Source organism: Vitis riparia, chromosome 17, assembly GCF_004353265.1.
Source record: "Vitis riparia cultivar Riparia Gloire de Montpellier isolate 1030 chromosome 17, EGFV_Vit.rip_1.0, whole genome shotgun sequence".
Taxonomy (NCBI): Eukaryota; Viridiplantae; Streptophyta; class Magnoliopsida; order Vitales; family Vitaceae; genus Vitis; species Vitis riparia.
This window is the reverse complement of record NC_048447.1, coordinates 9894489-9966231: the sequence shown is the minus strand read 5'-3', so window position 1 is coordinate 9966231 and position 71743 is coordinate 9894489. Positions and strand designations below refer to the sequence as shown.

Here is a 71743-nt window from a genome sequence, read left to right as displayed (position 1 = left end):
TGAGATTGAATTGTTGATATATTATTATGTAGTGAGTTATTTAATAAAAATAAAAATAAAAATATATGTTTTAAGATTTATTACATAGTCTATAGTTAAAACTTAATAAAAGTATATCATATGTTACACTATTTCATACCTAACATGATAGTTTGAAATATTTATTTTTGCAATCATTGATGAAGTAGGAATAATGCTTTTGTATAAAGAGAATTGGGTACAAGATGAGAACACATACCACTTTAAAGGAAGTGAAGGTAAAGACATTAAGTGAAGAATAATATATCATATCATGAATTAATGAGAGTTGTATATTGCATTTTTCAACTAGACCCAGTTGAGTTGTGTATCACATTCCAGAAGACATCCGTTGTAGAATTATGCTACCACCAAAAAGTTGGAAACCAGCAGGAAAACCAAGAAATGAGAGAATTCGCTCAAGTGGAGAAGTTAAGAGCACACAATGTTGTGGTAGATATGGTGATGATGGGCATAATCAAAAAACATGCAAACGATCAATCACATTACATCTTAGAGATGAACATAGTTATGTCAATATTGTCGAGAACTATATCAGCATCTAATAATTCTTCTTACAACCAGTTCATCAATCACTTTAATAATGTTACCATATAATTTGTTTTTTTGGGATGTTTTAACTGTGTATCTACATTTTTATTTTTATTTTTATTTTTTGTATAGGGTCATGAAGGAATTTGTGATGTATAGCAATTCTTTTGAATGATGGATTAAAATTTTAACTTAATGTTTTAGTTTTATCATTTAAATTAATTGGATAAGTTTAATTATGGTTAAGTTGATAGTTATTGTATTAAGATAAACTTAACTATTGTTGAGTTGTATTAACAAAGAACTTAATCACAATTAAATTTACAGTAAGAATTTTCACCTAAACTTAACAATAGTTAAGTTGTATTAATAAAGAACTTAACCACAGTTAAATTCACAATTAGAATTTTTATTCGAATTTAACAGTAGTTGAATTGCATTAATAAAGAACTTAACCACATTTAAGTTCACAGTCATAATTTTTACTTTTTCCATTTGCAATTGGGATTTTTACTTTTTCACCACCATTTTTAACCTTTTTCTTTTATCTCTTCAATGAACTCATTTTTTTCATTGTGCTTGAAGATACAATATGAGATAACTTGACAAAAAGATGAGAGGATAAGAGGATAGATAGAGGATAAAATGAGATGAGATAATTTTTCTAGGGATTGGGAATGAAACAAAGGATGAGATGATAGACAAGAAATTTTCTAGGGCTTTTGAAGGAAAAATGAACTTTCTGTTTTGTGCACCAAAGGAAGAGAATGAAATAAAAGAAGATGGTGAAAGATGAAGAGTCATTTTGTAAATGAAGCAGAAAAGAAGATGAGTTTTTCATTATGTGCACCAAAAAAAGAGAATGAAGCAAAAGAACATGATGAGAAATTTTTTGAGGTTTCTTAAGGAAAAGATGAGTCGTTTTATAAAAGGTTAAATAAAGCAAAAGATGAGAAGTTGTGAGTATTAAAGGGAAATAAAAGGAAAGGTATTTTTGTCTCAATTAATATATATATATATATATATATATATATATATATATATATATATATATATATATATATATATATATATATATTATATATATATATTATATATATATATATATATATATATTATTTTTATTTATTTATTTTTTATTTTTTATTTTTTTTATTTTTTTTTTGCTTTGGGTTAGATTTACAAATATTAGGGTTATTTTGACCCATTTAACCAAATAACCCTTTATTCAATTCAAGATCCACCGGTTCAAGTATATTATTGAATACTTGATTCTAATCTCTTCTTATAGTAAAAGACCCAGTGTATGCTAGAAGTAATGAATCAATATGATTGAAAAAAAGCTAATTGATTGAAAATAAAGTCTAGGAGAATCCTTCTCCCCTTTTTCCCTTTTCTTTTTCCTTCAAATAATTTGAGTAAATTTGTTCTTATGGATATGGAAATTGGGATGATTTTGCAGCGAGGATCCAGATAAATATAAAAAACATGCAAAAGGCCAGCACCCCAAGGTATGATTTCCTATTGGAACATTGCCTTGAACCCAGTTTGACATCATTTTGTCTGGAACTTAAGCTAATGGATGGAACGATTTCTTGTGCTGTAGTTTCTGGTGTTTGCATGCTCGGACTCTCGAGTTTGCCCGTCTCATGTCCTCAACTTCAAGCCATGAGAAGCCTTCATGGTCAGGAACATTGCTAACATGGTTCCTGCATTTAACCACGTTGATTTCCCATTTTGCAAATGATCAGCTATCTTTTGCGGAAAGCCATGACATTCCCATTAGCCTAATAGCAGTCTTGCATTCTATATGTTTTTGTGTGCTTCATAGGTGAGATACTCAGGAGTTGGTGCAGCCATTGAATATGCAGTCTCACATCTTTTAAGGTGAACACACATTTGAGCAGAGACTTCATTGATGACTGGGTCAAAATCGGTTTACCCGCCAAGGCCAAGGTGAAATCAGAGTGGGGAGACAAATCATTTGAGCAGCATTGTCAATACTGTGAAAAGGTAAGCTGCTATTCATCCGCACTATCTCCTTTGAAAGGAATGTAACCACACTATTCAATAATTTTTATGCAGGAGTCAGTGGATTCATCGCTGGTAAACCTGCTAAGTGATCCATATGCACGAGCAGCTGTGGCTGAAAGGGATCTGAAATTGGTGGGTGGTTACTACAATTTCGTCCATGGAACTTTTGGGCTTTGGGAGGTTGATGTTGATATTGATATTGTGTGTGTAAATATAAATAAGTGGCAAAAAAAATAAGACACAGCAGATAAAATACTTGCTCTCTGTGCTGGTTTCCACTCATTGTATGCAGTCAGAATTAATAAATCTGTGACACAATGAATTTCCTTTTCATTTTCCTTTTCCTTTTCTGGTGTTTTCTTTCACTTTCTTGGTGGAATAAAAGGGATCCTTAAGATACTGTCAAGTGTAATAGTTTTAACATGATTGTTTAACGAAAGAACCAAACAGGAGCAAGTAAACAATTCAATAACTTCACAGGACTACCAACTTTAAATCAATTTTTTATTTTTCTTTCACTTTTTATTTTCTTCTATTTTTTTCTCTTCCATTTTCCCTCAAATTTGTTTTGGGAACCAAATATAACCCAACTCTACAGAAAAAATAAGAAACTGCACTCTAACTACCAGTATGAGTTAATGGACTTGGTGGATCTGCAGGCATCCAATCCTTTGGCACTACTGGATACAGCAATCAAGGTCCCCTCCCCATGCTTTTGCATATTTATGAATTATGGGCAAGTTGCCTCAAGCCATGCACTCCTTGGTTCCCCCAACCTCATCATATCCTTCAAAAAAGAAATCATCATTGACCCAAAAGTCAATTCATTGGGTAATAATGGGCAAAGTCTCACAAAGAATATGACTTTGAATCAATGAGCTATGAATTTGATTCAAAAACTTAAACTATCGGATGATCGGAAGTCAAGGATACATAACCCTAATCCTTTGGAACTAATACAACATGGTAATAATTATTAGTCTTATCTTCTAATATCTTAATTAAGAGTATTTGGTTATTGAGTTACATATATACATTGCATTTCCATGTCAAGCTATTTCAACATGATTGTCACTGGAGAGGTCCCAAATTTGTGTCACAAGGCAGCAAAACAGCTTTTCCTTTTCTTCTCTAACTTTCTAAATGCCAATGATTTGCTGTAGAAAGGGGCAGAGAGACTCAGGAAAGATGGAAGTGGGAGAGGAGAAAAGCACATCTCTTTAATTTACAAGACAACTGTACAAGGGGCATGGGGAAGCATTTGGAGGCAACAAAGGGCTACTTTCCAAAATAATTGTCAATGGGGCTAGAAGACAACGGCAATGGCTCAAAGCCCATTGCCTTGGACCATTTCAAGGCAGCCCATCATGGCCCTGTAAAAACCTTTTGTTTTCATGCTACCTGAAAGAAAAATTTAAGGACAGTACTCAATTAAGATTCCCTCCAAATGTCTACTGATTTTTATTTTATTTTTTATTTTTTGCTTCGTTTGGGTGGCATACATTTACACAAAGATAGAAACTACTTGTTGATGAGATTCTTTCCCATAATCTCCACTCAATAGTTTTGTGGAATTCACCTGACTGTATCACCCATCACTTCATAAAACTTTAAAGAAAAAAAAGAATGGTAATTGGCTAATTCCTCCAGTGGTTGTGGTTGACTTGTGTATCAGTAAATGAACGAAAGAAAAAAAAACATGGATGGAATGTGACTGCTAAGAATGATTGCCAAGACCTTTATGCATACAATTCAACTATGCAATGATCATCTGACACCCACTAAGACCTAAGAATTCAGTTCCCAAAAGTGAATTTCAAAAAAAAAAAAAAGAGAGGGAGAAAAAAAAGAAAAAAGAAATGGTAATTGAGAAGCTTAGAGGCATCCTAGGGAATTCAATTTTTATTTGGAGTGGAAAAAGGTTTACTGCCCAGTAGCCTCCATAGAAAGAAAAGGTCTAAGCCTTTTTCCCACTCCATTTATGTGTCTGTCAAATTACAAGACAAAGAATTCATCTTCTGAATTTGTCATCCGCGCAACTTCATGCAAAGAAGAGAGCTAAGCCCTTTTTCACTTTGAGAGAAAAATGGCATACTTCCACAACATTTATTCCATGTGGTGAAACAGCAAATCACCATCTGATTTGCTATACTACTATAAGAGATTTTCAACTTCCTGTCTAGGGTCTGATTTGGTTTGGCCCCATCTAAATTCCAAGTATTTTGAGCATCCAATTTAAACCCATAATATTTTTATCCTTCAATTCACATTATTTTTCCAAAAGCAAAGGAAGATTTTTTTTTTCTTCTTCTTCTTGTTTTTTTTTTCTTTCAATGAGTGATCATGTAACCTTCCAAGAAACTCATCATTTTTCTCATGTGTAGGGTAGCAATCAATACCTTCATGCCAAACAGAAAAGGACCAGCTCAAGACCCCAAGCCATATTCAGAGCATTAGATATATACATGAACCACACTCCATGGGTGTATCCACATTTTAAAGGAAGATTTCTTACTCTACATCCCATTTCATAATCCATGTAATGCATGGATATTTGGTGAATTAATTAACTTAAAATAACTTAATAATTTAATTTAAATTTATTAAATAAATTAAGTATATATTTGATAAAATAACTTAATGATATGATTTAAAGTCAAAAATAACTTTAAGTAATAAATAAAAATAATTAATTTATATTTAAGTCCACCTCTTCATTTTACTTTTTTATCCTCATTTATCCTTACCTCTATAATCTTTTTTGTCACCTTACAATCTACATTGTTACTCAATCTCTTTCAACCTAATTATAATTTATGAAAATAAATATGTCAGTTTGATAACTTTAAATAATAAATTTTAAGTCAATAATTTAGGTATAATTTAACTTAAAATAGTAATTAAATAATAAGTATTGAATTTGATCATGATGAAGTTGAAAATTAACATTTTGTACTTAAAGTTCACTGGCAATAATTTGTTCAAGTAGAGACAGATGACAGACCATGTGTTTTAACTTCAGGCCACAAGGCCCCAGGCCCCAATTTACGGCCCCAATTATACATATTCCCTGACCTTTCCTTCTTTAGGTTCTAATCATCTAGAAAATCAGAGAAAACCAATCTACACCCAAGAGAAAGCTGGCATAGCTTGGCATTTTTCCTGTTTACTTTAAACGTGTACCAATGGGATGGGTTTCTATCAGATTTCCAGTATCCATGCACTGCTGCCATCGTCCCTACATGGGTACCCCTTGTTCTTTTCAATGAAATGGCAATGGATTTTGCCCTTTTACTAGTTCGTCAATTTGGACTCAAGTATAAGAATGGTAGAGGGTAAAGGGAGGGGGAAAAACTTTTATTAAAGCCCAAAGCAATGGTTACAAGCCATCCCAAACAAAATCAAGAACATGACCATCAAGAAATTGCATTAAACTGGGAGCATTTAGATCTAAATCACCAGTAGAAAACCAAAGAGAGCTCTCATAATCCTCAGTGCCCATTTCCATATCTTGTGTGTTAGCCAACATGGTCATGCTTCTGGGGAGATCTTCCCTCACTTCCGGGCCAGTTTCTCCATTTTTGTCTTCTGAGGGTGGTTTAGAATCTGGGTTTAATGGCATACTGTGAGCCTCCTTAGCTTCAATGGATTGTGCCTGTGAGGAACCTTCACTTTTACTTTTGTGCTTCTTGATTCCGAGCTTTTTGCTCAAATGAGTGTTCCAATGGTTCTTCACTTGGTTATCAGTCCTTCCCGGCACACGCCCAGCAATCAAAGACCACCTAAAAAACATTCATTAATTCACAAATCCAATGAATAATTACATTAACTTCCAATCATATATAGAAAAATTTATTGTGATTAAGAAAAAGGACCTGTTTCCAAGGAGATTATGAAGGCGGATGATGAGGTCGTCTTCTTCCTGAGAGAAATCCCCACGCTTTACACTGGGACTTAGATAATTCATCCACCTTAATCTGCAACTCTTGCCACACCTCTTCAAACCTGTACACACACCCAGGCCTCCACATTATCACACAATAAAAAAAAAAAAAAAGGACCAATTACACAAGCTCATTGATATCATATATTCTCCTTCAACTGACCTGTGACTTTGGCAATGCGATTCCACTTGCCTTTACCATGAACCCTTATGTAATCCATGAGAATTCTGTCTTCCTCCACTGTCCACAGACCCTTCCTGTACCCATTTGCTCCCTCCATTGTTGCAGCAGAGAAGTAGGTTTTTTAAGGTTTATTATTGGAGTTGGGCATTGGGAGACTGTCGAAGTGGAGTTTATATAGGTATGAATACTTGAGTACCTCAGTTTGCATTGATTCACTCCTCTCTCCTCTCTCCTCTCTCCTCTCTCCTACTGCCTTTGAAGGGAGGTAAGTGAGAAATCTCATCACGTTATTCACAAATTTGGCCCTTGTCGCGGACGGTTGTATAAGGTCTGGGCCTTTTCATGGTCAGGCCACCACACACTTGTATTTAATTCACTGACTCATCAACAGAAGAAGTTAAGTTTTGCCAGATTTTATTTGAAACCAAATAAAATTTATTTATTAGAAAAAGGAAATCCTACTTAGATAAATTACCCATGTACAAACTCCAAGAAATTATAGGATTTAGTATGACTGTATTAGAGAATTCAATGTTCAAATTTTCTTTCATAACATCATGTGATAACCTATTCTCATCTAGCTCCACACACTTGATTTACTATACCTGTAAAACACATATTCTTTTCTGTCTCAAATCACCCATTCTCCCTATTTAACTATTGTAATTTTTGGAGGTATTGAAATTTAACTTCCAATGAAATACCATAGGAGGATATCATATCATCTGAACTTATATTACACTATGATTATAACCTTAACTTTAGGCGATTGACTATAATATAATGATCGATGTATCAAGAGTTTGAAAGAGGAGTGAAGTGCAATCGAAGGTGAAGGATTGGAGAGAGTGAGTGCTAATGGGATCACGAGGAAAATTGTAGGAAACCAAGGATTTGTTTCTTTTTTTGCTAGAGAGAAATGAAGTCTCACAATAATAATTCTATGATAACATTGAAGTCTCTAAAGATGATATTGAAAAACTATATGTTGAATTGTTTGAGTGAAGTATTTAATTTTTTGTTAATGATGTGGAGAGAATTGATTTATAGGAGCTAATTAACTAAGGTTTTAAGTATCAACTAGGTGAAATCAATTGTTAATTTGTTGAGTCCTATTATCATTGGCCCAATTTTGTAAATGACTCGAGGAGATAATTCCAAGAATATTATTACCTTGAATATCTTCACAATCATTCGCATGGTACATAAAATAATTCAAGAACTATTACAGTGAATACATCTATGATCATATACATTATTATTAATCATGAACTCTGAAAAGTCAACCTTAAATTAAGTCATTGTAGGTTGTTTCTTTAAACACCAAAAAATACAATCGGCTCCTAGAAAGACGCAAAGGCCTTTAGTATTTCATTTGTTATTACACAACTAGTCCAATCCGCATCACAAAGCCTTAAAAAAAAAAAAAAAAAAAAAAAAAAAAAAAAAAAAAAAAAAAGAGGACTTTTGGGAAGAAACACACCAAAATTTGAATGGCGCCCTTAAAATACTGCAAATGTGTTTAAACAAATAATGATCCAAAGTTAGATTGTTAGACTATCCGCATCACAAAGCCTAAAAAAAAAAAAAGAGAGGACTTTTGGGAAGAAACACACACCAAAATTTGAATGGCGCCCTTAAAATATTGCAAATGTGTTTAAACAAATAATGATCCAAAGTTAGATTGTTAGACTATTGGTACCCTTGGTTAACCACATGAATGAAGTCTAGCCAAGTAAGAATTAAATATTGAAGAGTACCAACCATTCATTCCAAGTAGTTGGTTTTTCTTTAATTGCCATTAGTGTGGCAATAGAGGAGCTTTCAAGCATTTTTGTTCTTGTGAGGGGGTCTTGAGAAAGGAAGAGACCATTAGGGATAGGAATGGCGACAAGGCGGGTTCGGGACGGGTCACCCCCATCCCGTTTAAAAAATTGAACGGGACGGGGCAAGTATGGGAATTTCCGCCCCGCCTTGCCCCGTTTAGCCTTTTTTTAAAAAAAATTACTTTTAAATTTTTTAATTAGATTAAAATAAATATATTTTATAAATAATAAAATTATTATATTTTTTATAACTTTTTTTATTATTATCTATATACTAAAAATAGTAAAATTAAATTTTAAATTAAATTAATTTTAAATTTTAAATTTAATTTAATTTTAAAATTAATTTTATATGTAAATAGGGCGGGACGGGACGGGACGAGATGGGGCAATACCCGAACCCATCCTGAGTTTAAAAAAAAAAAACCATACCCGTCCTAAACCCGTTTATTAAATTTAAACCCCGTCCCATTCTTAATGGGACGGGTACCCAAAAAAATCAGCCTCGTTGTCATCCCTAACTAGGGAAGCATTTATCTTCACTCCAAGAAAATAGTGCAAGAGACCAAGATCTTTAATTATGGATTTATGGCTAAATTTCTCGGTTACAATTTTGATGTTATTTATCTCCCAAAACAAGGGCATCATCCACATAAATGAGGAGTGTAATGATGTTGTTGGTGCAATATACAAAAAGAAAGGAGTTAATCTTGTTGCAATATAAACCAAGATGAAGTAAATATTATGAGAGACAATCAAATCAAGCATAAGGTTTTTCTTTTTTCTTTTTTCTTTTTTCTTTTTTTTTCTTTTTTTGTTAAGATAGAACCCTTTAAAGCATGACATAATGTAATAACAAATGGATTTCATTAGTATTTATACTATGATTTTGGTTTTCCATTCACTATCCTATTTATACATTATGTATGTTGCATATTTAAGCTTGCATCACTTACAATGTCTATGGCTTAGGTGTATTAAGGATCGGACAAAAGATTCAAAATATGAATTCCTTATAAGTTGATGAGATGTTCATAGTTAGTTCATGGATTTAGGCAATCCATTTGAAGTTATAGTGCATCACCTCCTAATTAAAGGAATGAGGTGTCTAAGTCATTAGAATGATTTTTTTTTTTTTTATGTTAAGTACAATAATATGTGATTATACACTAGACATGACCTATAGTGAGTCATGAAATTTACTATCGAATAGTCATGACTTCATTGAGTTATTATGCTATTTAACTCTCAACTTTGAAAGGATATTGAATAAATATTGAGGTTTTCAATGGATTTAACCTACAAATGAGACCTTAAGGTTGTCATCTATTCTTTATTAATTGGGTTACTGTTGATTAAGGTAGATGACAATAAGTATTCCCAAAATATGCACCATGATATCTCATAAGTTTGAAATAATGTGTCATCTTGGGTGATTTTAAGGATGTATGATCATAAAATATATGCTCTCAGTAATTCATTACATGGAATTTGATATGACTTCGAAGAATTAGAATTGTCAATTGATCACATAATAGGAATATCTAAAACTCAAGGATGATAGAAATAATCTTTAAAGGTTGATAGCATCCATCCCCTTAAATTATAGATACTAGTCCATAGGAAGCTTGTATGCAATCATTAGCAAGTCATGGACCCAATCTTTATATCTTAATTTAATATTAGAGAATATTGAAGTGTAGTCGACTCTTTATAATGGGATGTTAAGTCAATTTTATAATTTGATTCTGAAAAAACCAGTATTTTCCAATAAATCTCAATAGTCCTTATTTGAACTCATATTCTTTGGTGGCATATTATTGTAGGGGTATCTAGGTTCTTTATTCATATATGTGTGTATAAGGGCATTTTCGTAAATATACAAGATTACATAAAAGCTTATGAATGATTTTTTTTTATGAAGTTAATTAATTAATTATGACCTAATAAGCTAAATTAAGTGACTCAAGCCCAAAATAGGCTCAAGTCACTTAAACCCACAAATAAGTCTATACAAACTCCTTAGGGGTTTAGGATTAAACACTTCAACTATTCCGTCTTCTAGAAAAAGAGTCCTAGCTTCCATCCCTATAAAAAGAGAATATTATCATTCTCTAATGCCAAGATCCAATTAGAAAGAGCCATCGGGCTAAAGATTGTAAGGATTTCAAAATCCACATCATCCACTTCATTGATTGAAATTGATATGAGAATATTCAAATTAAAGGAAATGTTTCTTAGCACCTAGATCTAAGATTCTTTGTTGGAATGCTTCCTTTGCTTAGATCTAGTATCTCTAAGATTGTAGATGCATATGTCCTGACGATGGAGCAAGACTTGATCAATAAACCCAAATGATTGCTCCATATATTCAATCTTTATAAGATAACTAGGCAAAAAATGCATGCATTCTTTATGTCTAGTTGGCCATACTCTACTTGAGGAGAGAAAGAGTTATTATAGATCAAATAATGGTTGGTTAATTAGGTTTTATCGTAGTCAATTCCAGAGACTTGAGTAAAGCCCTCTGCTTCCATCGTTTTTGTATTTAATATAATAGACTCATTTTGATTCGACTAGCGGTGAGAAAGACATCAACCCAAAGGGATAAAGATAAATTAGTAAGAATAAACATGGTTAATCATATTTCAATGCTATATTAATGTTTTCATTCAGCTATTCATTCCATTCATAGAGTCATAGGACAAGAAATATGCATTTAGATTCCTAACGATCAAAGTAGATGAGGTTAATTAAAAGCCTATCAGGTTAATCGTTAGTCATAAGACATCTGTGTCATTATCTCTTACCCATCAATGTGGGTTCTTTCAACCCACCAAAGTGGACAGTAGCCATTAATAACGGGTGATCATCTGCCAAGCCTCCCCAAACTCACAGACGTCCTTTTCCATACAACAGCGTCTTTCTTCTATGATTCTATCTAGTGAGGGTGTCTTACAACCATAACGTCAAAATAGAGAAGTCCTTTCACCTTTGCATTGTCTCTTTCAAAATTCAGACTCCGTTTTAGAGGATGGTGTCCTTCACTTTCGGAAAGAGCACACATAAATATGAAAAGAAAATCGTGGGAGCCTTATACAGATCTCGATGAAAGGTAACGCCCCCACATGGGCGTGGTTGGATGGGGGACAGAGGCGGAGGTCATGGGCACTTCACTTGTGAGTCAGTTTCTACTCTTCTGAACCCCTGATAGACTCTACTCGACGCTAAAAAATTTGTCTCAAAGTCACTAACTCCATGAGAGTGAGTTCATTTTTACCTACACGTGATGTAAAAGCCTTGGGTAATGAGAAAGCCAATCAGAAATCTCGGCCTTGAATTTGACGGTGGTTTTGTTTGTCTTTATACCCAATTTTTTATTGCTTTGTTCCTTCCGAGACCCACAAGGCACGACAGGGCTGGCCCGTGAGTAGAAACAAGCTCACAAATAGACGTGGCCAGCTTTGCAAACACAGCAAAAACACAAGTAATTAATGTGGCCCGAAAACCCAATTTCACTAATAAATGTGGGGTGGACTCATTCAATTCAATGCTGATTGCCAGCTTCTGCTTCTGCTTCTGCGTCTGCATCTTCCTGTGTGGACGTGAATGGATCACCGCCTCTGCCGGGTCAAACGCAACAAGTCACACTCAGGCTGCATTACAATTTATGGGCGAGTGGTCATGTAGCAGTAGGCAGAGGGTGTGAGCTTAGGCTCATCAAGAGAGGACAGATGGGCACCCAGTTAGGCACATGGATTGAAAAATCGGTTTTTATCGAAGATATTTTGTCGAATATATCGGATGACCGAAAGGATGTTGAGTACCGATTATAAAAAAGATATTGAACATCGATTATCCAGATAAATATTGAAAAAATATAAGAAAAACATCGCGAACAAGAGAAATATTGAAAAAATATCAGGAAAATCGCGGATGATAAATTGTCGGAGACAAATATATTGATATATCACAAATATCTCTAGGAAATATGGAGATTTTTTTGAAAGCTTTTTTTAAAAATATTTATCCTTTTTTATTTTTTAATTATTCATTTTTAATTCATTTTTTATTTTAAATCTATATTATCATTTTATTTTTAACTACTTTTTATATTTATTCCACTAACGTTATTTTAAAAAATTACTATCGCTTCATTCTTTTTTATCCATTTAATTTTATTTAATTTTAAATGTTTTTATTTTAAAATATTAAAAATATAATTTTACTAAAAAATTATTACATTATAAAAAAATTAATGAATTCCTAATATTCTATAAATTAAAATTAATTTGATAAGATAAATTAGTAATAATTTTAATTATTAAAATAAATTAATATTAATAGAAAAATTGTCACTTATAATAAATTTTTAGAAATCAAATCTCAAATAAAATATTTTATATAAATCAATTTAATTTTTTTATTTAAAATGTAATCAAATATGTTTTAATAAAAATAGTCTAATTTTTAAAATAAATGATATAATTATATTAAAATAATTTATGTTATTTTTTTTATTAAAAAATTGATAAATATTATATGTACTATTAAAGATAATATTTATCGAATTTTTATAAAAAAAAAAAATAGTATTACTTACTTATTTTATCGTTTATTTTCAATTATTTTTTATGAATTTTGAATAATTTTCACCTCATCCATAATACCCATCATATTTACCGATATTTTAATATTTGTTCAGATTCCATCAAAATTTATTTACATATAAGCAAAATCTGTCATGTTTCCATTGGTTTTTGGGTAAACCCCACTTTGTCAAATTCCAGGGGCTGCATTTGACTTGGGGAAAAATCTGGGTTTTTTTTTTATGTGATGGATAGATTTCTTTTATAAAAAAGAATTAAGTTTGCATATAAAATTTTTAAAGTAAAGAGTCAACTCATTTTTTTAAAAATGAATTTGATATAAAAATGAATTCTTTTAGTAAAAATCGATTAATTAATTAAAAAAAAATCATCTCAATTTTATAAATTCAATCTCTCATATTTGAAATTGAAAAAAAAAACTCATTTTTAATGTAAATGTCATTCAATATGTCAATTATTTATATTATTTTTATGAAAATAATAATAAGAGTATTTTTATCAAAAATTAAGTATATTTTTTATTAAAAAAAATAGTGAATGATTAAATTTATAAAATGGGGGTTATTTTATCCATTTTAATCAATTAGTCTTTTTAAAAAATAAGTTTAATACAAAAATTTTCAAGACAAAAATTGACTTCGTTTTTCTTTTAAATATAAGTTTGGTGCAAAGAATGAACCCATTTTATCAAAATATGAATTTAATATAAAAAAAATAAACTCATATTTTGAAAAGAAATTAATACTAGAAAAAACAAGTGACAAATAAATATCATACTTTTATTTTTTTAAAATAATTATTCTTTAATAATTTTTTTAAAATGGACAAAAACAAAACCTAACCTTCATAAAAATAATGCATTTTTTGTTTTAAGTCAAATATATATTATTATTGTTATTATTATTTATAATTTATAAATATATAAAAAATTATATATATAAAACCATGTTTATATATCAAATAATAATGATATTAATATTAATATATAAAACAATATAATAATTTTACAAATTATTGATTCATTCTTGTGATTTTATTTTTATTTTTATAACCGAAGAACCTTCCATAGCCAAATCCTTAGGAATCTCCATAGGGACTCAAACCTCATAGTGCTAACTATCCCATAACAACTAGCACCAAGTAAATTCAGGATCTTCTAACAACCGGTACCGAGTGAATTCAAAATATCATTTGTAGCAGAATTCGAACCCAACACTATATGTGTATCACTTATTAGAATTGTATTTCTCAATGTTTGTCATGACCAACTGATTCATTCTTATAATTATGTCATAAGATTATTGCACTTTTGTTGTTTTTGTAGTCTGAATAATATAATATTAATAATATAAATAATAATATTAATAAGGGTATTAATTAGGGACTAAATTTTAATTGTGACATTGAGAGCTCCCCTTCCCATGGCATTTCAACACCAACCACAAGCATATTTCATTAAGCTCAATATTTCACTAGCCAACTTTTTTGTGAAGATTGAGACTAGGCTCTCGTCAAACAAATTATAAATTTAATGACTTAAAAAGATGAATTAACTTAAAATCTATTACTTAATTATTACTTTAAGGTGATGTTTGTTTTTTAGCTAGATAAAATAAATAAAAAAGTCAAAATATTTTATTTTTTCTATTCAACTAAAATCAATCTATTCTTATCGAACAATATAACTAAAATAAACTTGTTATCAATAGATTGTGTTTAATTATGTTAATTGATGTTTTTAATTTTTTTAGCTACTTTTAGCTTAATAAAAAAATTAAATATTTTTATTTTTTTCTATTCTATTCTTTTAAGTTCAAGTTGAGATTAACATGGTCGGGTTACACTCAAGTTGATTAGTTGATTAGGTTGATCAAGTTGGATAATTTAAAATCCATTTATAATATTTTTATTTTTTAAAAAAAAATTATGTATTTATATAAAATTTTAAAAAAGTAAATAGAACAAAACTTCAATATAGCAACAAAAAAAAATAAAAATAAATTTATGTATCTTTCTAAAATAATCTAGAAGTATATGAATATGATATAATATGATATTTTTTCTTAAAAATCTAAAAAGAAAATAAATATTATTATATAAAATAATATACATTATAAATATTATAAAAACATTAAATTAGATTGGCTCTTGTTGCTCAAACCTAAGCTCAAGTTCAACCTAAATTGTGTTTGGATTGAAAAAAAACTTAACCCAAACTCAATTTGAGTATTGAAAATTATTATCTAAATCCATCCAAACATCCGGGTTTGGATTGGAACAAATCAATTTCTTAAGTTGCACCTCACGAGGGGATAAAAAAAAAAAAAAAAGAATTAATTAAGAATTTTAGACACAATAATTTTGAATTAAAAACAAAAATTGACTTCTTTTCACTTGTTAATTTAAATTACTTTCAATTTTAACTAATATTATTAATACTAAATATTCTAAATGACTTAAATCAAGAGGACAAATGTTTTTCAATTGAAATCTTGAATTGTTTGAAATCAAAACAACACTCCATTTAAAAGTGTCATTTTATGATAAAAGTCTAAATTTTTAGTATTTTATAATCGGACAAAAATATCTAGGAATAAAGCTTGACTTAAACACATGATATTTGTTATCTCATATTTACTTGTGGTTCAATTGGATGATTTATCAAGAGCTTGGTCAACTATTCGATCAAATGATATTTACCATATATTTACCACGACTTAAAACATTTCTTTGCAAAATTGTGTTCAATTTCATGTGGCAATGCTGCCAAAGATCTCCTCATTAGTTGGGGGAAGAATCCCCGTGAATGGGATTTTTCTTTGACGAACATATAGAGAGAGAATTGGATATGGTTAGGCAATGTGTGATTGGTAAACAAGGATCGGTTTTTTAGCAAGGTACAAAATATATCGTCAAATATTCAATACGATTTGTAGAGTTCCTAGGGTATTTTGTCATGTCATCATCAGCAATAACCCAATGTCCTAAGAGCCCTCCATTTAAAAGATTTACGACTGCTGGGCAAAATAATTAAATATTAAAAATTAAAAATTGTCATATAAAAAGTGTGCTCTATATATAATCAGCCTTCAGATCAATTTTCTTGATGCAGGCATCACAGGATTACACATTCATAGACTGTTGTCTGTCCTATGGAAAAAGACACCACCACAAGGAATAAAACAAAAATGGGCAGGTTTCTAATCAAAAGAAGGCTCAGAACTCTAGGAGTTTTCTCAATTGACACTACAATTGAACGGTGTACCTCAAGAATCACATCCCAAGCAATAAGGAGTCTCTTGCATGGATGGTATCATTCCACCACTACACTTTCTGTATGAGAGAAGTTCATGGAAACCTAATATGAAAAGATCCTGCATAAGTGTTTTCAAAACATTAGGTAACTTGTCTCCTGATACTTTAGGAGACTCTCCTATAGAATCACAAGTGTTCTCAAAAACATTAGGTAAATTGTTGATTGTACTCACTTGATCACTGAATTCTCTGGAGCAGTTTGTCCACCATGATTTTCTGCTGCACCACACTCAAAGACTCGGAATTCATTATAGCATTCGCAACAAGGATGACTGTAGATGGAGATGAAGCATTTACCTGGCATTTGAAACCAAATGATAACATTGATGCTATCAATAAGCATTCTCTCTTCAATCAGGAAAGGTCGAAATAAACATCAAACAAGATTGCAAAAATGCGCAATTTCAACTTTGAGCTCAGCCCCAAAAATGGTATAGAGCTTTAAAGGGATATATATATATATAAAAACTGGGAAAATGGAACTACATCGGCAGTAAAACAATCAAGATACCAATGACACGTTGGGAAAACAGAAATACTTAATTGGACCACAATAAAAAGGCAGGGAGAATTATACCCAAACCCGGCCATTTAAACCAACTGCTATCTCAAAGGAAAGCTTCTTCCCAAGAGCCTCAAGGACTGGACATGTTGGTGAGCTCAGCAGCCTAGAAAATTTTTAAATGAGTGGTCATCACTTCAACTTAAATGAAACCTCAAAATTTATCATTTTGATCTGCAGTACTGTGCATCCAGACAAAGGAATGATTTATCCCTAACATTTATCTTTAAATGAATTAAAGGAGTTGGGCAAAAAGATCTTACATTCGTGATAGGCCTGTTGATGACTCAAACATGAAGCCGTCTTTAAGGGGGCCAAACTCTGCTGCTTTCCCACTGGCTAAGAACAAGATATGAAGTTTTAGAAACTATTAGACCAAATACCCTCCTCATAGTCTAAACAAAGTAGGAAAAAGTAACTCAAAGATGATACCACAAGTGTGAGGTATTTATAATGAAGCCAGAAATCCAAATAAACTAACCATCAGTGCATGAAAGCTCAGGATTCATGCCTGTGTTGGCCTTGACCACTCGAACATAGAGCAAAGTACCCGCCTGCAACATAAAAAGTCCGCCCAATAAAGTACTGCCAAGACATTATTTTTATAGTGGAACATGAACTAAAGGAAAAATAAATAAATGAATCAATGTTGCTGCATGCTTTTTTTATATTAACAAAAGACCTGCATTCTTATATTGCATTAGTTCTAATATTATTCACAGAACTGGCAGGAGGACATAGCACCATTATTTCCTAGTAAGGAGAAAAAAAAAAGGCAAAGAGAAAATGTTGTGTCTGTATGCATATGTGTTGGGGATTGCACTTTGAGTGCCTGTGGATAGACAATGAACAAGTGCTAATCAAATCCATTTGATATCGCTATGCAAACATCATATTGCATTAGCACTGATTCATAAAATGAACATGACTTGAGACTTTAGGACTTTCACCTCAAACTTGGGTATATTTCTCCTTGTTCCTCCTTCAAATGCAAGCACAGGCAGAAATGCCAATGCAGGTCCTTTGATGTCCACAAGAAAATTCTGCAAATGATGGGAACAAAGGTAATCATTTTAGAGTTTGTGAGAGTAAATAAAATATTTAAAATTATTTACTTTTGGTAAGTAAACGATGCTCTAAATAAGATTTTGAAATTATTTATCCAAGGAAAACTAAACATGAATACACAAGTTCAAAATTATGTACCATGGGGATAATTAGAAAAAAAAAACAGCAGAATGTACATGGATATTCTGTAGAAATAACACATGGGACAAAGACATAGCATCTGAAAAATCTTATAACTCATTCTCCTTTTGAGAAAAAAAATAATAATAAATAAATAAATAAAAATAAATCAATTGAAAGAAAAAGGTGATAAAAATCTTACCCAATTTTTATTTTTTTTTTAATCAGAAACAAGCATATGTATTAATTATGAATAAATAAAACATGAGAAGGATGAGAAATCCTCCTCATGAAATACAGGCCTGATAAAAAAAAGCTAAGTAAACATCCTCTATACAAGGGGCTATACAAAATGAACAAAAGCCTATACAGGTGTGACTACTCTTGGCCCTGTAGACCCTACGCTAAGGGGTGCAAATCAACAACCAATTAAGCCAAATTACACTCAAAGGATAGGGTTTAAAAATGTGTGTACAGAATCTTACCCAAATTTTCTTTCATAGAAAAACAATGTTACTTTCCAATATTTTAAGCTCAATGCCTCTAAAGCCATGGGGAAAATGATAAGAATGCATTTGGACTACAATAAGGGATCCTGAAGGATAATCAGAATCCAAAATATATTGGCTAATTTGGTAAGTTAGGTGGAACTCTGCCCCACATTTGCAGATTGAAGTAAACTTCAATTTACAAGTTAAAGATAGAAAGGAGGGAGATTGAAGTTCAATCTTATCAATTGCACAGAAAGCTAATTTTTTCCAAACTAATTGGTTAGGTGCAAAAGATCACTACTGCACAGTATGCTGGTAGTCAATATAGACATGTGAAGTATAGAATTGCAGAAGGGGAGTCAAATTCATAATCTAAAGCAAGGAGAACAATAGTAGAATTCCCTTGGAAGAATAATAATAAATAATAAATGCTAAGTTAAAACTCAAGAGTGAACATCTGATACAAGAATACCAACATAAGGAAATCAACGAATTGATGAGTTTGCCAATATGGGTCACAAGGTTCATGGAGATTAAAATTTGGTTGAAGGGGGTTTCTCAGTTGGCAATGGATTTGATCCTTGAGGATTTTGAGGTGATGTTCTGACTGGGTACTGTGGGTGCATAATAATTTTACTTACCAGAAGTTAATAAAAAAATAATAAAATGAAAAAAAGTGAATCTCATCAACTTTTCCCAATAAGCACCACAATGTCAGCTGAAACACAGGAATATGTCTAATCCTCCATGTCAAAGTGTACCCAGAACCAAAAATTACTGACAAATCAAATCTCAACAAGAAACTACCATTTCTTCATGTGCTCCTCATATAGTATATTTCATTTTTTAGAAAATAATATCAAACACTATCATGTCTACAAAGTAAAGATGCTTATTTATATTGTATTTACAGTGAAAAGGGGGCAAAATAATAGAATGAAAAAAGGTGAATCTCATCCAATTTCCCAATAAGCACCACAATGACAACTGAAACACAAGAATATGTCTAATTCTCTATACCAAACTGTACCAGAACCAAAAATGACTGATAAATCAAATGTCGACAAGAAACTATCATTTGTTCATGTGCTCCTCATATAGTATATTTCATTCTTTAGAATATAATATCAAACACTATCATGTCTACGATGCAAAGATGCTTATTTATATTGCATCTCCAGTGAAAATGGGGCAAAACAAAAAAGAATTCCAGCAATTTGAATAAACAATTAAGCTAAATCAGGTATGAAGTTCCTATACTAACACCAAAAAATTCATTAGTGCAACTGAAACATGAGATTGGAGTACTTCAGAAGTGCTTACATCTGCTTTAGAATCTACCACAATTCCAAGAACAGTATCCTCCACGCATGGCACATACTGTACAAAAGAATAGCCACATAAGGAATGCCGCAAATAATAACTTACAGTGTTGGTAGTTCCTATAGCATAAACTGTCAAGATAGTATTCTGTCATCTTTATCATAATTATCTCATGATAATTGCACCATACTCACCCTCTTTTGGGAGCTTTCCACCCAATATTTATTGGGCTTTGAGAACCTTAGCCTCCCTGCTTTCGTGACAGTAATAGCATCACAATCCTGAAAAAATTAGGGTTGCAATGATGGATACATATATACTCTAATCAATGCAAAAGAGAAAGGGGAAACAGGAAAAAAGAAAAAATGCAACAACAAATAAACCTATTGCAAATCAAATCTCGAGGAGAGGAATTACATTCGGAAAACAAAAACCTAGAAATCACAAGCTAACTAACCATCAAACAACTAAATAGGGCATGGTTGAATGATTATGAACAGATTGAACCTCAAAATTGTTGTTCCTCTACAAACTGGAAGAAGAAACAACCAATCACATCCTCCTTCATTGTGTTAAGACAAGGGTTTTGTGGCACTTTCTATTTCTACTTTTCGGGGTGAACAGGTATTGTCATCTTCAATAAAAGAAACTCTACTAAGTTGGCAAGGGAGGTTTCTGGGGAAAAATTGGAGGGAGTTTCCGAAGGCTGCCCCATTGTGTGATTTTGGCCATATGGAATGAGAGGAATGACATATCTTTTGATAATCAGGAACAGTCTGATCAAGCCAAATAAATGTTGTTTTTGAACTCTCTTCTGTTGTGCTCAAAGAGATCCATGGATATGAATTCCACATCTATTCTAGATCTAGTTGACTGGTTGGATCTAAATAAGGGGTGAGAAGTTTTTTTGTTTCTTTCTTCTTTTTTTTTTTTATCATTTGGCTCCCTTGTATTCATCTTGTGCTCTTTACTGCAGCGCTTTTTTTATTGGTGCTGTTAATATAATTTTGTTTGTGTATCAAAAAATTAAAAAAGAGTAAAAATAAAAAAAATAAAAAATGAGGAACAGATTGAACCCCAATCCTTTTTTTTTTTTCCTATTTGGAGTGGGAAACACAAATTGAGAATTATGCATTCCCAAATATATAAGCTGCCAGGCATTGATGTAAATAAAGTGTCACCAGGCCATTATCAGAGTCGAGTAAGAGGCTGCGCAAAGTAACAAGAATGTCCCTCAAAAACTTTGCAATGTGAAAGAGCGATAATTATCATGTACTACGATTGCATGTTTTACATGATGAATGGAAACATTAAGTGATATGCCAATTTATGCACTTAAACACCCATGATTTCAAGAAATGTCCATCCATCAAATCAACTACTTATTTCCATCACCGAATGATCACGTGCAGAGACCGACATTCAAAGAAAAATAAATAAAAATTAAAGCAAGAACCAAGAAATTACATTCTCAAAAAGGAGCTGTCACAAAAAACAAAGTCCTCACAGCAAACAACAATAAAATCAATGAAATTTGCACTCTTTATAAAACTGTAAAAGGCAAACATTAACAGAAGAACCAGTGTTATCAAAGGCAATCACTTGGGTTGCCTAGGCCATCAAGCTAGGTGAGGCAAATAAAAGTCGCCTCTTGAAGACCTAGGCAAGGTGGCTTCAAAGAGGCAACACCTAGGCAATTGCCTTGGGATAAGGTGCAAGGCATAGAGGTGGTCGCCTTTCACCATGAGTTAAGATTAAATATACTTAAATTATAATTTCTTTCAATTTAACATTGGATTAAATGAAGTATAAGATGGAATATTATATTATTAATCATAGAGAAAATGAGATGGAGAGATATCAATATAGTTTTGATGGAAGTGATGACAATTTTAATTTCAATGACGACTATGATGATGATGCCAAGGCTTCTCTAGGATGTTCATTCTCTTATTTTGTTTTTTATTATGATTTTTAGATGTTTGAAAAATTAGAATATGCATTTAGATAGGATGAATATCTTTAAACAATATGATAATTCTTATGATGTGGAATATAATATTTAACATTTTGAATAATTATTACTATTTTGTTAATTTTATAAGGCATCATGAGAAATGAAAAATTAATAGTGTATAAGTATTGAATAAGTAAATATATGTATATTCTTTATCACCTTACGTCAGGCTATCGCCTTGTTTTTCGCCTTTTGTCCTAAGTTAAAAGGAGTCTTATTACTTTAACATCGCCTTTTGCTTTTAACAACACTGAGAAGAACACATTTAAATGCTGCCTAAAGCACAATAGAACAACCCGATTAAACTTACACACCCCACAAATTCCTAAGGGCCTGTTTGGAAGTAGAAGAAAAATACTTTCATGAACATTCCATTTTCAAGATTAAGAACTACAAAATATTTGCTTTCGGATTGTTTCAATTACCAAAATACTTGCATTCTTTCAATTGTGGAAAACAATAACGTTTTCTGGAACTGACCCATTTGTAAAAGAAGTTTCCAAAAACATATTACTACATGTCTTTTCTTATTATTCTATTTTTCTGCTTTATAAGTGATAACAGCTCTCATTGTCTCTAACATGCAAGCCCAATGGGGAACAGACATCTATCAGCAACTTAAGTCCCACACCTCATGAAATCATTAAATTTTCCCATCCCAGAAACAAGTATCAAGAAAAGAATACGAATTAAATACAACCCAAAATCGATCAATGAAGTTACCAAAATACCATTACTTTAGAAAACGAAAATAACTAAATAAATAAACACTACATTGAAAAAAATCGAAATTAAGAACACAGAAACCCTAGTAACGGACCTGATGGAGGCCGCCTCCAAGCTTGACGGTCTGGTTACCCATTTTTGATAGATCAAGAACCACATCTCCTGGAACCTAATCACAATAGACAAATTCAATTCCCAAGGAAATTGAAAAAACAAAAATAAAAATTAAACCAAATTATAAAAATATAAATAAAATACACAGACAGAGAATTTTTGGGAGCCGAATAAGAAGGAAGCTGAGGAAGAAGGAAACTGAGTTGGAACTCACCACCAACTGGTCGACGAAGCTTGCAGGCTTGTTGTCTTCCATTGTTTCTTTAACAAGGTGGAGACTTGAGAGTGGCCAGAATTGTTTCTTGAACTGCTCCGTAATATATTTCAGTTCGACTTGGGCCTGGGCCGACTTGGGCTATTGTGTGGCCCATACCGGCCCAACTACCCATACGGCCGCTTCTCTTCACTCTTTTGAAACAAAACCCTAAGCCCTTTCTTTCTCCCTCGTGGTTGAAATCTTTGAGTCTTCGATCAGGTACTTCCTCTTCAAAATGTTGGTTTTTAATTTGCTTTTAGCACTTCCTGGTGATTTTCAATTCTTTCTCTGGAGGTCCTTGCTTCTATTAGGAATCGTATCTGCATTACAGACTTCTTTGTTGGTCATTTTCTTACTGGAATTTTTCTCGCTAACCAAACAGGGGTTTAATGATAGCTGACCCATTTTTAATCGGAAAGGACCAATATTTCACAGTCTTACCTTATGCAAGTGCTATAAAGATAGATTTTCCTGTTTGCAGTTTCCATTTCCACACTGATATGTTGCTTTCTGTGCGGTGGAAAAAGGATGGAATTTTGAGGAGTTATCGTTAGCATAAAGCAAAAATATTTAGTGTCGTAATATGTACGGTATGATTAAAGCTTCTGTATTAGATACAGAAGTATAATTTTCTCTTTTTCAATTTTGGTTTATGTCTTCAGTTAATTTTTCCAGGCTACGCAGTTTGAATCAACTCTAGGAAAGCGAAGCTGTGCCTTGCAAATTGTTGAAAATGCTGCTGCATAGACATGATTAAAGGATTGTACTCCGTTGCAGTCGTCTTCATCTCATGAGCTGTGGGTTTTACTAAATTAACGAAACCATGAAGTTTACTGCACTTGTCAAAACTGTTCGTGTTCATCCAACTCTCCCCAAAATAATCGGGCCTTTGCAATCTCGTTTTTTCCAACATGATTTTGTTCCAAGAGAGCCTAATGCCAAGCCCAGGAGGTACAAATATCCGCCCTTCTATGATCCCTATGGCCCTAAGCCTCCACCCTCCGAAAAAGTCGTGGAGCTTGCGGAACGAATTGCAGCCCTAGCCCCTGAAGAACGGCGGCAAATTGGTCCCATGCTGAAAGATAGGCTGAGCCTTCCGAAGACGCAAGTGATTTCAACAGAAGGAATGGAATTGGGTTCCCAGGGAGGGGCAGCCGCAGGAGCCGGAAAGGTTGAGGAAAAGGTGGAGAAAACAGCATTTGATGTGAAATTGGAGAAGTTTGAAGCAGCTGCAAAAATCAAGGTGATCAAGGAAGTGAGGGCTTTTACTAGTCTGGGGTTGAAGGAGGCCAAAGACCTTGTTGAGAAGGTGCCTGTTGTGATCAAACAAGGGATCACTAAAGATGAGGCAAATGACATAATAGAGAAGATAAAGGCTGCTGGAGGAGTTGCAGTGATGGAATAGAGTTCTAGATTCTCTCTTGTTCCTTTTTTTTCTTTCAATTTCAAAATGTTGGTCCTGTTCTCCTAGGTATTTCATTAGGAAGGGTGGGCTTAGGGAATGTCCCATCCTTAAAATTTCGAATTTTTTGTCACATGCAGATGGATGCCCATACCTTGTGGAGATGAAAAAGGAATAATTAAATTTCATTCAAGAATTGCAATCTGGGTTTGTCCTGAATTTTGAACATTTTCTTTGGATTGTTGGTGGTGTCATCAGTAAAACTGATTGGTTTCAGGGATTCCTGTGCTGCTTAAAAATCTTTCCCTTTTTTGGTGTGTGAGAATTCATTTCCATTCAAGTCTTCTATTGTTTTCTTTAAGAAGATATGAGTCATGAAAAATCTGATAATTAGGAATAATTAAATTTTCATTCAAGAATTATAATCTGGGTTTGTCCTGAATTTTGAACATTTTCTTTGGATCGTTGGTGTACTTTGATTCAGTTTGTGTCATCGGTAAAACTGATTGGTTTCAGTGATTGCTGTGCTGCTTAAAAATCCCTTTTTTTGTGTGTGAGAATTCATTTTCATTCAAGTCTTCTATTGTTTTCTTAATAAGGTATGAGTCATATGAAAAATCTCATAATTAGAAAGAAGAAATTAATTCCTACCAGAAATAGAATGATGGGAATGTGCAAAAACAGTTGAATTGGAAAATCAGTAGGCTTGAAATTATCTGCTTGTAAACCAGCCTCCACCCTCTTTCTTGAATTCTGATTTTTTATGTTTGTATACTTGAGTGAATTTATTTCAAGAGGCACCATAAGAGGGAAGAAATTGCTGGAAAGTTACATTGCAGTTCACATGATTCAACCACTTGCTGCTACTATATAGTGAGGCTGCCTATGCTGGTTCTTATTGCCCTTGGAACTGCTATGATTCCAAATGGGTTTGGCCCGGCTCTCATCCATGGAGCAAATAGCATATAGAATTCTGTGAAGCTATTGTGGTTACTCTTGGATTCATTGCAAGGAGAAATGCAAATTTTTCATCTAAGTTCTTCTCACAGGCAATAAAAGAAATAAATGTAGCCATCTAAATTATAGACCACTGCATCTTGTCCCACTCAATGCAATTAACCATGGAGGTTGAGTTTAAAAATTTAAACATCTGGAGTGAGTAGAAACAAACAGGTCACACATGGAGAAACAAACCCAGTCTACAATAGAGTCATCTGCAATGCACTTATAAACAACCTCGACAGAACATCCAATATAGTGCAGTTGGAACTAAGAAGAGGAAGAGGAGCCAACCATTGTGCTTACTTTCTTAAGGAGCCCTTTAATCTCACCCTCCAATTTGGCTCTCATCTCTGGAGAAAGATTGTCCCCTGACTTCTCCAACATTGAGGTCATCATCTCAAGATTCTGCCTAATAAAGAAAAGGGGACGTGCCTCTCCAATTGGAGGCTTTGAACCAGAAGATCTTGCTGAGGTCTTCAATGACTCCACAGGCTGAGAAGCTAGAGCCACCTGCTGATTCCTATCTTGCTCCAAAGCCATAGAAGCAGCTGAGGAATGATTGAGTTGGTAATTGACAAGGGCGGGTCCAAAAGGGCTGCATTTTTCTAAACTCTGAAAGGCCTCTCTGGCATCAGAATATCTTATGAAGACAACCTGGGCACCCGGAGAATCTTTCAACACCTCTGTTTCTGACTCCTTCAGTGGTCCAAACTTGAAAAATGCTTCAACCAGAGCTTCCTTTGAAGGCATGGGGGATCCCTGGGCAAATGTCAAGGTAAGAGTGGTACCAAGAGCTTCTGCAGTATTCGCCACTTTATTATAATTCATATTTATATCCAGCATCCCACCAACAATTTTGTTTCCAACTTCTCCTTTTCTCCTCCTTTTCTTCCGCTCAGGTTTAACTTTAGATGAAAGGCAATTAATCTCCAGCAAATGTTTTTCTGTTGAGCTGGGTTCAGCACTATTTCCATTCAAGTCTGGTATGCTAGCAGCGCAATTGATTTCTGGGCACTCCATCATTGCCTTTTCCTTCCTCTTTCTTTTCCTAGGCTTCAGTTTACCTCCAGGTGCAAGCAGGCTTGTCACCTGCGAATCTTCTACCATCAAACTGAATTTAGCAATGTTTCCATTAACCTCTGGTAGGCTAACAGTAAATTCACCATTTGAAGATGCTCCTTCCTTCCCCTCCCTACCATTCAGCTCAGGAATAACTCCAAGTGAATGCAGACCCATTCCCGGCAGATCTTTCATTGATGGGCTGGGTTTAGCATTATTTCCATTTACATCTAGTGCAACAGTGCTCATAACTTGCAAATCTTCCACCGATGGGCTGGGTACTGGACTATTCCTATTCAAATCTGGTATTCCAGCAGTGAATTTCATATGCAGACGCTCTGAGGTTGCACCTTCCTTCTTTCTCTTATTTGGCTCAGGTTTTCCATTTGGTGCAAGAGGCTTCACCTCCCCAGAATCATTTATCAGTGAACTGCTTGTAACAATGCCAACATTCACATCTAATAGGCCAGGAGTAGGCTTGGTCTTTGATCTCTTTGAATTTGTTCCTTCCTTTTTCTTCATCATCTTCCGCCCAGGTTTCCCTTTGGATGATTGGCAACTCATCTCCTGCATATTATGGGCATGCCCATTCACACCTCGCAACTCATCTCCTGCAGAATCTTTTCCAAGTAAGCTGGATTTCACATGGTGTCCACTGGCATCTGGTATGCCAGCAGTCAGTTCAGCCAAATGCTTTAGCGTCACTTTTTCCTTTTTCTTTCTCTTCTTTGGCTCAGGTTTTATAGGAAGCTTAATTTCCAGTGGCCCTTTCTCCAAAGAGCTGGGTTCTGCTGCTAAAGCCTCTTTCTCACCACTTATATTATTTTCATACATCTTACATTGGGATGCCTCACTATACATTGAACATCTGAACCTATGAAAGAATCTCTCAATTGAAACAAAATTCTTTCTTTCGCTTGGATAAAGACAATCTAGAGCCGCAAAACGAAGCTCTGAGAGCATTACAGCAGAAGATGCATTTATTGAATCTACATCACCAGAAGTGTTTCCCTCACTAACAGATTTTCTGGACCTTTTTTTCTGTGCCTTGCCACTACATTTTACAATTGGAGGGGGTGCACCAAGCTGTTCTGAAGCCTCATTCATGCCCACCCCAGCACAAGAAACTTTGGGAACCTTGGGGTCTTCTGTTTCAGAATCTTCCAAAACAGGGCCTTTACGCCCCCAGTTTAAGTTTATGTAGGGAGGAGATAAGTACTTGCTCTTCTTTCTTTCCCTGGATTCAACACCCTTTTCAGATTTTGTTCCGGTCCCACTATCACCATCTCTGACATTTGATGCTTTGTTCTCCAGTGTTGTTGGAGACCTTGAGAGGCCAGCCTCCTCAGAGGAAGAAGCCAATTTACCAACGTCTTCAGCTTCATTACATTCCTTCCTAACTTGAAAACCTCCCCTCTTTTTTCTCTTCCTGGTTTTTGATGGCGGATTGTTGGATATAATTTCTTCTTCAGCAACATCCTTTCTGTGGTTCTCCTGTACAACATGCATATCCTGTCGTGAAATCTTAGCAGGGCCAACAGTTTTCTTTGTATGAGAAACTTTATCCTGCAAATTCTCTGATTCCTTCTGCAGTGATGTTGAGGGAGTTTTGCCAAACCCATCTTGATTTTGTTCTCTAATTTGGTCATCAACATTGCTTCTGGCTGTCAACTCATCCCCAGTACTGTCTTCTACATCATTCGTTCCCCGGAGCTGACGCATAGACAATTGACAATGGCCTATTGAACAGTAAAATGCAGATAAACGACTCTTCAAAACAGCAAATTCAAGCATGCTAGACATAGAAACAACTTGGGCAAGATTTTTCAGATGTGCAAGAAACTTTGCAGGTTCAAAGGGAGCAACTAAATCACACATTTTGTGCTCTGGCACAGACAGTTCTTCCTTCACTCCAGAATTACCAGCCAACAGACTAGGAAGTTCAGTCCTACTCTTTTTCAAAATGCAAGAACAAGTCATCTCCAACTTCACATGCCTACCAATCTCATTGACAGCCTTTTCAACAGCTCCAAGGAAACTTCTAGAGTTGGTTTGCCCTGACATCTGTTCAAAGTCTTCATGAAGAGGTTTTAACTGAGATGGACTGCACCAATCAAACTTTCCATTCCCAAAGTACCCAACCAAGAAGCTGTGGCCCGAGCTGCACTTTGCCACATACTTTGACACATCCATAGGATCACAAATCTGACCAGGCCACCAACTCTCACTTTTGGTTTTGACCCATACCAAATCTCCTATAGAAAATTTGCAATCTTGATTATCAATTGCCTCTCCCTCTTTGTTCCCAGATTCTCTTGTCTTCTTTGCATCCACCTCTAACCCTGAACAATTTGCTTCATCTAGATTATCCCCTACAACTCCACTTGGTGGACCAGAAACTTCCACAACAAGCGAAATGCCATCTCCAGAAACTTCTATCTTCTTCGGCGACTCAACCCCATCCAATGGTGACATGGGGCAATCTTTCATTTCTTCGTCCATCACCATTTTCTCAATCCCACTTTTCTCATCCCCATTGCCAATCCTCCCCACTTCAGACAAAGACTTATCTCCCTCTACACTAACTTCATTGTTTTGAGGCAAAACTATTTGGGATTCCACAGAATCTGAAGCCCCATGCACCTCAGTTTCCACCACCACCCCTTCGTTCAATAAACAACACTTCTCGGTCTGACCAACACCCAAACACTTTTCAGTACCAGCAAGAGTGGCAACTACTACATTGCTGACCCCATTGTCCTTATCATCAACATCATCACTTCCACCATTCTTTTCCACCAAAACTGACACTGAACCAGTTGGACTCTCACTGAAACCAAATGACCCAGAAGCTTCTTCTAGGGCTTTTGCACCTGGGTCCTCAGCTAGGGTTTTTGGGGCATTTGGTTTTTCTCCCATTGCTTTTCTTTTCCCCCAAATTGATCAAAATCGCATCAACTTCAGAACTGATCAAAAAACAGAACCCAAAAAAAAAAAAAAATCACCCCAAAAAAAAACCAAAGCTTTATGGTCTTGCTAAAGAGAAACCAACTAAACCAAAAAGAAATTCAGAAATAAACACAACGTTTCATTAACAGATTCAAACATAATAATAATAATAATAATAACAATAATAAATAATAAATAATAATAATGATCATCACCACCAAATAATAATAATAATAATACCTTAAGGGCTTGGCTTTCCATTTCTTCTGAGACTGCGACTGAAACGATTCAACCCGTCAGAGTTAAGAATAGCTAAAATCGCGATGCGAAGAAGATATGATTAGCCGGAAAAGGGTTTGAAGTTAGGAAAGAAAATAATTTCTGGAGTCGGAAATGTCGGGAAAATGAAATTTTCTCGGTAGAAAATACTGAGCAAAAGATACGGATAGTAACATAGTGTCGTTTTCCTTTCTTTTCTTTTTTTCCTAGATGCTTATGCTTCTATTCTTATGCATTTGTCCGCATTCGAAGCCCCTCCTTTCATTTTCTCTCTCTTTCTTTGGTTTTTTTTTTTTTTTTCCTTTTTTTTTTTTCTCTTTTGTTTAATAAAAAATTATCTACATTTACCTTTTGATTTTCTTTTAACAAACTTTTGACTTATTTTTTACCCATTTAAAAGTATGATCTTACCATAAATATAGTTAAATTTTTTAGAAATAAAAGGAAAAAATATCTTATATTAGAAAAAAAAAAAAAAAAATCTATCTACTCCATCAATGTTTTTGCCTTACAATAATGCGATTACCAATTAGTTAATATATAAAAATTTGTTAATCGAATCAAATCAATCTATTTAGGAAGGTTCATCCATCACCTTGCTCATCTTTTCTTTTTTGTTTTTCTTTTTTTTATATATATATTTATTGATTTTGGGAATATAAATGGCGATATATGAGATAAGTCTTCGTAATGGTAACACAGGTATCCAAAAACAACAAATCTTTATGAAATTTAATATAAAAAAATTCATTCAATGGGTAAATTTCACTCGCTCCCTTTAATGTTTTGGCTAAGTGCACTTAGGCATCATAAGTTTGAAATTTTACTAAATACCTCTTTTATTAAATGAAATGGGAGTGAAAAAAATAAATAAAATGATAAATAAGGTATTTAATAAAATTTTAAATTAATGATGACTAATTGTATTCAACTTAAACTTAGAGAGAGATGGGTTGATCAATAAAAGAATAACAACTCTATAGAAGGAGATGGATTATCATGCCAAGTCATTAATTTTTTTATGATTGATTGACAAGGGTGTTGATGTAGTGCAATTAATCTAAGAAAAAAAGGACCTACTAAGGTTAATTTAGCATTCTCTCTCTCTCTCTCTCTCCCCCCTTCCTCCCTGTCATGATTTGACCACCTTTTAGGATGAACATCCACAGAGCTTTTAATTGATCTAATAAAATAACATACATAATGCACTTCAAATAAAATAAAATAAAAATTCATTTTACCTAATTTGTTAATAATAGTTAGATTAATTAACTAGTAGCTCAAAAAATACGACTTTTGTCAATTAATATGAGAGTAAATGTCTTTTTTTAAGTAGCGATCTATTATCTATCGATGTAAGTCAATCAACCTAGTAAGACCAATTCATTATCAATCTCTTCTTCTTTTCTTTTTTCACAATTTGGCTACCTTTATTAACTTTGTATCCTCCAAGCACTATTGCTAATGTGAACTCCTTACAACACATTAATTGTAAATAAATAAATAAATCATCTAACAATATAAAAGAATTTCATTGACTCAAAATAAAACCTTTGACTAATAATGATCGACCATCATACCATACCAATTGAAGGGTGCATGATTGAAGCAAATATAAGGCCATACAATCCATCCAAGTCAATCAACCTATTAATTTCAATCCATCACCCATTTGTTCTCCTTTGCCCTCTATCACGACTTACCTACTTTTATTGAGTTTAGATATTCTTAGCACTTAGTAACTCATGCTAATTCCTCGTAATACATATAAAACCTTTAATTGATTCAATTAACCAATGGTGGACTCCTTATAACATACCTAGAATCTTCTAATTAACAAGGTCAAACAATATATTTCTAAAAATAAGCATAAAATTTAATCCAAACCAACATTGTTTTTCAAAATCAATCCAATTATATGGATTGGCAAATCAAATTCTAAATCACTTGAAATTTGATAATAATAATTGAATTAACAAATATCAGCTCTATCAGTATTACTTTTGGAATCAAACCTTTTATTTGAGGTTATAAATCGAGCTAAGTCACCCAAAGTTATGTATGTCACTTATAAGGTCAATAATATGAGAAGTGTGTCTACATGTAAAAATAATTTACCATACATTTAAACAACACATCTTTACTAAATTTAGTTGAAAGGAAAAAAAAAATAAAAATTACAATATAAAAAACTTTCATCCAATCAATTAATCTAAAAGTAGTGGTCTTCTACTAATGGGTGATCTATTATTATACCAAGCCAATCACTATGGATAGACATGCCAAGAATAGGCCATCAATCCTAGTCCATGGACTTAATAAAACCAATCCATCATCCATCTCGTCTTTTTCTTTTATAGGATGCGATTACCTTTATTGACTTTGGATCCTTTGAGCACTTGGAGTTCATGTGAAATCCTTACAACATATATTGATTGATCTATTAATCAATCATTAATTTCTTATAACACTCGTGAAATCTTTGATTGGTCTAATTAATTGACCTAAAGAATACATTTCCTTAAAAAAATAATCAAATTAGCTTCAACGAAATTTGATAATGATAATTGGATCAATTAACTATCATCTACATTAACATTTCTTTTAAAGCCAAATCTTTTATTTAAAATTACAAATCGAGTTCTCTAGGATCATGAATCAAGTTCTAAGTCTTTGAATGTAAATTACTTCTATCATCAAGTTCTTAGCAACCGATGTAAATTATTTTTATCATACACTTAATTATACATTAAGTAATTATTTGTAAAATCTAAAGTCTATGTTTGCATGCCTATGTGTAAATTAACAAGGATAAACCTTAGGCAAATTTAATTGAATTCAAATATTTTAAATATTTTAAACAAGTATTTGTAAAATTTAGAGCCTTTAAGTAGGTGTCATACAAATAGAAACTTTGGATGAAATTAAAACTCTCGTTGTACAAATTTTGTTGAGGCTCTTAAATCTTTATCATTTGAATGAACAAAAATGATTTAGCTTCCATGAACTTTGGAGCATATATTCTTAAAATTTCAGAAGAGATGGCTCAAAAAAGAAAATTTTATTTTATAAAAGTGGGGTTGGTGGATCCTATTCTTGCTATACAAGGCCTAAAAGTGGGAACAAAGTGGTGGGGGCCACCCACCTATGAAGCGGCAAACAAGGCAAAGATCCAATGGGTGTGACAAGCAGTGAGAGTCGGTGAAGAGCACGTTTCTCACGCGACTGTCACAGATGAAATCTGACTGTACTCATTTCAACGTAATCTATGGCCGTGAGTGGGTTGTCACGGGTGAAGAGAGGTGTTGGGTGTGAGGATAGTGAGGATAGCGAGTAGACAAGCCCTAGACAAATTGGGGGTACCCCAAAAGACAAGGGAAGGGGAGGTCAGAATTCAGAGGTGATCCACGTGAACAATAATTTCATGTTTGTACCACCAACGTTTCAAATTCAAAAGTGTGGTTAATTTCTCCTGGCCCCCCACCTTCCTTAGTCGCCTGAACGGCTCCACCAGTCAGTGAAATGCCACTTTTTGCTCTGTTTGGCTACAAAAGGCACAATGTATTGCCCCCCGGAATGCAATGGACATCGAAGTTTATCTGGTGTCACAAGCCAATGAACTGGAACTTTATGCTCTGCTTAGCTGAGAAAAGGCACAAATTTATGATTTATTGCTCTCCGGAATGCAATGACATCGAAGTTTATCTGGCGTTTGGTTGTCGAGAAAGGAAACGAGAAAAAAAAAAAGAAAAAAAAAAATACTGAGTCACTGCCTTAGAAAACTAATACTGTGACTGGGGCATTCCGAGAATCGAACTCGGGACCTCTCGCACCCAAAGCGAGAATCATACCACTAGACCAAATGCCCTCGATGCTAAGGGCTCCAGCAAAAATGAAATTCAACAATAAATTGAGATTAGATAATGGCAATTTATTTTGAAAATTTAACGGCAAATAATTGTTTCATCCTCCCTTCACAACACTAAAAAATCAATTTCATTCTCATTTATTAACGTGCTTTACTTAATCTCACTCTCATTGGGGTTTTGATTTCTATCTTTTACATAATATTATAACTCACCTTAATTCTCGGTTTATTTTCACTCATATTCCCATATGCCAAACACCCAACCTAAGAGTCAGCCATCTAAGTCAAATTTTAGTAAGCATACAGGGTCTAGTCCATCCTCAGGAATATATCTCCCAAAGAAAATGGGAATATCATTACTCTTCATCAACCTCTACAAAGCCATAATCTGCAACTGCTTATCAAAGATGAATCATGCTTCATCATGTACTAACAAAAACAAGGAATTAAACTGGTTTTCTCTTTTCTTTTTTTATTTTTATTTTTTTTTAATGCGATTTGACTTAATAGAATCAGGCAGCTTTGCTGCAGAGCTTATGACCTGCATTCAAAGAACACCCAAGGAGCTCAAGCACTGATGTGAATTTCCTAATCATTCATTTTCTCTGGAAAGAAAAAGAAGTACAAGTTGCTATGTTCTGTAATTGGGTATAGGGTGTTGAAAGGGCTCAATTTGAAGGTACAATGTTTCAGCCCCCGACACGATCTAAATGAAAGGAAACCACAAATCTATAGGTTTATGTGGAGCTTTCTTTTTATTCTGTATAGTCCCAATTCTGGGCTGTGCCCTCTCAATTTGTGAGTCCACGATGGAAATGGTGAGAACAGAAGCCAATTGTTGGAATCAAGGGACTGGAAGCTTTCAAGGGGCTGGTTCATATCGGCAAACACAGTCATAAATGTTTCCTTTGATCAATTTTTCTGCCAACCTCTGATTCTTCACCATTGCAAGCTGCAAAACAAATTCTTCATGTTATTATGACTCGTAAAGAACATCTAGAATGGTCGACTTTTTTTATTATTTATTATTATCATTATTATTATTATTATTATAGCCACAGAATGACATGTTCTATCAGATTGAAGAAAACTGGTGGTGGGAATCATTCAATAGTCAGGCAGGAAAGAATACCATTTCTTCTCATTTTTCATTCAAAAGAAAAGAAAATTAACGAACCAGTAAAATCGTACCTTAAGAGCATCACATTTAAACCGAGCATTGAAGTTGGTATGAAGAGCTCGGCCCATCCCTTCCAAGATAATCTGCACAGAACATCAATTTTATGCGCACAACATTTTATTCCCTCAGGAGGAAGGACAAAACACAGAAAAATCAAACATACTAGATCCCAGTAAGATTGTATTGAATAAAATTTGACCAGAATTTCAGGATATGACAATAGCATACCAAATCAGCCTCTTTTGCTGCAGCAGCTAGCTCAGAGCTGACCTGCCTTAAGTCTATGCAAGGACTTCCACACCCATTCTCAACAACCATCAAAGGAACTGAAGACAAACTATCTTTAGAACCGTCTTGGATGTTGACCATTGCATCCACAAGTAGACCCCCTGCTTCAGCAGCTCTACGGAGAATGTCACAATGCTGTGGACCAGAAGAATCAGTTCCCTTATTTTAATAAAAAAATACTAAAATGTAAAAGAAATAGTTTATAGATGCAGATGCTCTTTAGGTTTAAGGATATGCATCTCTGAGTTTTTTTCCCAAAATTTCCCCTCTCGTATCTATCAGAGGAGGAACTAGTCTATTAATTACATGAGTTAGGGGTTGCTTGGATGTCGCAAACAGACATACACATGATGTTCCTCTGTCTTTTTTCTTTCCACAGCATGGAATGAGTATTTTTGCAAAATTATTTGATTGTATTTGGAAAAGGTTCTTAATTGCCATTGCAGGATTTTTTTGAATTTCGAGAAATTGGCACTATTTCATGTTTTATGATGATGATTTTAATGCAATTCAATCTTCAAAGGCTAAGTAAAAATGGCCTCAGATGCACGGAAAAGAAATTTGGATCAATATCAATAAGCAAATAATTGCATGCCTAGAAAATAAATACACACATAAAGAAAAAGTGAAATAAAAATGAGTACGTGAAGAATGATTATCTTATTAAATGTCTTCATGAATGTGTTACAAGATTGAATGGAAATTTTTTGATAAGAATTTAGGAAAGCAAAGAAACCCCGTTTTTATTTATTTATTATTATTACAAGCAATCAACTTATTTTCAATACTACAAAAAGCAGAAGGGTGCGCCCCAAATGCTATGTAAAACAAAATGGAAAATTTATGTTTTAATGTGCTTCTCATATGCATCCTTGCTTCATAAATAGAAATCAGACCTCAAAGTACTACAAAAGGTAAAAGTGTTCAATAAGAATAAATAAACAATTATTTACCTAAAAAATCCAAAACCATGTCAAGAAGAAGAAGAAAAGGGATGAGTAAATAACATGACTGTGTGTTTACTATTGTATAAACATGTAGATGATGCTGAAATACAAGAGAGAGATTCAAACTGCCCAGAGTTTATGCAAATACACACACCTTGGCAGCCTCAGCCACAATGTCAGGAAGCTCCATTGCGGTGACATCATTTAGTGCAGGAAGGGAGTTTGCAACCAATACTACCTGCAAAAGCAAACAACATAAACCCACAGCAATAAAGACAAATGTATTGTAGAAGACACAAAGCTTATTGTGAAACCAAAGTTTGGTTAATCTTGATTTTGATGATAACAAAACAAGGTTTAGAACTAATGATTATATTTCAAGTGTGATTAGACAAGACGATTTCCAAAATGGCAATCACAAAGACAAATCAAATCAAGGAGAAATCATGAAGAAGAAGACCACCTCAAAGAGAAGTGTTTTTCAAAGACCCAAGCTTCATAAGATCTCTTTGTAAGGTTGTTGGTACACTAGGATTTTCATGCATTACATTCTTTACTTATGCACCAAAATCATCCAAGAGTTATTTTGTTTTAAATATTTTAAGAATTGGATGATTTCATGTTTTTCAACTAAAACCTTGTATTAAATGTCTTTCAAACTTGTTTTAAAAGGTTTTAAGTTAAAAAAGTTGGTTGTTGAGCCAAAAAACGACTCAACCGGTTGAACTGAGTGAGGAACCGGTCGATTGCAAGCTCAACCGGTCGAGATCCTGGTCGACCCCTAACTCAACTGGTTGAGGTCCGAGTCGACCCACAGCTCAACTGGTCGAGGCCCGGGTAGACCCCCAGCTCAACCGATCGAGGGTGCAAAAAACTTTCTCTTTCTTTCAGAACGGTTGTTCAACCGGTCAAGGTTGAACCTTAATCGGTTGAGGTCCGGTCGAGGTTCAACGGTCACCTGCCAAGCATTAAATGCTAACGGCTAGTCAACCGGTCGACCCCTAACTCGATCGGTCGAACCCCCAAACGGCTAGTTTGGCTTTCTCTTCTATAAAAATGCTTCAATCTTCATTGTTTCAAAAGCTTAACCTTCTCAAACCTTTCTTGATTATATTTGAACCTTTGAAGAGTGTTTTTTTAGTGCACCATTGTTCTAAAACTTGCATATATTTAGTGCACCTTTCAATCCTAGTTTTCTTGTATCATTTGAGCTTAAAGTTCTTGTGCTAGGATTTTTGTGAGATCATTCATTTGTAAACCTTTGAGAGGAAGTTTCTCAAGAGTGTGGTATCTCTTGAGAAGTGTAAAGGGTGCTTGGAGCCAAAAGTCCAAGATGGTGAATTGGAACCATAATCCAATTGTATTTCTTGAAGGCTTGGTTTGGAAGCCTTGAATTAGTGGAACCTCAAGCTTGGGATTGAAGCTAGAGGAGAGTGGATGTAGGCCGGATTGCGCCGAACCACTATAAACTCTTGTGTTTGCATTCTCTCTTCCCTACTCTTTTAATTTATATGCAATTGTCTTTATATTGTTTATTATATACTTGCATATAATTGTCTCTTACATTCACATAGTTTAAATTTACAAAAAAGGACCATCACCCTATTCAACCCCCCTCTAGGGTGATTAACATAGATTGGATTAGCCTCATATTTTCTAACACTTATAAAGCAAAATTTTATTTTAATTGAAAACTAAGCTATTCAGATCATGTACTTTTAAGGCAATGAAATGAATTAGTGAGACTTCAAACTGGAAGGTCAAAAATCAGACATCAATATTTGTTTAAAGCATTAAATGGAAAGAGTAGAATTTTTCTGAAGAGTATAGCACCATCTATGATATCCATGCAATAGCTACTAGTATGAATTTTTTTTTTTTTTGATCAGTTAGTTACTAGTATGAAATTTAAAACATCTAACGGCAATGAATGACAAAGGGGTGAGATTTTGGATGCTAATTGTTATATCAGACCTTGTGAATGCTGCTTCCATACTTAGTTTCAAAGATCTAGAAAAAGCCCCACATGTTTGATATCAAAGAGGTATCCTAAAAGTTTGAAATGCCCTTATTATTCAACAATTAGGGCAGAGGAGGTGGGGCAAACCAAAACCCATTCCTGTTCTGAACCAAATGCTGGACAGCAGGGGAAGCCCCATCAGAGCCCCTCTCCATATAAGGTCTGCACCATCTCAATCCCTATAGGGCATGTACAGTAGGTTACCAAGAAGGCATTTCCCAGGCCATCCCTACTTATGCCTGCATAGGTTGCATTATTTAGTGATCCCATTCAATTGTTTGAACTTAATGAAGCAGACAAACAATCTGATCAAAAAATAAAAAATAAAACTGAAGCAAACAAAACAAGGCAAAGAATTTCTAGAAGATGAGCCATGGACTAGTCATCCTTCAGTAAATTGATTGGAACCATTCTCAACAGCCTTGCAAAGGAGCAAACATACCTCAGTTCCACGTCTAAGAAGTTCCCGTGCTAGGGGAAGCATTCCTAGAATGACATCAGCACCTGAGTTGTCAACAAAGAGTAATGCCCTTTTATGTGGGCGAGGCTTCTTGTCTTCAGACCCCAACATTCTCTCCTCAAAGATGTCAAAGTCATCCACCTAAATCACAAAATAAAAGTTTTTTTATTCATAATCTTCTTTTTGACAACTAGTTCAAAATAAAAATTAATAAACTTCTAATGCAAATTAAATATTTCCAATATATCTTCTGTTCACTTGCCCGCCAAGGCCTTTGCATCTTTTTACGACTCATTCTATAAATTTCAATAATTGTTCCTTTATGATAGAGATCCACACAGGCACGGGATCCCCAGTCAAAGATGTTGGCAGCAAGAACACCTTCAATTAGGGTAAGCAGTCTTGTTTCCTGCAAGTAAATAATGCTTCGAGTGATCAGTGGAAACATAACAAAGCTGTTAGTTGGAGTGGCTTAAGTGTGCTTCCATGAACTAGATAAACACAAATTTGCAACACAAATCATGATCTAAGTTAATATCAGTCCCATCCTGGATAACAAGCATTTTACCAATCTAGAAATAAGTTTTTATAATTCTAAATGAATAAATTTAGCAAGTGGTAAAAAGTGAAATAGACATTCGACAAAATTAAGATATTGGTCACAATTACAGCATGGAATAAGTTTCAATGCTGCTATTACCATTTTCAGCCTTTCTATGAATGGAGGGGAAAGAAAAAATTATACATACCTCATTCATACTATCAATCTCCATTAGAAGATCAGGCAAAACAGCAAGTGAAGCCTCATTTTCCCTATATGATACAACAGAAAAAGAGAAAAAAAATATAAGAGGCATGAAGAGACCCACATGTGGGTGTTAACTTTCAAATATAAAGATAAATTACTAGAATGAATAACAATTTTTTTTTATTAGAAACAAAAGATGTTTTAATTAATGATAAGAAAAGAAAGAAGGATGTACTAATTAATAATTACTAGAATGAATAATTAATCAAAAGATACTATAAAACATAGCAATGCACATTTTTATAGAATTTCTATGGTTTATTCTATTTTCATAAATCTATGCATGTCCCTTCTATGCTCAAGTAATCATACAACATCTGAGTATACTGCTTACATATAGTGTAAGTAGTAGAAACTAAATAAGCCAGAAAATGTCCACAGTTATCTATGTCAAAAAACATACATAAATGAACAAATAAAAGAAAAGAAACTACGTACAGAAAACATTCCACAAGTATATCAATAGAAATGCAGATACCTTTGTTTTATGCTTCTATAGGCGTCAACAAAATGGAACTCTCTCAAGCACTCTTCCCTTAGTTCCAAAAGGTTAGCCAGGCCCAACTTTCCATAAGCAGCAGGCTCTTCCATCAATCTATTCAAATGATTTGCAAGTGAAAAGTGAATCAGAGAATATCAGTCATCAGGTTGTCAACAGAATTTCTTTTTTCCACATCAAAAATATAATAAATGTGAATCATGATAACAAGAGCCCTTTTAGAATGATTCAGCAATGAACAAACAGCAGGACATTCTGGCATTCCAGCAAAAAAAAATTTAGGCAGAAAAGCATTTGGAAAATACAAGCCATCCATTCATGTTGAAACCAATTATGTGCTAAATTGACATGGCAATGGGTGGCAGCCAAGCCAGGCATGCACTTCGACATTAGAGTCCTAATTATCAAATTTTTTGTCCTTTCCCAGACATATTGTCATATTTGTCCTTAGCAACATAAAGGAAAATTTTGTTGGCCTATAATTGCAAGCACAGCCCATCCTTGCTGATCATCAAATGCACATCTCCATCTTTCAGATCTCCAACCCACTGCTTTCTGTTTTTTGCTAGAGAAAACCATGCAAATCATATGGAAGAGATTAAATATCTGAGAGTACAGATACCTTGCCAGGTGGGCAGAAAATGCACGAGCAAAAGCATCACCCCTTCTTTTAGCATCATCCGTTCCACCTTCACTTGCCACTGCCTGACATTTTCACATCATGAAAGCAGACAAAGTATTTAGCAAGAATACATGCATGTCAGTACCATTATAAAATCCCAGTTTTCACTTCTTTTCTGCAGTCTCCATGAAATCCAAACTGGGAGTTGGGGAAAAACAAAGTAATTTGATGCAATCAACTACAGAAATCAATTTCATTAATCTCACGTTATATACATATAGCAGAAGTAGAACCTTTCTCCATTTTTAGAAACAAAAAGAAAAAGAAAATGATGGGAAAAAATCTGTTTGGTAACAAATTTTCACTAGCCGTTTTCAAAAACATTTCTTGAAAATGGATCATTTTCAAAAAGAAGACCAAAATATTGTCTATTATGTTTTCAAAAGATGTAAGCACTTTAACATTTAAAAATGATGCAAAAAAGGAACATATTTTTGTTTTTTGAAAACAAGAATGCTTCTAAAATACTGTTCTTTTCGCAAGATGCTCCTATTTGCAAGAGGTTGGATAGATTCTTATTCTTAATTGAGTGGGACCATTTCTTCTCTCAAAGTCTACGAGAGGCACTTCCTAGATGGAACTCAAATCATAGCCCAATTTGTTTGGAGACTAATTGATGTAGGACAACCCTAGGATGGTTGCCTACACTCAAGGGTAGGTGGGCTAGGGTTTTACTTTTAGGGGGTAAGGAGAGGAACAAAGAATAAATTTGATGGTAGAGAAAATTATAAGATAAGAAATAGAGAGAAAGAAGAAACAATGAAGAAAAGATGGAAAACCTTAGAGTCTCACTAAGGCCTTCTAAAAGTCTCACCTAGAAGAAAATCAATGGAGTCTCACCATTGAGGGTTGCAACCTTGCAATGAAAGAAAATATAATATTATTCATCAATTCATCCCTTTGATTTACATTAATTAGCCTATTTATAGACTTCTCTAAGAAATTCAAAGTCTACTAGGACTTTAATAACCTATTATGATTCTAATTCTAATTATAACATCCAAAGTCTACTAGGACTCTAATAACCTATCATGACTCAAATTCTAATTATATTATAACTCAACTAGCTAATCCTAATTAGACTCCAACAAATACCAATCCCAATTCAATTCTAATTAATATTAATCCTACTTAAAGTTTACTTAGGTCTTCACTTTCTTCCTTGAATAAACTTTAAAAGGCTTTCCCCCATCACTAATCCTTTTAAATGGGGCTTGACTTCTTTTAGGTTTGAGAATATGTGGTTGTTCCATTCTAAGTTTAAGGACAATTTTAGTGCTTGGTGGCAAGAGTGTCAGGTTGACGGTTGGTAAAGTCATAAGTTCATGAGAAAACTAAAGTTTCATTAAATCAAAGTTGAAAGACTGGAATAGAGCGGCCTTTGGAGATTTAAGAGAGAGGAAAATTTTCATTCTTTCCGACATAAGTAGAATTGATATAATTGAACAAGAATGGAATTTGAATCATGATCTATTATCTAAAAGGACTTTAAGGAGAAGGAAGTTAGAGGAATTGATGTTAAAGGAAGAGGTCCATTGGAAGCAAAAATCAAGGGTCAAGTGGATAAAAGAAGGGGATTACAATTCTAATTTCTTTCATAGAGTGGCCAATGGAAGGCGAAAGTGCATTAAGTCATTAGTTTCTGAGAAGAGGGTGACTTTGAGCAACATTGAAATTATCTCAAAGAAGATAGTAAATTTTTTTTGGGAAGCTCTACTCCAAACCCGTAAGTATTTCTTGGAGGGTTAAGGGTTTAGATTGGTTCCCCATTTCTAGAGAGAGTGCAACTTGACTAGATCGGCCCTTTTCTAAAGAGGAGGTACGCCTTGCAGTTTTCCAATTGAATAAGGAAAAGGTCCTTGGCCCATATGGGTTTACTATTGCAGTGTATCAAGAGTGTTGGGATGTGACAAAGAGGGCCTTATGAGGGTGTTTCTAGAGTTCCACAATAATGGGATAATAAATCAAAGTACTAATGCTACTTTCATTGCCCTAGGCCTAAGAAGAGTCAAACCTTTAAAATATCAGACTTCAAACCTATTGGCCTAGTTACAAGCTTATATAAGATAATTGCTAAGGTCTTATCAGGGCAATTATGCAAAGTCTTCCACGAAACAATCTTTAGCTCTCAAGGGGCCTTTGTTGAAGGGAGACAAATTTTGGATGCTATGTTGATATCCAATGAAGTGGTGGATGAGAAAAGGAGGTCGGGGGAGGAAGGGGTGGTCTTTAAAATCGATTTTGAGAAGGCCTATGATCATGTGAATTGAGGCTTTTTGCACCATGTGCGAGAAAGGAAGAGTTTCAGCCCAAAATGGAGATCTTGGATAAGGTGTTGCTTGTCTTCAACAAGTTTTGCAATCCTTGTTAACGGAAATGCAAAAGGTTGGAAGGTTAGGTTAAGGCCATTAAAGGTTTTAAGACAAGGAGACCTCTTTTCTCCTTTTCTTTTTACCTTAGGAGTAGATGTTCTAAGCAAGATGATGATCAGAGCGGAGGAAAGTGGGTTAATTGAGGGCTTCATTGTGGGTAGGGATAGGACTAGAGTGTCTTTACTACAATTTACAAATGACATCATTTTCTTCTCTAAAGCCTCTCCAGAATATCTACAAAACCTCAAGCTAATCCTATTGGTTTTTGGGCAAGTATCAAGTTTGAAAATCAATTTAGAAAAAAGCACCTTATCAGGTATTAATAGAAGCCAGGAGTTGTCTAGTTTGGCTTCGATCCTTGATTGCAAAGTGTCAGAGTGTCCTTTGTCTTATTTGGGTCTTCCCTTAGGAGGGAGCCTAAAGACGATAGGTTTTTGGGATTCGGTGGTTGAGAGAATCTCAAGGAGGTTGGATGGGTGGAAAAATGTCTTTTTGTCACTGAGGGAAGGATTACCTTAATTCAATCAAGTTTGTCTCACATCCCTAACTATTTCCTCTCCCTGTTCAAGATCCCAATATCAATAGCCCCAAAGATTGAGTAAATGCAAAGAGATTTCCTCTTATTAGGGATGAGGGAAGGGAAGAAAGATCATCTTATTAGGTGAGATGTTGTTTGTTGGTCAAAAGAGTTGGGAGGTTTGGGATTTCTCCCTTAAGAAATCGTGCTCTTTTAGAGAAGTGGCTTTGGAGGTTCCCTAGGGAAAGGAGTGGACTTTGGCATTAGGTTATTATGAGTATCAAAGGGACGTATCCTAATGGATAGGACGCCAACATGGTGGTTAGATGGTCACATAGATGTCCTTGGAAGGCTATTGCACAAGTTTTTTAGGATTTATGCCCATATATTTATCTTGTGGTGGGGAATGGGAAGAGAATCCATTTTGAGAAGATCTCTAGTGGGGTGACCAACCTTTATGCTCACAATTCCCTAGTCTTCATAGAGTTATTTTTGTGAATCTCTTGGAATTTTAACTTTCGTCGCAATCTTACTAATATAAAAATTAAACTCCTTCAAAGACCCATGTCCTTCCTTAGTTCAGTGCATTAATCTTCTTCTGCAGCAGATTCAAAAGCGTAGTCTTTGTCCTCTTTAGGCTTATTTACTGTTAAATCTTTTTTCTTGGCCTTGTCCAATTTCTCGAATCTTATCTTGTTCCTTCTGACCAAGTGTCTGTGGAGATCAAAAGCCCCTTCAAAGGTTAAGACCTTTGCTTGTTTAGTAGCATATAGGAAGGTAAACACTAATGACATGCTATAGTTGAGAAGACCTTATAAATCCCCTTGTCCTCAATGATGCATTCTATGCAAAGGAAATAGAGAATCAATTGACCACCTTTTTCTACATTACCCATTAACTATTGGGCTATGGCACAAGCTCTTCAATCTAGCAAGGTTGGATTGGGTTCCATCGAGGAGTATTGGAGACATGATAATTATTGCGTTTAGAAGTTTGGGGAATTCAATCAGATGCAAGACACTTTAGCAAATTGTTTGCCTCGCTTTATTGTGGATTGTTTGGCAAAAGAGAAGGATTTTTTAGGATAAGGGGAGATCGAAAGGGACGTTATGGGGTTTACTTCACTTCTATTCCTCCTTATGGGCCCCTTGTACCGTTGGTTTTAGAAGAGTTCCAATTAGTGTTATACAACTCAACTGACTTGTGGTTTGTGATTCTAAAGTTTGAGATAGTTGGGGGGGTGGTTATCTTTGTATATAGTTTTGTATAGAGGGGCGTCTTCTTACTTTGATCAAATTCTATATTTTGAGGTAAGGACCACTCAGCCTTCTCTTGTACCTTTACTATTATTAATATAATATTTTCATTTTTTAATTTTTTTTTTTTAAAAACATTCTTATTTCAGCCACCAAACATGTCTTGAAATTTAGGGAAGGTTATTAAAAAGTTAGGAGATGTTTGGTTCTTGGAAAGTACTATGAAAAGAAAAAAAAAATGTTAAGAAAAATTATTTTCTCATGTTTGGTTTACAATAAAAAATACGAAAGAAAATCAAATATAATTAAAATAGGTTAGAAACTTATGCATTTTAAAAGTATTTAATTTTTATATTGAAGAAGAAAATTAAGTGAATGAGTTTGAAGAAACATGTAAAAACAATTCATTAATTTTAAATATATTTTTTATTTTCCTTCACTTTTTCTTTCCTTCTATTTTCCCTCACAATTTTCATTCCTGAAATTTTCCAAGAATCAAAAATAGGGTTAATGTTCTATAAATATATGCATAATTGTATGATATATAGTCCATTATTTGATGTTGCCTTGATATAAGAGAGAAAGAGAAAGTGTCTTAGTTGTTTCATCAGGATGAATGTTTACCTTATCAACAAGGTCTGGCAAATGCTCTGACAGCACAGTGAACCAATACCTACATTGAGATACATTCTAATATATAAGTCAAAGATACACTTGTCTTGCCTCCTCAGTGATCATGTATCCCAACTATTATAAACATTTTTTTATGGAAGCATGCACTGATAGGTATTCCAAATAAGCAGCAAATTCACAGTATGTGACTCACTCCAGTTCACTGGGGTCTGCAAGATCAATAGTGTTGGGCTCATACCTGTAGATATGTGAGAAATAAAATGTCAGAAACATATATCTTGAGATTTATCTTATGGCTAATGTATGTGCAAAAGGAATAGCATTGCAAGGAATTTTCAGTTTCAAACTCAGGAATTTTGTGACATGACTAACTATGATTATTTGTAGCCAAAAAAATAAAAATAAAAATTGTTGAGTCCTCAATTTTGGTAGCTGTGTTTAAATGGGAAACAACTAGAAAATCATAATCACTGTCAAATCAGAACTATACATGTGTACTTGCTTAATAATGAAACTTACAAATAAACATATATAGAAGTAAGAGATACTAGCAGATAGAGTTATCCAATACGAAATAAAATAAACTTCTGACATGATTATGAATTATTGGAGAGCCTACCATATAGAAGATTTAAAAAAATGAAAGTATAGAAGAAATTATTATTCAAACAACATGAAGATGTTGCAGGCAGTAAGGACAAGTGACAAAAAATGAAATACAATAGCCATAAGAGAAATCCAGAACATTTTTTTTCTTCCTTTGTTGTTGTCGTCGTTGTTGATAGGCCAATAAAAGAAAATAGATCAAAAAGCATCTAACTGAAAAGAGAGTGCAACACAAGTCAAAGGGGAGAGATCCAAAAAGATTATATCATGAGTGTGCCCCATGGACACCACCATTCTACATTTCTTCTTGCCACCTTAAGGGATACTAATTGGGAACAATAATTAAAAAATTACTCAAAACTATAATGAAAGAACATTTTCAGCAAAAATTATCACAAGAAATTGTTTAACCAAACTAGTAAGCAACACCAGTATGCAATTTTTCGTACATTTTTGGGTCTGCTAATAATGGAAAGACCTCCAAAGTTGGTACAAGATGGAGCACCCCAATATTTAAAGCACTTGCATCAGAACGTAGGGTGTCTCCTTTTGATGAAGGAACTTCAAAGCCTCCAAGGCCAGTGGTTCCAGATGGGGCCATTGGTACAGGAGCAGTGATCTCAGTTCCCTTCTGCACAAACTTTTCCATCCATGAAATCTGCATTTAAACCACGTAAATTGTCTTTCGAATTAGTTTTAGGAATTTACTAAAATCAACCTAAACATGCTTGCAAAGATACAAACTTCTGGTGATAGGAAAAAAAAAATACGTAGGAGCAAAAACCTGCAATAAGTGAAGCAAATGAAAATGGTCATTTCAGCCAAACATAGAATTCTTTTGTTAAGTATGGCACTCTTAAGCATAGCAAATCTGGCATGAAATTTAGGATATTTGACTTGGAAACATTCAGTTTGGTATTCATATCTGAAAAATGATTTGCTTAAGAACTTCTCTCAATCAGGAACCATGTCTGCAAAAAAATTACTTCTCGCTTCGAATAAAAATATTTAACATGATGTTATGTTTAGCATGAAGTTCAATTATGATTCCCAAAACAAATGACAATGCAAGAGTTCTTTACATGTGAAGGCTAAACTCACCAATATGGAGAACCCAAATGAAGGTGAGACCTAAGATAAAGAAAGCTCACTGCATACCCCAGTTGATGCATCAAGCAACATCACTTATATCAGATAAATATATGCAGCAGCAACATGCATCATAAAGTTAGTCCACTAGGTTAGTTTCACCACGGGGTGGTGCATCGATTAGCCAGACTTCTTGTTTTATCCTTTTGTCAATTTTAGAATAAGCATCGTTCACCTTTAACAAAGGTCCTTTTGATCAAGCATCAATAGATTCCAACCTCTTTATCTTTACAGCTGTACTAGCTGACCTACAATAAATCCAACTTTGACTAGATGCATGGCTATGGTCACTTTAAGAATCTATCCTTCTGCTAATGGCTCAATGCTTATGGTATAGAATAATTGGGAAAGTATGATTCCAAAAAATATTATTATTGAGTCATGGGGTATAATACCATTTGAGTTTTTAAAATCCTACTCAAATCACAATAATTAAAACCAGCCTGAGACATTATTGGTTCCCACATGTGTCTCTAGCAAAGGTGTATCATATATAGAAATTAGTGCTAAAATTTTTTGACAAGTAGGACTTAAATCTTGAGTTGCAGGAGTGTAAGAAGCATTTGTTCCACACTGGATTCTCCATGTATGGTGAGCCAAAGAGTTTCTTGGAGGGAAGAACATGTGAGGACCTAAACTTGAGCATCTTTTAATCAACTGGATGCATATGGAACCAAACATGTGCTTTCACACTTGAAAGGCTGAGAAGTCTTCAGTGGACCAGGCAATGACCCCTATATTCTTTTGTTCTTCTTTTCTAAAAGATACATTTATCAAGATTCATAATTCTTTCCTTCTAGAACACAGTTGAAGGTGAAGTATCCTTTACTTGTAATAAAAATAAAAATAAAAATAAAACTATACTTGGTTGACATGCCATATACAAGTAAGTATCACTATAAAATGTCTAACTTTAAACAGCATCATGATTGACCATCGATACATAAACAGTCATTAGCTCCTTTCTATTAGTTATTAAATCAGAAGAAAATAAGATAAATAGTAAACAACAAAGAAACAGATTTATTTGCTCAAGAATGAAAGTTACACACACGATAAATCTTGAAAATCTAGACAATCATATTCAGCAATATAAAAACATCTTTGATTATAGATAAATACTTCATAATAATGAAACAATTATTTAAAAAAGAAAAATAAAAAAGAAAAGAAAAAAGCATTGCTAAAACAATGACAATAAGACTCACTTAATTTTGATTATAAAAAGGTGACTTTCTAAAATAGCTTTCCCAAGACATGACTTTAGGTGCCTCAAAAACTCTTATGAGGCCTCTAGATGATGAGATATAGATGAATGCATATACAAATTTATAAATAGCTTTCCCAAGACATGACTTTAGGTACCTCAAAATTCATGTTGCCTATAGATGATGAGATGTAGATGAATGCATAAGCGCAATATGGGGTCCAGTGAGAAACGAATAGATTAATCTTTCCACAAGATTTTGATATAACATAAATACGTAAAAAGAGTTACACTTTCATTACTTAAATCAATGATTCACCTCAATTGGAGTATCTACCATTTACATCCTAGCATCCAAGTTTCTTTCAACAAGTCTAGCACGTATTTCCTCTAACAAGCAAACATCCCTTTATCAAACCAAGCAATATGAACTCCAAAAAAATATCTAAGGTGATCCAAGTCTTTAATCTCAAACTCTCTTCATGGCTACTTCTTTAATAGGAAAATCTTAGATCCATCATTAACAATTAATACAATGTCATCAAGATAAAACATTAGAACTATAGTCTAACCACCTTTATGCTTGATAAATATAGTCTGCTATGTCTTACTTTGGATAAATATGATCTTAGTAAGAATTTAAAGACGTCTAAGGATGCTTATGTAATAGTCTTTGAAAGGGAATTTATGTGACCACCTAACAACACAGTTGGCATCCTATCCATTAGAGTTTGACCTGTAGAAACTCAAAATGACCTTGTGCCACAAAGCATCATTCTCCCTAGGGAACCTCCACAACCACTTCCCTAAAAGGGCTCTACTCCTCAAGGATATTCTCCCAATGCCTTACACATCTAGTTCCAACCCACAAGGTGATCTTTCTTCCCTTCCCCAACCCTTGACCATCATAATCAAGTTTGATGCTTCCCATTTCTCATAAGCAATGCTGTCAGAATCAGGATCTGTGATTCTCCTATTCACATAACCATATTTTCCTCTTCTTATAAGAGACAAGCATTGTAATTAATTCTAAGTTAACTAATTAGTTCTATCAAATTTTTCTGTAGTCATCTAAACATTAGGATTGTCGAAAGTTGCCTTAAACATATTTTAACTCCTAACAATTGGATTTGTAGTCCTATAGCTACAGTTGGAAAACATATTTGTCTTGAAAAACAAAATCCTCACAGACAACTAAGGTAAAAAAACAACTCTTCTTCCACAAAAACAAGTTAAATAGAAGCTTTCATACGTCAGAAAATACCAAGAAGTCAAGACCAACAACCTGCACCACTAGCAAACAGTTCAACAATTATTCCAAACTGCAACTATCATTCAGATCCAACCCAAATGAGCCCCTTCAGGACCAACGGCAAACCAACAAAAAGAACGAACTTTGTAGCCTTTGGAGATACGGAAGAGGGTAAAAACTTCACAACCATGCTCAAAAGATTCACCGTGCACTTATTTCCCAGCAAAAATTAACCCAACTAGGATTGCCTACAGATCCACCGAGCCACCATACTGTAGTCGTAATAAAATCCAAGAAAAAACAGCCCTTTTTCCAAAAAATACAAGAAAAATGGAGAAAAGGTTATTAAACAATCTTGAAATGCTACGAAATTTCAGATCCAAATTCTCCCAAGAACTACTAATGAAATCCTAACGATTCAGGATTTTTGGGGTCCATATGATGCTGACATCATCATGTGCTACTGCTGATGTCAGCTCCTTTATATCTCATGCTGGATCCATCTTCAATTTGTTGTCTTGATCCTGATGCTCTGATACCAAGTTGTTTGGCATAAAAGTGAAAAAAAAATAAAAGGGAAAAAAAAAAAAAAAACAAGTAGAATAGAAAGGAGGAAAGTTTCTGGATCTTTCTCTACAGTTCACACCTTTGTTATTTACAAGGAGATTAGGAAATACAAATATACTGTTTCACTTATTCTCAACATAGGCTACATAGAACTGGAAAAAAAAAAAAGATTATATTAGGCAACTTTGTATCAGCTTAGAGTGTTTCCAAACTACTTATGGACCTCATTTGGACAGCTTCCTGTTTTGGCTTTGGTTAGAAGTTGAAGTTGAAGCCAAAGTCACAATTCTTGAAGGGTAGTATTGGTGTTATTAAAGTTTTATTAAACATGAAAAAACGTTTTGCATAAGCCAAACTAGAGCTTCTACAAGAAACAACATTTTCCTAACTTGCATATTAAGCTCTTTTTTAAGTCATAAGCTCTTTGAACAAAATTATCGAAATAGGCATACAAACTCTTATTGAGCTTAAAAAAAAGCTTTTGACTTCTTAGAAGTTGATCCAAACAAGGCCATAATCACATTGCTGAACAAACAAATCCATTACTTATTTAGAGGTAAAACTAAAACCAAGTTTTGGACCAGATTAGATTTTTTTTTTTAAAAAAAATGAAGTTGTTAGAGACAATAAAAATATACATAATAATAAAAAAATCTAGAAAACTGCTCCTGAGATGGTTTTTGGTTGATCAGTTAGGAAGCTAAACCCTGAACCCAGTTTATTTATAAACAAAGTGAACTTAAGAGGCATGAAAAACTACCATCACAGGAAAGCATCCAAACCAAACCCATTAATTTCAAGTAGATTGGCAGGTATGGATCATATTTTCCAAATTCTGTGCGTATACTTGCCTTTTCATTCAAATCCCCAAGTGGTGGACCATGAATCCTTCCTCCTATGTATGGCGCTCCCATTGGGAACCTTTCAACTAACTGATGGACCATCAAGTCATCGAGACCATGCTTCTCATAGCTCATGAATGCACCTAAAGCTCCTAAGAACCCTTCATGCCGCAAAAACATTGCCTGGGCATCCCCATTTGACCTAAACAAAGAATATCAAGTTTGAACTCTTAAGTGAAAGGAAAATAATAAACAAAATGATGGCAAAAAACCGATCAGGACAAAGAGAAGAAAAACATGTAGGAACTAGACAAGCATTCTGAGGAATGTTTATTCTTAAAAACCTGATAAATTAATAATGGTCCTTGACAATTACCAGAACTGAACAGCAAAGGAGATCGTATCCATTGTATAAGCATGACCTCTTATGAAAAATCCTCCAAAAAAGATTCTCTTAAGCCCAAACCGAAGTGCATTCAAGTAAGATATCTAGACAAAAAAAAAAGGAACAAAAAGAACCCGCCAAATTAGAAGCAAAAAGACATCTTCATTGCCAATACATTATAGCAATTTTTAATTGGTTATCTGAGATGAAAATGACAGGCAACTTAACCAAAAAATATTGAAGATGCTTGGCAACTACCTTGGAGGATTTCATGGAGAAATTTAATATGGCAAAACAATATGAATGGAAAACAAAATCCAATTAATTTCTCAAGCAAGTCCCGAAAGTTACAGTTTACTTGTCCTCAATTACTATACTAATTTATCTATCACTTATTACTGTCATTATTTCCTAAAGTTAAAATAAACTAATAGGCAAAATGTAGAACCACATGCATGCTAACCAATGTTAACCATGAAGATGGAAAGGATCCAGAAAGTAAATTCAGAGTTCAAATCTATGGCATTTTCAAAAAAGTCAAATCAGAGTAACAGAGTATTTTCATGAGTGGCAAGGAAAATGTAACTTCTATTTTTGGACCTATTGGCACCATCTCTTGATCCTGATAAGCTCTCTGATTAAAAGAGGCCACATGGTACATATACATTTCACCGCAAGGATGTGGACACGAATCACATATCCATACTTCAGTCCGGTAGGATATTCTCTCTTTTTTTTTAATAACTATATGAAATATACATCCCTTCTGTAACTTTTCTCTGATTTTTGTTATTTGATTCCAACAAGAAGGGGTCAGGTGCTATCCATGGAATTTTTCAGTATATTAAAAAGCAAAACATATCAAATCAAGATTATTCAGAGGATAATTCAAACAAGATGCACAAAACAATTTGGGAGAAAACAAAACTTTTGACAAAACAGAATAACACAACAGAATTTCTCTCTGAACCTATTGCATGAAGAGATCTTGTTGTTAGGCAGCTCACCTGCCCTATATTATATGAAATCATACGCAAGAGGGAGAGGGAGATATCTTCAGGCCTGTAGTCTTCTAGCTCCTTGTTTTCAGAAATTGTCTTGCCAAAACTAGAGGCAATGGTCGAGGCAGAGAGACCGATCTGCAATCACTCAAAAGATCAGAGGTTATCCAGTCACTAATAGAATTAAAGAAATTCCACCTGAAATCATCCATAAATAGAGATAAACACAAGCACACACAGAAAAACTCACAATATCACTTTATTTTTTCAGTGGCAGATATTAGTGATATATCCCAATATAATGATAATAATAAAATAAATTAAAAAATAAATAAATAAAAAATCATGCAAAGTCAGATCATGTTAATTAAAGAAGAGAAGGCATATACTTTTGAGTAATCCATGCCACCGTAGATGTCCCCAACAAGCATGTCAATGGTCCTATTATCTCCTCGTTGACTTAGTTCCAGCAAATCATCAAAACTGAAAAATAAATGAATATCAGACAATTAATATTTCAGGTGTCAAACAGGAAATTGAGGAACAATAACAAATAGTTTAAAATATCAAATTGACCTTTTACACTTTGTTAATAGCCTTCCCAAGCCCCAATAAGTACCACCACCAACATTTGTCCCACTAACCCGCTGAAACTTCCCATCCCCATCAACCTACACTAGCTCAAAATCAAAAGCAGCAATTAGAACAAAAAGTTTTTATGATGCTTAAAGTGAAGTACTCAAAATCAAATGAAGTGGAAAACTAGAAGACATTGTACCTTAATCATGCTAACACCAGAGCCAATGTTAACAAGAAGATAAGGGAATAGATCATTGTGGTCAATCTGCACAAACTCTTTATGACCTTCCATGTGTGTGAAAGCTTCATGACGGATTGCCTACCCAAAGCAAAATTATAAAAAAATGAAAAAAAATAATAATAACCAATAAAAAGGAAAAATAACAAACTAAGAATTTCTATTGGAAGTACAGAGGTAAAATAGAGGAAAACAACATACATTGCACTATAGGATAAAAAAATTAAAAGTAAAATGCAAACGCTTACTAGCAAATCAATTGTTAAGAAATTTTGTTACAAAACATACCATTTTCAGTCATTATCTTAGGAAACATAACAAGGATACTGCACTATCATTATACATCTTCCATCTCTCATTTATTATAATATTATTTGTTTCTTACAGAAGGAAAAAAAAACAGAACTTACATTTTATAAGCAAAATACAAATTAATCTCCATTGTTCTTTTTCTTTCCACCATAGTAGGCAAAATCATTAAAAAAAAAAAAAAAGTTTGTTCGTACTGTCAATTGATACAATTAAAAAGAAACAAGAGAACATAGAGAGAGACATAAAAAGAGAGGAAGATGAATTAAGAGATGTTGGCATCACTACACAGTGTCCGCATGATGTTCTTAAAAATCATTAGAGGATCATGGCACTGGAAAGTGCACGACATTTGGTGAAGTGGATAAAACAGGGATTAAGGATCTCTTGTCCTTTCTTTTACTTTCTCTCAGATTAATAACATTTTTAGCTTTCTATCACCAAAAAAGAAGAAAGTAGTGAAACAAATGACAGAAGCCTCAGAATAATAATCTGATCCTTTATTTCTAAATTTAGACAACTGCGAAAATCAACTTGACAAATACTTGGGCTGCAAGAATTTTCATTAAACAAAATCCAATGTAGTGGTAAAAACGAACTGAGCCAAGCTGAGTATAGATTGCTTAAGAAACAAGATTGGAGCAAGTCTATACATCCTCCTCCACTTCTAAGCTACCAAGATGGGCACTAAGCGTAAGGCTAAGATAACACAAATGCACATCAACTTATCCAAGCAAACTTATATAGCTACAAGAAAATTCCACTTCTTAGTTATGAATATCTACTCAAATTTCCAAACTAAATTCTAAAATCCAATCAACTATGAATCACCAAAAACCCCAAGGGCAAGGCAAATCAAATGTATTCCACTTATCTAAATTCTAAATAAAATTCCACAATATACTCTAAAAGTAACTGATTTCCATCAAGCAAATACTTTTTTTTTTAGTTAAAACAACTGTATAAATGATTATTTATTCATTTCCAATGGAGTGAATTAACTGTTTTATTCATTTTCCATGATGTTTTCACCTTTTTTTTTCAGGAGGCAGAAGAGAAAATGAAAAGGAAAAAAATAAACCTACAAAAAAGCATTGACATTTATAGCCTACACCCTGTGTAAGTCATTCACTGCAGGGTCCCTCATATCGCTCTGAGGGCTACCTTTTATGAATTTTTCCTTTCAGATGGGCAGCAACACTAATTTTCTTTTGGTGCATTTCGTGAGGATTATCTTCTGTTTCTCACAACAAACACCAATCTTGCCTCAGTTGATAAGCAGCATACAAACTTCTGCAACTAACATATTTCCTTCCAGTAATGTGTCTGCATGGACATATGCATGCATATCTGTATAAAAATGAGTATCTCATTTGTGTTTGCAGTATAACCACTCACAGATCAGGTTGTTTCTCCTTGTCCTTATTATAAATCATAATACTTTACAAATCCAACTTTATCATTGTATAAACAAATATAAAGATAATGTTTCAGCCTCTAACAAAATGTCCTACACTTAACGATATTTGTTGAAGACACAAATCAAGAGACAAAGGAAATAAATGAATAGATAACATTATGCATTGAGTAGCACCTGATAGTTCTAAAATAAGAAACATATAATTCTACTGAAGAAAAAGAATTGAAAGCCAAATTTAAAATTCCCCATGACATCATCTTAATCATTCTGCTCAGAGAAGATCAAATAAGAGAGAAGCATTTAAAACTCCATCTGCTCTTTACAAGCAGTTCACTTCATTAAACACTAACTTGTACAAACAAAGAGGGATTTCGTTTCAGGATTATACCTTAAGTAAAAAATTTGCTCCAGCCACAAGACAATCCATTTCATCTTCTTTGTCAATACTAACCCCAAGCCTTTCTTTGAAGAGATCTGCAAACTTGTGTGCTCCACCACCTGTGGCCTTCTCACAAACTCAATTAGTTAATAAATGCACATATTGAGAGTGAAATGGAAACCCAAATATGACAAGCAGAAACTAAACCATCTAAATAGTACACTAATAATTTTCCCATATACAACATCCCACATCTAGTGACCACTGGCTGTAAAAGCAGTCATGTTTCAGAATTAAGGAAAAAAATTTGAGACAGGAGACTCTGAAATAATTCTCTATGATATTATCCTTGGACTTAATTTGGGGAAAGGGCAAGAAAAATGTAACTCAATGGATGTGCTGGTGACTTCAATTGGATCTTATATTTAAAAGAACCAGGAGAGTTGAATGAATAGGAATTTGGGCATGAGGCAAAGTGCAAATATGGAACCAATTAATCAACTATATTACTTAATTAATATTGGTGACTACCATAATTCCAATATACTCATGCCTATCCAAAATAAAAATGAACTGCAATGCATGTTTTACTTTAAGAACACCAAATAGTATCTGTTTCTTACTACTCATACAATTTGTCAGCAAAATCTCATAATTCAATCCAAAGGCCTAGCATCCTTTGTAAGATAATGAACTACTTAAAACCAACTTTAATTGAGGCATGGGAAAAGCTTAAACATATTTCTAAGCACAAGGTTTACCTTAATTATGACATCATCACTGGGTGGGGCCTCAGAAAGCCAAAGGCGTGAGTCCATCCCTATCCATGACACAATGGTCAAAATTATCATCAAAATATAACAGAAATAAATAAAAGCTTTTTCAATTTTTATTTTTAAAAAAAAAAAAATGGGATGATTTGAACTAAGGCACATCAACCATCCTCCAACACAAATATGATATAACAAACAGGGGCATCTACTATGTTTAGCACTAAGAAAAGAAAATGAAATTTGGAAAGATGAAAGATAGGACTGCTAGAAAATATATACCGCCACGATGAAGCTGCTTAGAATTAATGAAGTCCAAGCATTCATTAATCTTGCTTGTCTCAAACTTCACAAAATGGAGCCTCCCACCAAGAATAGGGTAGCTTCTCCTATTACCATTTGTAACTCCCAATCTCTCCTTGATAGACCTTTTCCTCTTATCATCAATTGACCGGTCTTCATGTCTTGAAAAATACACCAACTTAATGAGAGATCCTGCCAAGAAACCATTTAAGTACTTGAGATTTTTAGACACATCACACCTCAAGGCGTCAACAAAACTATCATGTTACACATTATCAACATGAAATTATAAAGAAAAAGAAAAAAGAAAAGAACTTAACAGTAGGTGAGAGGTTATCTGCCATTGTAAAATGGCTACTACATTTGCAACCATTTAAACCTTCTACTGTAAAAACATTATATTCATATGTTGAAACTAATGCATTTAGGTTACTATTTAAATACTTGGTGTCACTTGGATCCTGAAATTAAGGGCAATAGATGTTAGCTCCATTTACAAGTATGAGAAAATTTCTGAGAACTTTTAATGTTATTTATCCATCATCGTGCAGCTCTAAAAATTATTATCAAAGCCATGAAACATAGAAATGAAATTTTAGGAAAAGAAAATAAAATTATATGAAAGTTTTTAAAATTAGAATATGAATAGAGGGAAGCCAACAATGTAAAAACCTTGAGCAGCTAATGTGCCCATCCATATAATTGCCTTAAAGTTTCCTGGGTCATGCCACATGTTCAAAGAAAAGATGACCCCAAAAAAGATCATAATTTCATCAAGATTTCTCAAAAAGGGATTAAAAATTGCACATGTTCTTCACAACTCAGGCAGACAGGTATGTTAAAAAAAAGTTATCAATTTCCAACATGGTGAAGCAAATAGCGCATTGCATTCAGTCAAAAATCATTTGATCAGTTACTAAAAGTCATAAAGCCCCTTTGTTATGACATCAAACCAGATAGACCCCGCAAAAACATAGAAGTTTACTCATCCACCCATGATAGTATTCACACTAGAAATAACAAATCAATAGAAAATTGTCCTCCAACACCTAAAATTACTGAGGAAATAGGCAGTAAAAGAAGGAAAAAACTATGAAAGGCATAGAACAGTTTCCAACAAAATCACCCTCAAAGAAGGGGGTTGTTATGGATAGACATGTATGGCATGCACAATTAGGATTTAGCTTAAGAGTTTAACCAAATATATAGCCTTGGTACCTCTATATTCATGGCAAGAGAACTGATTCAAAGCAAACCAATAACTAACCAAACAAAAGCAATCCCAACCACAGGAAAATCACAATTGAACCAAGAAATAAGCAACAGAACCATTAAAACAAGAAAAAAAATGAAAGCTGAATTCACCTTTGAACCAAGAAATGAGCAACAGAACCATTAAAACAAGAAAAAAATGAAAGCTGAATTCACCTCCAATGTCCAAAGCCAGATGAGATATATCATCAGACTGATTGGGCAAGAGAATTGTTGGATGTCTTTCCTCAAAATTGTTCCCTTGAATGGCTGCACCACTAAGGTCAAGCTGCGGCCGAGAACCGGACCGGTGAATTGAATTTCCAGCCGGCAGAACCATCTCTCTCACTCCTCCCTCTTCTCTCACCTTATCTTTAGGCTCCGTCTCTTCACTATCCTCCTTTATATCGTTGCTTCCAGGAATAGGGTCTTCTTTGAGACAAGCCATTAACCCAAACTCTGCCCACCTACTCCCTAACCCCTCCCAACTCCCTGGTCAGGTCTAGTTAGTCAATTGTCCTGTTCTCCAAAACCAAAATTTTTCAGTAAAACAAGCAAATAGATGGATAAATGAATGAAACATACTAATAAAGTAGAAAAGACAAACACTAACCCGTTGAATTCAAAATTGAACCAAAACAAACCCACTTTTTGACCTGGAATTGCAATTTTCAATATAAAATTGGAACCCATCAATGTAAATATAATAGAAAACCCAAAATAAATAAATAAATAAATAAATAGAAACGGGTCTTCTTTCTCATGCAAATTCAATGCATTAAACCCAGGTATTTAAATCGACCATTAAACCTAAATCATCAGAAACAAGCTCAATCCTTTTTATCCGAATGTAAACAAACAGTCCAAAAATTTGGAAATTTGCAATACAATTGAGACCCAAATCAGAAAGCAAACAAAACCCAGCAATCAATGCATCCAACCAAACTAAAAATGACAGCACCCATTACATGATGATGAATAAAATTAAACCCTTCAAAAATTTTGAAAACAAAAGCCATGTGTTCTTATAGTTTGAAAACGACGTACCCTATAGAAACTGACCCAGATTGGAAATTTTTCCGTCGAAAAACAAAATAAATAAGAATTTGGATGAGTAGGAGAATGGAGAAGTACACTGGTTTGGGCGGTGGAATAACTGGACAGGAGTTGAACTTAAAATACACGCACTCCTAATAACAACTTTGTGAATTGGATCAACCTTTAGCTTCGTTGACAGGATTGTTGACCGTGCATAGGATTGAGAACCATGAATATAGGCACCGTTTGATCTCCTATTTAGAATAAAAAAACAAGAAAACAATTTCTGGAACAAAAAACTGATTTCTGTTTCACTTTCTTGAAAATAAAAAATACATTGTTTTCAATTGTTTGTGAGGGTTGTTTTAAAACATAATTAAGCAAACTCGTAGAATAATTAAAATTAAAATACAATATATAAAAATTATTTTAAAATATATTTAAGAACATTAAAAATATAATAAAATATTTATCAAAAACATTTTAAAAGAAAAATTATTTATCATAATTTTGTTGAAAACAGTTATCAAGACATATTTGTTTTTACGGTACATAGAGTTTAAGATAAGACATTCTTTTAATGTTAATTTAAAAAAATGTTATTAAAAAGAAATTTTAGAAAAATAAATAAAAAATAATGACATTCCATTTGTGTAATTTACTTCATCTAGATGGTTTTTTTAATATATTTTTTAAATACAGACTCATTTCTCTTAAATAAAAACTCAAAAATTAAGTTAAGAATTTGTTTGATACCGTTTTCAAAAACAATTCTAAAAATAGTTTTCAAGAACAATTTTTGAAAACTATTATTCAATGTTATGTAAAATAAAAGTTTGTTTAGAAACTAAAAATATTTTTAACCTATTTTTAATATTTTTAAATATGTTTTAAAAATTATTTTTATGTTTAATATTTTATTTTTAATCATGGTATAAGTTTGTATAATTATTTTTAAAACAATTTTTAAAAAATAATATAAAACAATTAAATATTTTATCTGAAAATATCATGTTTTCTATTCTTAAAAATAAAAAACTAAAAAATGGTTTTTGATTTTCAAATAAAAAACAATTTGTCTAATCTTTCCAAATCCCAATTGACATAAACTAAGATAATTTGAGAATTTTTTTATAACTTTTTTAAAATTGATATATTTATGCAAAAACTTTCCCTTGGTCAATTGGTTACGGTTGTGGTTGTTGTAGTAGCTCACTTTATTACAAGTGTGTTATACCTAATTTTGCTTAAATAGCTTTTTTTTTTTTTAAGTAGAATTTTTTTTTCTATTTTTAGAGATATTAGACTAATTTGAGTTAAATAGTAATTTTTTCTATTTTAAGGGATATTAGGAAATAATTCCAATAATTTAAAAATTAAGGATAAATAAAATAAAATAGTGCTCATTTTTATATTTGGAGATCAAGTTATTTTTTAAAAGATGTAGAATGTAAAATATATTCTAATTATAAAATGTTGGGATTGAAAATTACATTTTGTTATTAGGAAAATTATATTTGCATTAATCAAACATTTTTTTGCATCGTATTATTTACACATTCACCTAAAAATTAAAAGTCTATTAATATGTTTGTTCTATAATTTAAAAAATGTCTAGAACATTCTTTTCATTACTCTCGTACTAAATTTATCTTCTTCTACCATTTTATCTCAACCTATTACTTCTCAACCACAAACTTTAACTATAAATCATTTTATTTGAAACTAATTTGATATCCGAAGACTATTGTAGATATGATCATAATTAATTTGAATTATTTTATAAATTTTGTTTGAATCTATATGACATAAAATATTGATATCTTTTAGAGCTTATTCATATATAATTTTTGAATATATATATATATATATATATATTGTAAAAATGGGTGAAAAAAAATAGGAAGAATTATTGTAAATTTAAGATTAAGACTCATGCCAAGTTATAGATACATGAAGGACAACCAGTGTGAATAGAGTGGTCCATCAAAATTGGAAATTGCCAATAAAATTGAGACCCAAATCAAAAGGCAAACAAAACCCACTAATCATTTCATCCAACCAAACTAAAAATGACAGCCATGTTCTTATGGTTTGAACAAGAACGTACCCTCTAACGATAGAAATTGAGCCATATTGGAAAATTTTCCCATTGAAAAAAATTAATGAATAAGAATTTGGATGAGTAGGAGAATGGAATGGTTCTGGTTTGGGTGGAAATACACACACTTCCTACAAGAGCTTTGTGAATGAGATCGACCTTTAGTTAAGATTAAATCATTCCTTCGTCGGATTTTATTTTTATTTTTTTATGGTGTTATTTTAAAATATATATATATATATATATATATATATATTAAAAGGGATGATTACAAAAATGATACTTTTCTTTTCCTTTTTTATTTTTTATTTTATGATTTACTTCCTCTACGTGTTTTGTTAGCTCATTTTCTACTTGTTTTTGGTTTTTCAAAATTTATAAAAATTAATTAAATTTCTAAAAATGAAATAAATTTCATTCAAAAATGGGAAAATATGTCCTTATAAAATAATTTTTCAAAAAAATAATTAGAAGTATGTTTTTTTTAGGTTGTTGGTATTCTAGGTTTAATATTGACGGGAGGGAAACCAAGATTTCAATCTAGAGGGGCAATCTTTGCTAATTTTACTAATAATTATAAGATTAAAAATATAAAAAATTTAAATATTTATTGCTAATAACTTTCATGCAAGTTCATTGTTATGTTAAATAATTTTTCATATTTGAATAACTTCCTTGTTAATGCATTAAATATGTTTTTTTATTTCTTGATTTTTTTTTCAATTCCATAATAAATTTTAGAAAATTCAATGATTTGAATTAAAAGTTAACATAAAGTTTTGAAAAATGTTTTATTTTAAGAATATAAAAAAGAAATCAAAATATTAATAGAAATTTAGGCCTTGTTGGTGCACAGATGACGAGGTAAGGTTCGGCTAACTTCCCACATATGAAGACAATTATTCGTCTTGCATAAAGGAGTGTTCAGATGGGTTAAGGTTCCCACATATAGAGACAATCGTTCGTCCTACACAAAGGAATATTCAGATGGGTTTTCAAATGTGCTCCTCTAAAGCTTAAGTCAGAGATAGTAGACTTGAGTAAGAAAATGTTGTTTTTGAATAGTGACATCATACATTTCCTTTGGACATGGGTGACTATTTATTTTTGCTCATGTGTAACGTCTCCTCAAGCATTTTAATGGTGCTTTAATTGCGCTTGATTATGTGTTACTGTGGCAATGATTGTCGGCCCATAACGACTGTATTGGCTTAATGAGCCTTAAATACTCGCACTTTATCCTCATAACGACTGCATCAATCAAGGCTCCTACTTGGTACGCAATTAATTCTTGGAGGCAACTCTGTAGGAAGAGTGTAAATGTGAAAAAGTGTTTTAACGAACTCGGCTATTTTTTACAAAATTCAAAATAATTATTTTGTTTAATTTAATTTTATTCCATTTGACTTAGGTGGTGTTTGTTTTTTTACTTAATTCTAAATAGAACCTTAATGCTTAATAGTGTTAAATATTAGGTTGTTTGTTTTTGTAGTATTTTATTTCTATTAAGTATTAAAAAGTAAAAAAAAAACAATATGTTGTTTTTTCTATTTAGAAAAAGCTACATATTTTGGCTTTTTCTATTTAGTAAAAAGTTTGTAATAAGTCATGAAAAAGTAGAAAAACAAACAACCTAAATTCTAAAACTAAATTGCTTTTAGCAAAAAGCCAAAAAAACAAACACCACCTTAGTCTTTTATTTTTTTTATGAACTCTTTGGGGAGAGTCCTATTGGGACTATGCTAATAGAGTCCCGTTCTGCTTACAAGTAGAGTCTTGTTCCGCTTACAAGTAGAGTCCCGTTGGGACTGTGTTAGTGGCCTATAAAAGCAGGTCACCCTCACTCTCTAAACACTAATTTTTTCAAAGAGTTTTTTAGAGTGTCTTTCATACAACTATCTGGACGAATATTTCAGAACCTGAGTTACACACGTCTCACCTACAAAGTGCACTGAAGGCAATATTCATTAACTATTGAATCCTGGAAGTAGATCACTGGTACCCTAGTGCATTGAGTTCGTCTTTGAGGATGATAGATCTATTTCAAAGACAGTGCTTGTCACGCCTCAACCTATCATCAATAAGTTTTCTTGTTATTCATTTTATTCTTTGTTTGTGTGTTATGGGCTAGTCCTTTGTTTTCATACCCTTAAAACAACAATCTTGAAATATATCCCAAATGGAAGCTTCCCTAGTTCACACCCGTCTTGACACTTCTAAGATTGATCCCTTCAATAGGACATTCTTCAAGAAATGGCAGGAAAATGTTTTCTTTACAATTGATGTAGTGAACTTGGGACACATTTTGACTGACCCAAAACCAGAAGATGGTTTTGAATCATTGTCTACTTGGGAAACTGGTAATAAACAAGTTAAAATGCTATTCTTAGTACCCTTTCTAATGAACTTTTTGATGTTAATTGTCAATATAAGGTTGCAAAAGAAATTTGGGATCCAATGAATAAAAAATATATTTTGGAAAATATAGGAACTCAGAAATATGTCATAGGGAATTTTAGAAATTTCCAAATGACCACGGATAAAGATGTATCATATCAAATCCATGATTACCATTTGTTGATTAATGACTTAGCTATTGAAGACATTAAATTACTCGAACTTTTTGTGGCTGGTTATTTAGTAGAGACTCTTCTAGAGTCTGGGAAAGACTACAAAAATAACATGAAACAAAAAAAGGAAACAATTGTCCCTAGAAAATGTCATAATCCATATTAGGATTGAGAAACAAAACCGAAATAGGGACAATGTTGAGAAAGCTAAGGAACTGTCTTCTAAGGCTAATGAAAAACCCAAACCCAAACCTAAACCCAAAAACAATATGTCCAGAAAACAAAACTCTAGGACCAAGCCCAATGAATCAAACAAGGTTCGGAACCTAACTATTAAAAAACGAGGTAATTGCTTTGTCTGTGGCAAATTTGGACACCATGCAGCTTAATGCTGTCATAGGAAGAGAACTGAGAAGTCCAATTCAAAGGCAAATCTGGCAGAGATAGAGGTGATCATAGCAGTAATCTCCTCTAAGGTGAGCATGGTCACTAATATGAAGGACTGGGTGGTAGACTCTGAGGCTACCAGGCACATCTATGGAAACATAGTGCATTTACTTCCTATACCACTATAAAGGAAGGAGATGAACAAGTGTTCATGGATGATTCTAGATCTAATCCAGTGATTGGCAAAGAGAAAGTTATCATCAAGCTAACCTCTGGAAAAGTGTTTGCCCTCAATGACATTCTTCATGTGCCAAATATCCACTGGAACTTGGTGTCAGTATCTCTACTTGGGAAAGCAGGAGTGAGGATCTTGTTTGACTCTGACAAAATAGTTTTAACCAAGAATGATGCATTTGTGGGGAAGGGCTATTGTAATCAGGGTTTATTTATGTTGAATGTTTATGATATTATCAATAATAATGCATCTTCTTCTTCTACTTACATAGTTGATTCTTGTGATATTTGGCATGGTAGACTAGGACATGTGAACTTTTCAAATATGAAGAAAATGGTTGAATTGAGTTTAATCCCTAAGTTGTCCTTAGAAAACCATGGAAAATGCGATTCCTATGTAAAATAAAAAACCACAAAGGAATCTTGCAAATTAGTAGAAAAATAATCAGATATACTAAGAGTAATACATAATAACTTATAAGACCTAAAAAATACAATGATTAAAGGTGGTAAAAAATTCTACATAACTTTCATAGATGACTACTCAAGGTATACAAGGGTATATCTTTTGAGAAATAAAAATGAAGCAAGAAATGTTTTCATCAAGTACAAAAATGAAGTGAAAAATCAACTATGTAAGAAAATCAAAATGCATAGAACTGATAGGGGATGATAGTATGAGTCCAACCCTTTTAATTCTTTTTGTGAAGATCATGGAATCATTCACAAAACTACTCCTCTTTATTTTCCTAAGTCTAATGGAGTACCAGAAAGGAAAAATAAGACCTTAAAAGAAATGATGAATGCAATGTTGGTAAGTTCAGAAGCACCCTTGAATTTGTGGGGAGAAGCTATCCTCTCCGCTTGTCGTATTCAAAATAGAATACCTTACAAGAGAACTGGTAAAACTCCTTACCTAATATAGCATACCTGAAAGTGTGGGGGTGTTTAGCTAAAGTTCTTTTCCCTGAACCTAAAAAACGAAAACTAGGTCCTAAAACCTTTGATGCAATGTTCATTGGCTATGTTGAGAATAGTGCGGCATATAGATTTCTTGTTACTAAGTCAGAAAACAGTCTTGTAGATGTCAATACCATAATAGAAACAAAGAATGCAGATTTCTTTGAAAATATCTTTCCTATGAAACTAAATGATGAACAAGAAGTTTAGAAAACAAGTAGAGACGAGTCTATTGAACCTAGAAGGAGTAAAAGAAATAGAAAAGAAACAAACCTTAGAGATGGTTTCTACACCTTCCTAATATATGAGGACCCTAAATCCTACAAAGAAGTTATAACTTCTCCTAATGCATCATTCTGGAAAGAGCCCACTAATAATGAAATCGAATCAATCATGTGTAACCACACATGGGAGTTAGTAGATTTACCTCATGGTGAAAAGACTATTAGTTGTAAGTGGATCTTTAAAAGGAAGTTAAAAAAAGATGGGTCCATAGAGAAGTATAAAGCTCGATTAGTTGCCAAAGGCTTTAGACAAAGAAAATATATAAATTACTTTAACATTTTTTCCCTTATGACTATAATAGCGTTAATTAGAGTATTGATTGCTCTAGCTTCCATTCATAATCTGGTGATACACCAAATGGATGTCAAGACTGCATTCTTGAATGAAATTTTGGAAGAGGAAATTTATATGGAACAATCTGAGGCTTATGTAGTTCAAAGGAAGGAGAAAAAGGTGTATAGGCTGGTTAAATCACTATATGGGTTAAAACAAGCTCCCAAATAGTGTCACAACCAGTTTGATCATGTGTTAGTAACTAATGGATATTCCATTAACGATGTTGATAAGTGTATCTACAGTAAGTATGAGGATAACACATGTGTAGTCATCTGTCTTTATGTTGATGACATGATGATATTTGGAACTAGTCAAAAGGTTGTGTGTGAGACCAAAAATTTCCTAGGTTCTAAGTTAGATATGAAAGACCTAGGATAAACGGAGATGATTCTAGGAATTAAAATAACTAAAACAACTAATGGGCTTAAACTTTCTCAAGAGCACTATGTTGAGAAGATCCTAAGGAAGTTTGAATACTTTGATTGTAAACCAGTGTCAACTCCTTATGATCCTAGCTCACAACTAAAGAAAAATAGAGAACACAGTGTTGCCCAAATCGAGTATGCTCATATCATAAGGAGCCTAATGTACTTAATGAACTGTACCAGACTTGACATTGTTTATGCAGTAGGTAGATTGAGTTAGTACACCCAAAGTTCTAATCATGACCGTTGGACTACTGTTCGTAGAGTCCTTAAGTATTTGGGAGGCACCATTAACTATGGTTTGTGCTATAGTGGATTTCCAAGTGTCCTCGAACGATTTAGTGATGTAAATTGGATCTCGGATTTAGATGAGAATATTTACTAGTGGATATGTTTTCACCCTTGGTGGAAGTGTAGTTTCTTGGAAGTTCGCCAAACAAACTTGCATTACTCGGTCTATTATGGAGGTTGAGTTTATTGCCTTAGAAAATACAAGTTCTGAGGTTGAGTGGCTTAGAAACCTCTTAGTAGATATCCATCTGGACGATACCAACCTCATTTGTGTCTATGTGTTGTGACAACCAAGCTGCAATTGCTAAGACTAAGAGTAAAATATTTAATGGGAAGAATAGACATATATGCCTAAGGCACAATATTGTGCGGTAGCTGCTTGAAATATGGGTTATATTCCTAGAATTTGTGAAGTCAAAGTTGAATTTGGTTGATCCTTTGACCAAACCACTAAATAAGAAACTAGTGGAAGAAACATTGAGGGGAATGAGGCTTATGCCTATTACAAAAGTGAAAAGTAGTGATAACCTAACCTATTATAATGGAAATTCCATGAAATAGGTTCATATGGGTAATAACAAATCACTTGTTGACTAGAGGTGCTCTATCAACTTTAATTGTATGAGAGTTTATCCCTATGGTGTAGATAGAGCGTATTTTGCATTGACTAAGGTTGAGTGTTTACTCTTAATGAATACCATATTCCTTATGGATGGTATGTTTAAATGTAGAACATATTTGATGGATTCACCTATATGAGAGTGGAGGTGGAGTTGCCTCCTATGAGAACTTAGGCAGGTTCTCTGGAGCTTTCATGAATATTCAGGTAGGGCGCATAGCCTATTTGTGCCAACCTGTTATGTACAACTCGTAGTGTAGTTGAGAAAACTAATGTGGATAAAGGTCCCTTGAGTTACATTAAGAAATATTGGTTCATAGAAATTTATTTTCACTATGTTTTGTGATTCAATACTTATTTTTCCTAAGACTAATTCATAACCTTTGGGCACCAGTACTGATGCATTGGATTCTTTTTTTCTTCAACTTTTTTTCTTTCACATCTACACTCTGTGGGGGATTGTAAGAAGAGTGTAAATATGAAAAAATGTTTTAACGAACTCGACTATTTTTTACAAAATTCAAAATAATTATTTTGTTTAATTTAATTTTATTTTGTTTGACTTAGTCTTTTATTTTAGGTTGACTCTTTGGGAAGAGTCCCATTGGGACTGTGCTAGTAGAGTCTCGTTTCGCTTACAATTAGAGCCCCATTCCGCTTACAAGTAAAGTCCCATTGGAACTATATTAGTGGCCTATAAAAGCAAGTCACCCCTCACTCTCTAAACACTAATTTTTTCAGAGAGTCTTTCATGCATCTATTTGGAGGAATATTTTAGAACCCGAGTTATACACGTCTTGCCTACAGAGTGCACCCAAGGCAAGATTCATTAGTTGTTGAATCCTGGAGGTAGACCACTAGTACCCCAATGCACCGAGTTCGTCTTCGAGGAGGGTGAATCTATTTCTTGTTATTCATTATGTTCTTTGTTTATGTGTTTTGGGTTAGTCCTTTGTTTTCATACCCTTAAAACAACAAACTCAAGAGTCATTCTCACTGCCCAATCGTTTGGGACAATCCGTCTACTACCCTAGGACTAGACAAACTATCCGCTCGGCCTTATGTTTCACCATCCTGACAATTAGGTCATGGATGCAAACGACGATAGGGTACAGAACAACAGTGAAGGCCCACAAACCTTGTTTAGTAATTGTTTTCGAAAATAGTTCTGAAAAATAGTTCTTGAAAATTGTTTTCTAATGTTTTGTAGAACAAAAGTTTGTTTGAGAATATAAAATGTTTTTAATATTTTTAAATATGTTTTAAAAATAATTTTTATATTTAGTGCTTTATTTTTAATCATTCTACATGTCTGTATGATTATTTTCTAAAACAATTCTTAGAAAATAAGTGAAAACAATATAAAAGATATTATCTGAAAATACTCAATTTTCTATAAAATAATTTTTTTATTGTCAAATGTATTTCCTTGTTTTTTATTATGGAAAACAAAAAACTATTCTTGAGAATAGTTGTCAAATAAGCCCTTTAAGATTTATTTAATAAAAATGACAAATAAACTCATACTAAAATTGTAAAAAGTTGGACAAGTACAAAGATTCTTCTTATATGTAATCTATTTTTCTTCTTGAATATAGAAAATAAGTTAATAGATATTATTTAAATGAAAGAACGATGAAAAAGCTTTTTATTTCAAATAATTTAGAAAGAAATAAAAGATACTAATTTAATGATTAAGTTGATATAATTAATTATTTATATATATATTTTTTATAAAATTAGATCATTTGTACAATATATTTTATTTTAAAGTTGTATAAAGTTACTCCTTGTTGACCAAGTTGACCTTGAACTTTTTTTTTTTCTAAACCTATTGTTCATATTTGATTTAGCTTTTTCATTTATCAAGTTTGCCTTGAATAATAGGTCATTGATTTTCTCGATCTGGTCTCTTATTCTATTATGCTCCTCAATTGGAATGTGAATGATGATATCTTTGAGAAATATTTAATTTTTCTTATGTTTCATATCATTCTTAATATTTTTCCAAGAGTAGGAGATAGTTTTTATGACGTATCCAACCACACACGATAACTAAGTTCACTTATTAGCTTATGGTAGTCATGGATTTGAGATGATATATTCCTATATTTGATTCTTTGAAATTTTCAAAAATTTCCTATGACAATTTCCAACCCCAACATCTTCCAAAATGTAGTTCTTGTTCACAAAATGTATTTTTTGTGGAGAAGATGTTTTTTGTGTCTAGATGAGTGACACGTGGCAAAGAATATTCTCCAGCATATGAGAGATTTTTTTGGTAGAGGAGACTACCTTTAAGGAGCATTTTTAAAGAGTGGTGCAAACACTTTTTCTGAGGGGGGAACCGGTGGAAGACACGTAGCAAAGACTGTTTGGAGGAGTTGTGAAAGAGAAAAACAGAGAGAGAAAACTAGGGCAACAAGAAAAGTTTGAGAGCTTGAGAGAGTGAGATTTTAGGTTGTGAAAGTGAGTTGAACTGTGAAAAGAGCATAAAAAATATGGAAGCATTTTAGGTTGTGAGAGAGCCATTTTTGAGAATGTGGAAGGTGTTTTTGAGAAGGGTAGGAAGAGTAGAGAAAAAACAAGCAAAGTGCAGATGAGTATTCAGGGAGACTGTCTCGGGTAGCAAGCAGATTGGAGAGAGAGAGAGAGAGAGTGTGTGAGTAGGTTGTGAGTGGGTTTTGAGAGAGAAGAGATGGAGTGTCTTGCGAAAGAAGAAATAGGGAGAGAGAGAGGAACTGCAAGCATGAAGCAAGATTAATAGAGAGAAAGCATATGAATTAAGAATTTTTGGGATGGACTTTTGAAGGGATTTTTTTTTTTTTTTTTTTTGAGCCATGGAGGAGACTCACCAGGTATGTTGAGTTTCACATCTTCATATTTTCACACCATTCCGCTTGATGTTTTTGCTGGTTTATGGGTTGCTTGTATGCTAGTAGCTGTTGATCTTTCAAGTTATTTCTTTAGTTTGATTTGAGATTGATGAGACTTTTCTATTTCTTGATCTATTTCATATTATTTTATTTTTTTTTTGGATCTGTTTGTGGTCTTCCTCACCATCTTAAGCTCATTGAAAAAGTATGAAATGTGGTTTTATTATGTTTGATTTCATTTATTTGCTTTCTTCTTGTTTCTTTCTATTTCATCCATGTTCCCATTTCTACACCTTCCCTATTTTTCTGATGGCCTACTAAAAGAGCCAACCCAACATCTTTGCTTAAGGTAACCCTTCATGTGATTATATGTGGCTATGAAGATAAAGTAGAATGAAGATGTGAATTTTTGTCAAACTCTTCCATTAGCTAATCCAGAAATGTATGCAGTAATGGAATAATCCCACAACCAAATTTCCAAAAACTGCAACAATAAGGGCTAATAACTGGAATGGTAAAGCCAATTATTGGCATTTTATGATTCATCTAGTAGTCAAGATATTTTACCACTCGTCTGTACCATGAGTAGAGTGTCTTGGGGATGAAGTTGTTACAGAGCCATGTTGGTCATAGTATATGATTAAATAAGGTCCAACTATGGTGTGTGATTCAAGGTTTGAACTTGATAAGATGACCAACTTTTTAGTAATAATGATTCGATACTCAATTAAGAATATTTTTAATAAATATCCACTAGAGCATGTTATGGTGACTATGTTTTACCAAGTGTATGAATAGTTTATGCATGACATGTGATTAATATGGGAATACAACTCAATAGCTGCTAGAATAAGACTGTTGCATAATTGCATTATTATTGCTTTGGGTCATAGGATTTACATAACTGAGTTCTCTAGTGCAGGACCTTACACCAATAAAGCAATTGAAAAAAAAAACAAGAAAAAAAAAATGTTGAACAAAGGGAAAGAAGATCTTACACCAATAAAGCAATTTAAATAATAATAATAAAAAAACAGAAACTGAACAAAGAGAAAGATGACCTTATATTAATAAATCAACTGAAAAAAAATATAGGATGAACAAAGGATGAGAGAACTTTACACTAATAAAGCAACTAAAAAAACAAGAAAGAAAGAAGAAAAACAAAGGTTGAATAAAGGAAATGATGACCTTACACAAATAAAGCAACTGAAAAAAATAAGAAAGAAGAAAGAAAATAGAGGTTGAACAAAGGGAGAGAGAACCTTACACCAATAAAGTAATTGAAAAAACAAAAAGAAAAAAAGAAAAACAGAGATTGGATAAAGGGAGAAAGAACCTTATACCAATAAAGCAACTTAAAAAAAATAAGAAAGAAAAAAGAAAAACAGATGTTGAACAAAAGGAAAGAGAACCTTACACCAATAAAGCAACTAAAAAAAAACAAGAAACAAAAAGGAAAAATAGAGGTTGGACAAAGGGAGAAAAAACCTTACACCAATAAACAAAAGGAGAGATGACCTTACACTAATAAAACAACTTAAAAAAGAACAAGAAAGAAAAAAGAAAAATAGAGGCTAATAAAAGGAAAGATGACCTTACACTAATAAAGCAACTAAAAAAAAACAAGAAAGAAAAAAAAAAAAAAAACAAAGGCTGAATAAAGAGAAAGAACCTTACACTAATAAAGAACCTAAAAAAAAAAAAACATAGGTTGAAAAAAGGAAAAAAGGACATTCCATAAATAAAATAATTGAAAAAAAACAAGAAAAAAAAGAAGAAAAACAAATGTTGCACAAAGGGAGAGATGACTTCATACCAATAAAACAACTAAAAAAAACAAGAAAGAAAGAAGAAAAACAGAGGCCAAACAAAAAGAGAGAATTTTATACCAATAAAACAACTGAAAAAAGAATAAGAAATAAATAATAAAAATAAAGGTTAAACATGGGGAAATAAGACCTTACACCAATAAAGCAATTG

The 71743-nt window shown here is 33.3% G+C and overlaps 5 protein-coding genes and 1 non-coding gene across 11 annotated transcripts; 1 reads left to right on the top strand and 5 right to left on the bottom strand.

Moving 5' to 3' along the window:
* Positions 1–5930: 5930 nt before the first annotated feature.
* Positions 5931–6952, bottom strand: LOC117904817 (transcription factor WER-like). Its single transcript, XM_034817586.1, has 3 exons — positions 6711–6952; positions 6480–6609; positions 5931–6386 (listed from the first exon to the last, which is right to left on the bottom strand). The coding sequence occupies exons 1-3, from the start codon at positions 6826–6828 to the stop codon at positions 5984–5986; spliced, it is 651 nt and encodes a 216-aa protein (XP_034673477.1). The 5' UTR covers positions 6829–6952; the 3' UTR covers positions 5931–5983.
* A 9230-nt stretch (positions 6953–16182) lies between these two features.
* LOC117904925 (putative exosome complex component rrp40) lies at positions 16183–23221 on the bottom strand. Of its 2 annotated transcripts, XM_034817746.1 has the most exons (10): positions 23118–23221; positions 22884–22958; positions 20241–20327; positions 20047–20103; positions 17995–18087; positions 17526–17598; positions 17308–17383; positions 17060–17150; positions 16656–16779; positions 16183–16541 (listed from the first exon to the last, which is right to left on the bottom strand). In XM_034817746.1, the coding sequence occupies exons 1-9, from the start codon at positions 23157–23159 to the stop codon at positions 16660–16662; spliced, it is 714 nt and encodes a 237-aa protein (XP_034673637.1). In that variant the 5' UTR covers positions 23160–23221; the 3' UTR covers positions 16183–16541; positions 16656–16659. The 2 variants fall into 2 exon arrangements, with proteins under 2 accessions (XP_034673637.1, XP_034673638.1); XM_034817747.1 differs by lacking the exon at positions 17060–17150 and having other exon boundaries at positions 17308–17379.
* Positions 23222–23292: 71 nt separating this feature from the next.
* On the top strand, positions 23293–24837 carry LOC117904926 (50S ribosomal protein L7/L12). Its single transcript, XM_034817748.1, has 2 exons — positions 23293–23378; positions 23835–24837. The coding sequence occupies exon 2, from the start codon at positions 23983–23985 to the stop codon at positions 24562–24564; it is 582 nt and encodes a 193-aa protein (XP_034673639.1). The 5' UTR covers positions 23293–23378; positions 23835–23982; the 3' UTR covers positions 24565–24837.
* A 742-nt stretch (positions 24838–25579) lies between these two features.
* On the bottom strand, positions 25580–30041 carry LOC117904747. Its single transcript, XM_034817503.1, has 2 exons — positions 29812–30041; positions 25580–29588 (listed from the first exon to the last, which is right to left on the bottom strand). Exon 2 carries the CDS (start codon positions 29539–29541, stop codon positions 25831–25833), a length of 3711 nt encoding a protein of 1236 aa, XP_034673394.1. The 5' UTR covers positions 29542–29588; positions 29812–30041; the 3' UTR covers positions 25580–25830.
* A 3605-nt stretch (positions 30042–33646) lies between these two features.
* TRNAP-UGG lies at positions 33647–33718 on the bottom strand. Its single transcript has one exon. It is a non-coding gene; the product is annotated as a tRNA-Pro (tRNA).
* Positions 33719–34293: 575 nt separating this feature from the next.
* LOC117904542 (pantothenate kinase 2) lies at positions 34294–58921 on the bottom strand. 5 transcript variants are annotated; one of them, XM_034817207.1, is made up of 24 exons: positions 58858–58921; positions 58252–58294; positions 57816–58157; positions 56367–56579; positions 56076–56134; positions 55324–55440; positions 53168–53287; positions 52966–53060; positions 52779–52872; positions 52396–52527; positions 51380–51492; positions 51013–51205; positions 46436–46644; positions 45574–45618; positions 45372–45420; positions 40543–40625; positions 39900–40016; positions 39363–39426; positions 38876–39022; positions 38596–38754; positions 36288–36371; positions 35127–35321; positions 34910–34981; positions 34294–34670 (listed from the first exon to the last, which is right to left on the bottom strand). In XM_034817207.1, exons 3-24 carry the CDS (start codon positions 58084–58086, stop codon positions 34581–34583), a joined length of 2721 nt encoding a protein of 906 aa, XP_034673098.1. In that variant the 5' UTR covers positions 58087–58157; positions 58252–58294; positions 58858–58921; the 3' UTR covers positions 34294–34580. The 5 variants fall into 5 exon arrangements, with proteins under 5 accessions (XP_034673098.1, XP_034673096.1, XP_034673097.1 ...); XM_034817205.1 differs by having other exon boundaries at positions 58773–58918; XM_034817206.1 differs by lacking the exon at positions 58858–58921 and adding an exon at positions 58686–58774.
* Between the last annotated feature and the right edge of the window lie 12822 nt (positions 58922–71743).

Coding starts and splice junctions, on each gene's coding strand:
- LOC117904542 (XM_034817207.1), bottom strand. CDS start 58,086: ATGGCTTGTCTCAAAGAAGACCCTATTCCTGGAAGCAACGATATAAAG. Junction 51,206..51,379: donor TCCTTTGCTGTTCAGTTCTG/GTAATTGTCAAG, acceptor TTCTTTGTTTAG/GTCAAATGGGGATGCCCAGG. Junction 38,755..38,875: donor AGATGCAAAGGCCTTGGCGG/GCAAGTGAACAG, acceptor TTTGTGATTTAG/GTGGATGACTTTGACATCTT.
- LOC117904817 (XM_034817586.1), bottom strand. CDS start 6,828: ATGGAGGGAGCAAATGGGTACAGGAAGGGTCTGTGGACAGTGGAGGAA. Junction 6,610..6,710: donor TCGCATTGCCAAAGTCACAG/GTCAGTTGAAGG, acceptor GTGTGTGTACAG/GTTTGAAGAGGTGTGGCAAG. Junction 6,387..6,479: donor CATAATCTCCTTGGAAACAG/GTCCTTTTTCTT, acceptor AATGTTTTTTAG/GTGGTCTTTGATTGCTGGGC.
- LOC117904926 (XM_034817748.1), top strand. CDS start 23,983: ATGAAGTTTACTGCACTTGTCAAAACTGTTCGTGTTCATCCAACTCTC.
- LOC117904925 (XM_034817746.1), bottom strand. CDS start 23,159: ATGGAAGACAACAAGCCTGCAAGCTTCGTCGACCAGTTGGTG. Junction 17,384..17,525: donor TGAGCTTTCATGCACTGATG/GTTAGTTTATTT, acceptor TCTTGTTCTTAG/CCAGTGGGAAAGCAGCAGAG. Junction 17,151..17,307: donor TCAACAGGCCTATCACGAAT/GTAAGATCTTTT, acceptor AAAATTTTCTAG/GCTGCTGAGCTCACCAACAT.
- LOC117904747 (XM_034817503.1), bottom strand. CDS start 29,541: ATGGGAGAAAAACCAAATGCCCCAAAAACCCTAGCTGAGGACCCAGGT.